The sequence below is a fragment of the Jatropha curcas genome, chromosome 2 (genome assembly GCF_041381405.1).
Source record: "Jatropha curcas cultivar XTBG-Jc1 chromosome 2, XTBG_Jcur_1.0, whole genome shotgun sequence".
Lineage (NCBI taxonomy): Eukaryota > Viridiplantae > Streptophyta > Magnoliopsida > Malpighiales > Euphorbiaceae > Jatropha > Jatropha curcas.
Window position 1 is genome coordinate 5639359 of NC_143152.1, and position 72089 is coordinate 5711447.

The window sequence follows — 72089 nt, forward strand, 5'->3', positions numbered from 1 at the left end:
AATTGATGACATGATACAGTAGTATAACAGAGATAAAAGATAGAGACTACATTACATATTTCTAAAAATGCACAGGCAAAGTTATTTGTTTTAAAAAAAATACAAGGATAAAATAATTATTGTTTATTTTCATTTTTTGAATATTCTTAGATTTTTTTTAGTAATATAATTTATAACAAATCAATGAATTCAATGACCTTCCAATGTCATTCAAGAAAATTAGATACTTAGGATAAATAATGAGATTGCCAAAAATACACCATATTAAATTTATGAATTAATAAACATATCTTTAAAGATTTTAATTTTATTAGCTAAAAAGTAATTGATTTGATTGTTTATGATATTTCCTTCTTTAATTCAAATTATGTTACCAAAAATATAATTATAAATTAAAGTAATATTTATTTTCCTATAAATTTAAATTAAAGTAAATAAAATTATGTAGGAAAAATGTACCACCATCATTAACTTTCAGTCACATTTATAGTATCTTACTTAGGAACTAAATTAAATAAATAAAGCAATAAATGTTCTGATAAATAACTAGAAATATTAGTTTTATTTGTAAAAAAAAGGTAATTTAATATAATTAGTTATATTAGTTCTTTACACAAATTGAAATTCTATTGATTAAAAAATAAAATAAAAAATTACCAAAAGCAAATTATTAGAACTTTTGTCATATCTTAATTAGGCATTGTATTCTTATGCAAGTTTTATCATATTTAGAAATTATATATTATATATTACCACTGATTTATTTTATCTATGTAAGTTTTATTTACTTTCATTATCAAGTATACATTGGACATTCATGGCTCGACTTATTATTATTATGATCAATAAATTGATATATTAATTTTTATTTTTATTAATTCTAATTTGATATATAGCTATTTTTTATATCTTATCAACATTTCATTATCAATTGTAATTGAACTTTCAAATTTCCTAACTTTTATTTTGTGTTGTGCATAAAATATTATAATATTAGAAAATAATTATTTTCTAAAAACACTCATTGTTATTATTTTTAGAGTTGAGTAAATATTTTCTTATTCTATAGTGAACTTAAATTTTTTATTAATTGTTATGAATCTTTTTTGTGATTTTTGGATTATGAATTTTTATATCCAAATTTTGTAGAAAAGAATATATATGAATATGGAGGAAAATTCAAATTGTAGTAAATATTTCATCTAATTATCAATTTAGATTTTACTTATATTTTATTAATTATTGTCTTCAATTATTTTTTTGATTGAGAATTAAAATAACAATCAATATCATTCTTAATAAATAATAAAAAACTATAAATTAAATAAAGATTATCTATAACAAAAGGTGACACGTGCAATACACATTCTTAAATGCTATTAGGTATTACATGAGTAAATGTAATCGGTTCAAGATGGATTCAAGTAATAAAAGTGAATTTTCAAATGAGACATTTACAGATTTTGGATATTTAATTTATAATTTAATTTAGATCGAAATAATACATTTTAAATGATTATCCAACCTATTGAATACCTTAGACCCAATAAAGAAGAATCTATAATTATTAAGTTAATTACTAAGCTACTATACAAGGTAAAGATTAAAAGAAATGAAAGAAATGAAATGAAAAAAATAATAATAATAATAATCGATACAAACGCACTTGTACCTTGGATTTGGGATTTGAAGGATCATTCCATATAATTTTTTTTATTAGAAGTAAGATGTGTTAATTTTTTTCGCTAGTATAGCATAAAAGTATTTAACTCTTTTTAGTAAGTGTATTTTCTGAAATTAGTACTTATTCTCATCTTATGAAAATCGAGATCGATTACTACAGTAATCGTTGATGTTAACATATTTTTTTGGAAAGAATTAATAGCCAATATTATTCATACAAATCCCTCAAAAATTCTATAAGCTTCATATGCATAATGCATATATAGTATATGTAAGTTTGACTTTGTTTGAGAAAATAATTTTATTAACTTATTATTGGTAATTGATCTATATAAGCATAATATAATCCACCAAACAACACAAACTATTCCATTTCCCCTAAATATAGTCTCTCACAAATCTACATTTCTCTAATATCTCTCTCAATACCTACCCCATCTTAATTTTTTCCCACCCCATTTTTTCTCTCTATTTCTCCCTTTCTTGAGAAAAAAAATCTCTCTCTCTCTCTCTCTCTCTTCTCTCTCTCTCTCTCTCTCTCTCTCTCTTTATGTTATTGAGAGAGAGATCATTATCCAGAAACCAACATGGCTTCTTCACCATCTGATCAGAAAAAGGACTCCTGCCAATCCTCCGTTACCAATGACTCTTTACCAGGCGGTGGTCCTCATCCAACAGGTTATCCTCCAATGATGGGTTACCCAATGGGTTATCCACCGGGGCCGGCACCGCCTGGTTATCCTTCTCCTTCTCCAGGTCAACAAGGGTATCCTAACTATAGCAATGGATACAACAACAATTACCCTTATACACAAGCACCGCCTGCTAGCTATTATAATCCTCATTTGTATAACGTACAACAAGAAAGCCCTGTCTCCTCTTTTATTCGAGGGGTTATTGGAGGTTTAGTTCTGTTGATTATATTTATGTGTATAGCTAGCATTCTTATGTGGCTAATATTACGTCCAGCCATTCCTGTTATGCATGTCGATACACTTTCTGTGTCTAACTTCAATGGATCATCATCTTTCTTTACTGCTGATTGGGATGCTAAGATTGCAGTTGAAAACCCTAATACAAAACTGAAAATATATTTTGATCAAATACAAGTTTTTCTGTACTTTGATGAAAGCGATCTTCTTGCATCATCTTTCGCGCATCCTTTTCTGTTGGAAACGCACCAAAATAATGTAATAAAGACTAAATTAGCTGCAAATAACTCCGATCACACGCAGGCCGGAGTTGGAAGCTGGGTGGTGGAGAAAATGGCGAATGATAAGAGTACAACCGGAAAACTTCATTTTGGATTGAGAATGGCGATTTGGTCCACGTTTAAATCAGGTACATGGTGGGCAAAGCATGCAACTATAAGAGTTTATTGTGAAGATTTGGAGGTTGTTTTTGGTAGCAGTAAAAGTAATGGAAAGTTAAATACTTCCAATGCTAATGACTGTTTAATTTTTGCTTAGGTTTAATTAATCATATATTTGTATACATATGAATTATTTCTTTGGAATTCCTCTCATTAATATCTATTAGAGAGAGTTTTTTTTTTTCGTTTTTTGTTTGTCCTTTTTAATTAGCAATATTCTCCAACTGTATTTTTGATTAATTAGTTTAATTATTAGTTTAATAGATTTCAATATTTAGATGATATACATTTAGAAAAAAATAAAAAAGATAATTGTCTCGGACTTTTCACCACGAGATTGTGAATTTCATATGTAAAACCAGTTAAATGCAGGAAAATAATGAAAAATTGTCAATTTTCTTGTCTTATTTATTTTCAATATTTGTGTTTAGATATTGAAGGAAAGAAAATAAATTTATTTTCATTTGTTTGTAAACAGTAAAATTTTAATGGAAAGAAAATGTTATTATTCAAAATTGACAGACTTTCCTCCCTTATTTGTTTTCCAAATTTGAGAAATTCAAAGTACATGGACTCAAATAGAAAATAAATAAAATATGACTTCTTTTAATATTTTTTTCTCTTTTCAAAATAAAGAAAAATACTTTTTTTCTAAATAATTTCTATAATCATTTGCCTTCTTTAGAAAAATAAAATACTTCCATTCAAACAAAGGGTAAGAGTTTCATCATCTATTCTCCCCATGATTTACCGTTAATTACCAAATGAAAAAATAATGAATATTTATAAGAAAGTCATTATTATGGTAGAAATTAAGGATTAATTATTTTTTTAAAGACATCAGTTTAAATTTTCATTTTTTCCTGTCAAAGATGCAGCTCAACGTATGGATTGTAATAAATTACAATCTAAAACACTTGCAACATCAAATTGCATACACTTTTTTGTTTTTTTAATAATAAATTAAATTTATATTTTTACTCATATAAAAGTTGAAATTGTTATGAGATTGTTAATCATCCCAAATAAGATCCTCGTTGGTCATTTTTTTTTTTTCTGGTACGATTTGGGAGAGAATAGACGGCTCTAAGAGCTAAGCACGGAGCCGAGGAATTGAAACCAGCGAGATAAACAAGAAGGGAAATTACAAAGGTTGAATTTAATTGAACAATGTGGGCCGTTATTAAACACCTCAACTGGACTGCTTGTCCTATTAAATCAAATGGGCCTTTTAAAAGCCCATTTTCGTTCTGCTGGTCAGGTTTGGAGCGGTCGGGTCAAATCCATAACTGCTCAGCACTCTCTCACTGTCACTTGCGCAGTCACATTCTTTCTGCTTTCAATGGCTTCATCCAGCGAAGCTCAACACAACAAGACGGTAACCGGCTATCCGGTTCCGCCCAACCAAGTTGCCACTGGCTACCCAGCAACAGCTATTGCTGCCGCCGAAGCTGCCACTACTGACAATGCATATACATATGCATATCCTCCGCGATCATCGTTCTCCGCTGCCACCTATCGCCCTTTTCGACATATCTCCGATGACCACCCCATTAGACGTACTCTTCTCCACCGTGCATTCTTTTTTTGCATGACTGCATTTTTAGTTATGGTCCTTTTCGTCTTAACTTCTTATATCGCCCTAAAACCCCACCTACCTGAGTTCCGAGTTGACTCTGCCGCAATTTCACAGCTCAACTTAACTCAGTCCGAGTTAACTGCCACTTGGCTCTTTACCCTCTTAGTAAAAAACCCCAATGACAAACTTAGAATCCAGTACGACCGCCTCAAGGCTTCGGTTTTCTACGGTGACGAGTTAGAACTCGCCACGAATAATTTGCCGCCATTTTTTCAAGACAGGAACAATGAATCAACTGTCAAATTCCAACTTGACGCGATTACCAAGTATGTGGGTGAGGATGCGGTGGAGGAGATTTCAAAGGAAAGGGACAGTGGATCGATTGATTTTGGAGTTAGGGTTTTTGCTTGGGTCCGGTATAGGACCGGTATTTGGAGAATGAGCGAGAATGTGCTGCGGGTTTACTGCAATCCGATTCAAATTGGAGATTTGGGGATTAATGGGACAGGCACATCAGTTGGTCAATCGAAGAAATGTCAGGTTTACTTGTGAATAATTGTTTTCTTATATCTGCATTATTAGATTTTAGTGAGGAATAAAGAGAAAATAAGATTTCAATTCTTTTGTGCAATTGGTTTGCAATTTGCATTCTATGGTCATTTTTATAGTATAGAAGCGAATGGAAATGCATTGGTTACTGTATAAAACAAATTTGGTTAGAATATATGTAAAGTGCAATTGATAACTTGGCTTTTCTTGCTCGGATAACATATGATTTGATAGTTGTGACATTCCATAGAAAAATAGAATTCAAGTTGTTTTGAGTTTACATAATATTTATGGATTCCTTGAAAGCATAGTATTCAATGATTTTGGTTAGCATAGTATTCTTTCAGGCAATCTGAATGTTCTATAATTTAGATTCTGTGTTTCATATATTACTAGTTGGAGATTCAAATAAGATTGTGAATCTTAGTTTTTTTACAAGTGTTAATTAAGTTCCTGTAAGATGTATTCTAGTTTTGTGACTATGAATTTTTGTGTGGAGGTGCTGAATGTTTGATCTTTTGAAAAGGCATATCAAATCCTGTATTTGAAAGTCAACCTACTTGACAATGACATGATCTGAAGAAAATGCATAACTTAAGTGTTTTGAGACAAATGTTTCATAATTTGTCCCATATGCATGTGAGTGCAGAGTTTTTAGTTCTTCTGAATTCCAACTTTCAATGTTTTAATTTGATCAGCATTTCATTTCAGGTTTAAACTAATTTAGCCTATATGTGTTATCACTGTTCTGTTCCCTATAAATTTCATTCTTGCCTGTCATTTTGTGCTACCTTTTCTACGAGAAGGGAGGGCAAGGTCTGCGGATGTGGATCTGAAATAATAGGTAAAAAAATTTTGGATGCTATCATAAATTGTATATATACACATTTCAATGTAGGATAGGGTCATCTCCTAAGTTGCCTTCCTAGAACCACACTTCAGCAAATTGGGGAATTAATGGTGTTATATATATGTATCGATGTATGTAAGTATATATATATATTTTTTTTGAGAAGACTGTTATTAATATATGCTGTAATATGAGAGCTTTTTTCCCCCCATTTGTTTGAGTGATTAGTATCTCTTTTTATGTTAATAATTATTGAAAACTCAATGTTTTATTTCAGATTTGTGTTTATGTAATGCCCGTTGGAAAATCATGATCTGAAGTTGTAACATTCAGTTTTAAGTATTGGTAGAAAGTAGATTTTTCATTCTAGCAAATTAATAGTGGTGATTCCAGTGAAAGGGTATGTTATTAATTGTAGTTGCCATTCTTTTACGTTGATGTTATGTTGTTTGTAAGTTTTTACTTTGTGATTGATTGTGACACTAGAAGTATTAAGTTTAATGCTCTAGGATTTGGTCTTATCACTTTCCCATCAAGAATAGGTATTTCACGCGTGAGAATATATTCAGATACAAAGTTTGGATAAATATGACATACAGTGGTTTGCTGGGTAAACTATACTAATGGTCATTTAACCTCACACTTAATTTCATAAGGTTACATAACTTTATTTTGTCATTTTTTAGTCATTAGCTTTGACATTTGTTTCAATGGGAGGTCACTCACTAGAATACTATCATTGGAAATGCTAACATTGTAATAAAAATAAAATATTTTATTTAAAAAATTCATATTTTCTCCTCATACATTAATTTGGAATCTACCTAATAATTTATTTAACAAATAATGTCATTTACATGAAACAAGTTTTAAAAAAATAATAAAAGAGAATTTTTTTTTACTATCATTTATATTTTTTCGCATTTTTTTTCCTTTTTTTTTTATATTCCTTTGTAATGATGATTTTATTTTTGTGATAAATGTAATATTTGGTATCATATTACCGTTCTGATTATCAGATTTCGGTAAGTGACCTCCCTTTGAAATAAAAATTAAAGTTGAGAAACTAAAAAATAACAAATTGAAGTTATGTGACCTAAATAAAACTAAGTGTAAAATTAGGTTACCATTAATATAATTTACCCGTGGGTTTGCTACATTGGGTCAAGCCTGGAATCATTATTTTTCCATCTGTTTTTACACGTCAAAATCTCCTGATTGGTCAAGCCTGGAATCATTATTTTTTTCCATCTGTTTTTACACATCAAAATATCCTGATTTTAAAAGGATTTTCCTGGAATCTGCTGAATCTTTTGGATATGTGATGCGTGTTCAGGTGGATGATTCCAGGCCTCGGTCATCTGTGAGTATGGAAATAATTTTCTTTGCAGACAATTTATTTTACTCGCCCAAAGTGAGCCCACAGGTTTAGCTGGTTTAATCCTCCTCTCATGTGTATGCTATTTTGTAATTTCTTGGCATTAGAGATCTTAAGTTTGAATCAACCAACTATTTAAATATCGAATTCTTTTTTTGGAACTTGACATAAGTAGGATGTTCAAGGATCGTCTTGAGGCATCTTTTTTTCCATCAAGAGGAGCTGATCTTCCTTTCAAAATGCACTGCATTTTCTGTTTGTGGGAAAAAGGGAAACAACACTTCTTTTGTCTTTGCTTCTTATGCATCTGTACACAGGCAACAATCATGTGAAGGATATGTCAGGCCATTCATTTAATTTGTTATGCTCAACTTTGATTGTGTTTCAGCAAGATCGCTATTGCTAGATTTTGATACAATTTTACCTGGATTTTGACATGACAAACAATTAAAAATTTAGTAATATAATTGTTATTGTTCTGCAATGAAACATAGACTAAATGATTCCCTTATCTACAATGGAAGAGATCGAGTTAAATCTCTTAAAAATTTGGTTGTATCAACTTTATTGAAACAAATCAAAAGATGAGTGATTCTGTTAATGCAAATTGAGTCTAGTTACCCTGAAGAGATTGTTTTAGTGGCCATGGATAAAGTTAAGCCTTTAGTTGTGACATTTGCGTGGTGGATTTCATGCTGTTTCTATATGCAACTGGTAGATTATCATTAGGTGAATTGTCTGATACATGTTGGTAACTGGGATAAGTTTTATTAGTCCTACTTTACACTTGACGTTGTCAGTTCTTACAATAATCAAAGAAATGTCAATGTGTTGTTAATGATGGTTTTCTTTCGATTAAATATCCAATATATAGATTAAGATGATCAGCATTGATACATGTAGTGCTGGAGATTTTCTGCCATTTTTTTCTCATGGTGTGTCGGTAGTGTAAATATCTTTTAAATGATCTCTTGCTTCCATGATTGATATGTTATACAGCCTAATTCTGTATATCCTTATTAAGAGGTAGAATGGGGTGGAGTTGAGCTGTTGTATGCTAAAATTATATTTTTTTCTAGTTTTAGATTTTGCGTTCTTGAACATAATATTAGGACTCTGTGGTTCATATAGTTATTTTGTACATTTTTCGAGAAGATGGTAGGATTATGCATTATCCTTATCAATATTAGCCGCTTATCCACTCTCATTCTTTGCATTGATGCGCTAACACACACCTGAATTGCAACTGTGCACACAAGACAACTACAAAAAATGGCCTTTTCTTGGTTGGTTGTGGGAAGTTGTCTTGAGCTCCTGGACCATTAAGGGACATTTTTATTTCATTTGTTTGTGATTTATAGCCACGAAATATGCATGCATCATGACCTACGCTTTTGATTCGAATTCAATTTATAAGATTCGAATTATTATTTTTCAAGCTTGTCTTGTTCACTTCACATGCTTGTCTTTTAGAATCAGTTAAGATGGTACTATCTTCACCGGTTAAAGTTAAAGCTCTAATCATCAATGTGGGAAGCGAGAAATCTTGGGTTTGAGTCCTCAATTGTTAGATTTTTTACTAATTTGGTGAGTTGATGGGAGTTTATGTTCTCACTGTTATCTCAGTCCATTAGACCCTGATGTATCCAAGAAACCAAAAAAACAAATGATTGAGATTCTCAAATCTATGAATTTTATCCTCTTATGTTCTTACATGAAAAATAATTTTATACTCTTTTTGTTACCAACCAAATGATGGACATGGGTTAGTTAATGGATTAGTTGATTTTTTTTTTTTTTTTTTTTGGAAATCTTTCAATCCAAATATCGGTTCAGGGTGTTATATGATTGAAGCAATCAGAATAGACATTAACTCCAGTATACCTAATTGATTTGGCCTTGGCTGTAATGGAAATAGCAATTTGGGTATTATCTTCCATAAGCATTTTAAATTAGACATGATAAAGATTCCCGATGACAAAAAAGAGGGACCCCATTTATATTACCTCCAACTGTGCATTGATTAAGACCCTGCTGGTGTGGTGGCTCTTTGTATTTTAGGGCTGGTGAGAGATTAACATTAAGTCTTTTATTCATTCATTTGTTTCCACTATGATCAATGTTTGGTAGGAAACTTCCAAACCTCTTTTCAATTTTGATTAATTTGAAATGCATGGAATAAAAAGCAATAATGCAAACTGGGACCAAGAGTTGAAGAAACTACTTGGAAACAACCCGAAAATCCAAAATGTCAATGCAAAGCATGAATCATGAGAAGGCAACAAGTGGGTACCCATTTAACTGTTCTTACTGTTATTTCTTATAGCTCCAATTCAATGTATTCAATTTGTTAATGGCATCTGTCTCAAGTACAACCCAAAAAAAAAAAAATGTGGTACAGAAACTCTGTCCTATTTTTTCAGTTAGAAGCAAGTAATTGAAGTTGTGGTATAGAAAATAACCTCATGGGTCAAAATTGTGTTTTGTATTTACATATATCTATAATATCCAGTAGAGGAAAAAAAATAAAAACTAAATAAGTAAATGGCCATCAGTTCACATTGATTTTCATTCTTCTTATTAGTTTTGTTTTTCAAGAGAGATATATGACACAAATTACAGTGCACCATTAATTGATACAGAGCTAGATAATTAAGCCAACATAGAATATTTTAAGCTAAAAAAATTAACTAATATAAACTCAAAATAATAAAAGCATCAAAGTGCAAATGAAGATCAATATAGAGATAGGTAAAGTTGTAAATTCAAATTGAAGGATCATAGATTGATTTTAAAATACTGGCCTTTGACTAAGGGTTTTCACCTAAAAGATTAAATGTGTATAATTAAAGAGTAGAAGACATGAGAAAAGGCAAAGAAGAAACATATCTGTAGCTTATACACATGCCCTGCCTACTATCTGTCTATTTCAAAAACTCTAATTTCATTGGGCCAATAGTTAATTCTTCCCTTATTTTATCTTTTTTGTGGGACTTTTATTTTCTTGTTTTCAACATTTTTCAAAGAAAATGAATATTGTGGTCTCACAAGTAAGCATCAATCTCTTTCACAATTCTACTCATAATTGTGAAAAATCTCACCATAAATATGAATTTTAACTTATAAAAAATCTTAAACTCTATGTATATATATATATATATACATAGAGTTTAAGATTTTTTTATATTTAGATGTGTACAAAGATGTACTCCAAGGATTGATTGATGTATCTAAGGGGAATTTAGACTGTATTCGGTAATAATTTTTTTAATAGTTTTTAGTATTTTAACCGGTCAAAACGTTAAATGATATTCTTTATAATATTCGGTAATATAATATTTAAATTAAATTTTAAAAGTTAAAGTAATATTTTATAAAAAATTAATTCATTTAAAATTTAATTTTTAATATTTTATAAAAAGGTACTTTAACCTTTAAAAATACTGTTCAAATAATTAATTTTGCTAAAGAAATCATTCATTTTGCTTTTCATACTGCTGTCATATCTACTCTTGTCTTTTCAAAACTTTCACCTTCTAATTCTTTTTTTTTTTTTTTTTTATCATTTTCATAATCTTAATGATAGGGAAACATAGAAATGAGCCTATATCACACCAATTACACCACTATCTTCCTCACTTTTATAAGTTCAAAAGGATATCAAAGCATATGATTAGGGTTTAGGGTCATCTGCTTCCTTGGAAATTTTAATTATATAACCCTAATAATTAAATTAAATTTTGATCCCCCAAAATTCCTTTCTTTCATTTTCTCTCTTTTCTTAACTTTTAGTAGTTTGGAGTCTTCTGCCTTTAGAATTCCCTACCAATCAAGTTTTCTTTCCCTTATATACCCTTTATTCCGTCAAATCACTTCTTTGTTTTGTCTCTTTCACTAGCCAAGTGGCCTTGTAGATAAACAATCTAAGGTGATGCCCTTTCAAAAGTACCTAAAATAATGGCGCGCGTAAAGAACGTACGAATAAGATGTTTACATTTGGCTTATAATGCGCCTAGAAACTTAAGAATGATGGAAGTGAAAAAAATTGAAATTTTAGAGGTTCGAAGAAGATCCCTTGTAGGGACTTTTGAATACGAATATGGATATGGCAGCAACCTAAATGTTAGTGCAAGAAAGTAAAAAGGGGTTAGGTTTACTTTGTACAGGAACAAGAGATTCTAATCTTATGGACAAAACCGCCATAATTGAATATGGGATATCCTTGTCCTCTTTCTTCTTCTTCTTCTCAACCTTTTCTTTCCCTTTTATTAGAATCACATACTGAATTTTTAAGCAGGCCTTTTTCAAGCTACTCTGTGACATGTACTCTTATAAGGAAGGATTCTTTTCCGTCCGTATGTAACACAAAAAAATACGACAAACTTTTGTTTTTGGCATTAATTTGTTAACAATAGATTAATTTCATGAGCCAAATTTACGTGGACCATACATAAATATAATTCAAAATAAATTATTTATAAGAGTATGTTTGATTAGAATCGTGTTCAATTTTAAAAGAATCGTTGAATTTGATGGAATTGAAGAATTTTCTAAGATTTCTACATATTTCACTAGAATTCTACATAGAGTTGTATGGAATTAGTGAGACTTTTTTTTACAAATTTTGATTGACTTTAATGCAATTATAAATAATTTTTATATATCCAATCAAAATTAATTTCAGGTCTTAGTTGAACAAATTAAAAGGTTTTTTAGCCCAATTGAAAAATTGAAAAACAATGAGACCAAAAAGCAAAATGCGTCATATTCTCCAAAATGGTTTTCTTCTTCATTAAAATTTACCGCCGCCGATAGTGAAAGGCTTGCAATGGCTAACATTGTCGTCAGTCATCCCGCACTCCTATAACATTCACGATGCGGTGCAAAGGGCTTCTAATCTCTTGACTGAAAGTCGACCGTATTTAAACAGTGATGGAGCTAGAAATTAAAGTTAGGGGAGACTAAAAAAAATTTCAAGAGTTAAGGGGCCAAAATTGAAAAAATTTACTATTTTAATGGATAAAATAAAAAAATTTAATATTTTATGGGTGATTTTTATTTTAAATAAATTTTGTTAGGGGGTGGGGCCACCTCTAGACCCATCTAGCTCCGTCAATAGGTTTAAATATACATATATATTTTTTAATTTAAAATCAAAATAGTAACCACCGCCAACCAGAACATCTGTCGGCTACCGGAGCTCGCACAAGGAGGCGATGCACATCGAGATAGACTCGATACATGGCCCGCTGCTTGCGGCTCAAGGAGTTTGGCAGTCTGGCCACAACAATGGCAGGTTATGTTCTTTGGTCCTTCAACTATTTAAAAAGTTGTTTCAAATTTTTATTTGGTTGATATTTAATTGAAATCAACCCATAAAAATTTTAAAAAATAATCAAATTAATTCTGAAAAATTTATAGCATCATTAATATTAATTTTTGTTAAAATATCAAATTCTCAGCACATGAATTAATTCGAAGTTAATCCAATAATTAATATATTATTTTACACCTTAAAGATTATATTGAAAGACTCTGTTTAGATTTTAAAAGATTTTTTTAAACTATTGGTTAGATGATGGATTTGTGAATGACTATCCTATTTATATTTAGCACTCTAACATTCAGTGGATTTAATAATTTTATTAAATCCTTTCAAATTAGGAATTTTTTGAATACCATTAAATTTGTATGGACTTTTGAACAGTCATTAATTAAATGTCATCAGATTTTCTTGAATAGCACAAAACTTTAATAAATTCCAAAAATTTTAAATTGAATACCATTAGAATTTTAAAATATAACAAAGTCTTAATCCAATACACCCTACATTAATGTTTATATGTTTACATAAACATTATATATATGCACGCCAAGGTATAAAATAGTGGTAAGTATATGTACGACTTGACAATAGACTTAGGTTCAAATCTCCTCCCCTAATACCCATAAAAAACATTATATATATAAATTAAGAGAAATTATCCCTAATATAAACTTATTATCTTGGAGGCCATTTAATTTGTTTGTCCAAACATCACTCAGAAAGAAAAATCAAACATTTTTTTTTCAATGCATATATTTAAAAGTTGATACTTCGTCTACATCCTTCAATTTTGATGGTTAGAGTTATTTCTTTTTTCTCTTGTCATTTTCAATCATTTTCCCTCATTTCACTCTCCTATATTTGTACATTCCAACATAACCACATGCTATGAAAATTAACAAAAATTTATATAGAATTAAAAAAAAAAAGAAAAAGAAAAAGGTAGCTAATTAAATAAATAACAAACTAATCCTTGTCTTTTTTATGATTACAAAAGTTATTATAATTAATTACAACATAGGTTTTTTAATCATGAAGACAGCTGTATTCTGCAGTTCACATTAGAATTTCTGATACTAAAGTACTAACCATATAATATTATAAACAGTAAGACTTCAAATAAATTATTTACACTGCAGTTTAATAATTCAAATTAATTAATTAAGAGATAAACTACTTAATTAAATACAATATATAAAAGTCAAATTTAGTCAGGAAAGTTTACCCATGTATTTGTATACATGTAATGTAAACAATTCAGTATTTTCACAATCCTGAGACGGAGACTAGTGTCAGATGATAGTACATTGGATCTGGAAGGATGATTAGTGCCGACACATAACGAATGGCAATGGAGTAAATTGCAAGTCAACTTCACCTCACAATCACACGGCATTTTGAAAATTCCACGCAACGATTAATTTTCTATTAACTAAGTATCTCCTTTTAATCAAAGTACCTAATTTACATCTAGCCAACCCTAAATTGTATTGAAATATAAACAAATCTTCCCCATTCTCTTTAAATATATATAAAGCGGTGAAAGTATTATAAGCTCGATTTTATATATTAACCATTGGATTTAAAATTGTATTGAAATGCAAATATTATTTGGAATAATTTTAAATCTAATGATTTATAAATTATTTTTAACTTTTTTTGTACAAGTTCAAGCTTATAGCAATGAATTCTTCCAATAAAACAAATAGTAACGTTAAGTTTTTTTTATATTGATTTAATATATTAAAAAGGGGAAACAAATGACGGAGAGAGAGGGAAGACCGGAAGAGGATGTGTGTTTGATTTGGAAACATAGGTTCTAATAGAGTTGGTCAATAAATCACAGATATATAAAAATGGGAAAAGGAGTTTTTGGGAATTGCGAAAAGTTTTTCTTCTTTTTTATTATGATAATGGGACTTGCAATTACTTAATTTCTTCCTGCTTTCCTACTTTTCTTATAGGTCTTCTACTTTTACCAACCAACGCACCTCTCATTTAACTAATTATTATATGTATAATCAAAATGTAATTCACAAGTTATGCACTTTATAAAAGGGATAACTGGTGATCATTACTCGCTATTTGTTTTTTAATTATTTTTTTTAAATAATCAAAAGAGATAAACGGTTAGAATTTAAAATTTCTGTCGTCTTTTATATTATTAAAAAGACATTTAATTTAATCTATTAATTCAATTATAGATTTAGTTCAAATATAATAATTCAAACATATTACATATTATTAATAGTTCAAGTTATTAATTTGTACCCCTAGTTCAAATATCATTTGTGCAAGAGACGCAAAGTTGTAATGTATAAACATAGGAAAGGTAATGAGCTTTTTAAGCTAAAAGTAGGAAGAGAAAAAAGATGTGCACTTTGGAGCAATAATAATTTGATTATTGGAAATTTTCCAACAGAAGGTGCTTTTTCCTTGCGCCACGTAACCTTTTTTTTTTTTTTTTTGGTTGGTATATTCCAGAACCAGAACGACCCCAAAAGCAGTGGGGCCAGTATGATAGGATGAGCTGTGATACTTGTGCAACATGGTAAGTGGGTCCCAATATCCTTAACATTTCATCCAACGGTGATGAAATTAAAAAGTAAATGAATTATTTATTTCGTATATACTCCTATGTTATTTATAATAAGATACGATGCAAGTAAAGTTCCAAGTCTAAAATAACCATAAAATGTGATTAATCTTTTATCAAAGTATATTCAGACTGTTGAAATTTTATTTATTTTTTTCATTAATCTATTTTCATCTTTTTAGTTTTTATAAATTTTATTAATCAATAAACCGGAAAATGGATTGTTTCCTCATAATCTCATAAAAAATGTAAAATATGTACATAAATCAGAAAGGTTTATTTAAATCCTGCGCATAAATTTATTTATCCACTAAACAAATCACAAATAATATTTTAAATATGGTTTTCTGACTATCATAGAAAAAAATAAAAAAATAATAATTTTTTAATTGGTTTGGTATTGGAAGGATGTACTCAATTTTACTACTTCCTTCACCACAAAGGGATTCTCCTGTTTAGTGTTTAGTCAGTCAGCTAGGGAGCTCCTAAATCCCAATGATTAACAAGTGACCTTCTCATTCATTAATTTTCTTTTAAGATAAAATGATTACTAGAATAATCATAATTAACCCTTTTGTTCCCTTGTAGTGTACGGTAGTTGCTAGAGATACCATTAGGGGGAAAAATATCCATTACTTCTCAAAGGAAAAGGTAAAAAAAGAAAATATTTATTTTTGTTATTTATTTATTTTTAGGTCGCTAAATGTCATAAATTTTTATTGAATTCTCTTCAATATTTCAAATAGTATGAAATTATATATGAGTTTGAATCCTCAGCTTTTTTTCTGTCTTTTAATTATATATGTTTATAAAAAGTTTATTCAAATTTAGTTTAATCGGTTTAATTGTTCCTAATACTGTAAAAAAATTAAAAAGTTTAAGTCTACCTTTAACATACTTCATAATCATATTAATTACCTTAGTAAAAAGTGTCGAAAATCAAGGTTAAATTCAGATTTCACTACTACTATAAACCTAATTAATTTGTGTGTAAAAGAGACCATAACGCAAATTACTATATTAACCTTAGTAACGCGTTCGTGACACGGCACCGTCCCACACTCGTTGATACACAAAAAGAAAGGGGCTCCATTCCACACCTCATCTCTCTCTATAATACCAAAGCCTCTCATTAACTCAACGTTTTCCCTCGTACCATCTTCTCTTCTTTCCACTATCACTTCACCTTCTCACCACCATGTCCGCCAAAGACTGCGGCAACCACGGCGAAAAACGCCGGAAACTCTTCCGCCGGATCTTTGCCGGTATATTAATCTTCCTTTTCTTAGTCCTTGTCACTATCCTCATAATCTGGGCCGTTCTCCGTCCTAGCAAGCCTAGTTTTGTTCTTCAAGACGTCACCGTTTATGCCTTCAACGCCTCTGTCCCTAACTTTCTTACCTCCAATTTTCAAGTCACTTTCTCCAGCCGTAATCCAAACGACAAAATCGGAATCTATTATGACAGGCTTGACATCTATGCAACTTACAGGAGCCAGCAGATCACTCTCCGATCAGCAATACCGCCGAATTATCAAGGTCATAAAGAAATCAACGTCTGGTCACCTAATATTTATGGTACGGCAATTCCGGTGGCTCCGTACAACGCCATCGCACTGAATCAAGATCAGTCTGCAGGGACGGTGTTGCTGATGATTAAAATGGATGGACGGGTGAGATTTAAAGTTGGAACTTTCATTTCTGGAAAGTATCATTTGTATGTTAGATGTCCTGCTTATATACAGTTCGGGAGTAGGACTGCCGGAATTATTGTCGGTGAGAACTCCGTTAAGTACTCGCTGTTGGTAAGTTGCAGTGTAAGCATTTGAAGATATAGCAGAAGAAAGAAAGGAAGAAAGAAAGAAGAGAATTGACATGTAACGCCGTTAAGTATTTTCTCTTCTTCTCTTTTTTTTTTTTATATTATTTAAATACTTAATTTTCTCCTTTTTTTTAGTTGATGTGTTATGAAACTGATGGCCGTCTCTATTTTTAGATTTATATAATTCTGTATGTGGCATAATGAAGGCTTTGAAATGTACATTTTCCTAAAGTTAATAAATGGAAGGAGAAAAGCAGACGAGGCAGATTGATTAATAGCCAAAATTACAATCTTTTCAAGTTAACTTCAATTTTTTTTTTTTTTTTATTTATTTTATGCATTTTTTTAAAAAAAAAAATCTGATGATTGCATTTTTGATGAGGTTATTAATTAATTAGAACGTGGAATTATTAAATTGTAATTGATAGATAACAAACGAGTGTCTAGTGGAGGTTGTGAAGTCACTTTCCTTCGTTTTATATATTCATACTATACTATTCTATTGGTGTTGGATCCTTAAACTATATATATATATACAGTGAAATTTGAGCTCAAACTCAAACTATGAGCTCGACTCAAACCTAATATATCATAAAATAATTAATTGCAATTAGCTTATTATTTGTATAAATTGGCGCTAAATTTTATGATATTTGTATTTTATTTCTTTTCATTGGCATTCTCTAGAGAAATTAGTAAAGGAAAAAAGAAAAAGAAAATCAATGTTTTCATATGTGGGAGTGGACACAAAAGATCTGCCCTTTCAGGGAACTGTATGGAAAATTTTGTCATAAGTACAAATGACCATTTTGCAAATGGAACTGCAAAAAACAAAGAGAAAAAGTTTAGAAGTCCCATAATAGAAGCCCAGACGGGCCAGACCTAACAAGTAACAACCGAGAATTAATTTTCAAAAAAAAAAAAAAAAAAAAAAAAAAAACCAATAATCTAATAAAACACATCGTATTAGATACATATTGCATGTGTGTTCTTGCATGTTGGCCCACCTATAAATGGATATGAACGTTGTTGTGGTATGTGTATTAACTTCAAAAGAAACTCCCCACCTAACATATACTTAAGACCAGGAAAATTCAATTTATAAATTTAATAGTATTAGATTAATAAGAGAGAAATATATTTTAAGTTAATTTTTATCTATAAAATCATTATTACTGGTAGGACTTTACATCTTACCGCTAAATAAAAAATTAGTTTAATTTAATGCATAATAAACTGATATAAAATTATTTCTAATTACGATAAAAAATATTATATTTTATAACTTAAATATACAATAGATTTCGAATCTCATTAATATAAAAATAAGTTTGGTAATAGTGTAAAATTTATAAGTAGAAATTGAGCATGAAAGAGTTGAAGAATGGTTGGAGTAATTAATTATTAATTAAAATAGAATTAATGTGAATGTTATTTGAGGTTTTGTGGAATCATCTACGTCACAGTCACACACATGGTTTAGTGGAGGTCCCTTCCAAGTTTCACTCATCACCAGCTCTCTACCTACTTTATAATGGCATATTAGAAAGAGACATTAATGTTTTGTGTTCTTAAATAAAAATAGTCTAAATGATCTCTCATCTTGCATTTATTTTTAATCACAGTCTAGTCCAATCACCACACGTGTCTATACATCTACATATATTTCAAATAAATGAAAAAAGAAAATGAGTTTATATATACGGAAAAAGAAAGTAATAAAATTTAAATCTTTTTTATATTATGCGATAAATAATCGGTTGAAATACATAAATTCAACATCAATATATGTATGAAGCGCGGTGCATCTCCACTTCCACACATACAGTGGCCATGTGCATTAGATCGTGACTTGACCAAACATTATTGGTAAGTGATTATTATAGATCGATGATATTTGATTATTTAGGATTTGTACGAAAAGAGGATGTGATTTGCAGATACAATGCATTGCCCCATCGTACAGTAGAATAATTATGACTTGTTTGAACCAGCAAATCAATAATTTATCTTTCTCCCTCTCTTTTTGTTTTTTAATTGAATTAATTCATGATAAAAATTAAAATACAAAATCAAAAATTGTAAAAAAATAATCAAAACTTTTCATGTAAAATACAAATTAATTCAACGTGCTTAAATTCAACACATAATTTTTCTATATTCTAAAAAAATAATTATTTAGTAATTTGAAATTTTCATTAATTCATATAAAAATAATTCAAAAAAATTATATTTTAATTTCAGAAATATTATAATGCATATTAATACATAAATACATATGAGTTAATTAAGTAAAACCTAATACGAGCTATCATATTAAAAAGAATTTTTAAATGTAAATAGTTAAATTAAGTATAATTCACTAATTAATTTGATTAAATAAAAAATCTTTAATTTTAGTTCAAAGTATTTATAAGAGTAATTCGATTAAACAAAAATAGGCGATATACTTAATCAAATTAAGTATGATTCACTAATGAATTTGATTATATAAAAGTTTATAATGTTAATAATTTGAAGAAGTGCTAATTATTTAAAAGAGTAATTCAATTAAGTAGAAATATTTTACTAATTATTTAGAAGAGTAATTCAAGTTAAGCATACACCTATGATATACTTAATTGAATTAATTAGCATTTCTAATGTTATGGATTGATTAGCTACAAAGTCTTTGTGATTATAATTAGATTAATTAAAGAAGAACATTTATCTTTTTAAATTATAAATAAATCTATACCATGTAGATTATAGTACATATTATTATAATATTTATATCAATCGAATGGAAATTCTTAATTTCGTTTAAATAAAATAATAAATATAAATTATAATATGAGCAATGATTAAAATAAAATATTTATGTGAGTTATGGAATTAATTAATATAATTTTCTAATTTGATTAACTTTTTTTTTTTTGATATTAAATTTGATTAACTAATAATTCTTGATTTCAGTTATCATTAAAGACTTTTATTTAATTTTGGCAAATATATACATTCTAAGATATATTTACTTAATATTTTCACATTGAAATTATTTTTAAAAATGATTTTTTTTTTTCTAATGTTTAGAACATATCATCTATCTCTTTAAGGATCTTAGATAAATTGAAATATTTATACCTTCATTTTATTTTCTTTAATTTAAAGTATACATCTAACCTAATAATGATAAAAAATAGATTTCAATCTCAATAATTATATTTTATTTCTTTAATGTATAAATCATAGTTAAAATATATATATAATTAGTTCGTTAGACTAGAGATTATATATATAGCTCTTTAAAGTATAAATCATAATTATTAATGGTACTTATATCAAATATTAGAATTTTTAATAGTACATCTTTCTCGTTTATATATAGAACAAAATCAACTCAAATATATATACATATATAACAATTGAAATACTAATTAAATATTTAATCATAATTAATTCACTAATAAAAAGTTGTTGGAACTAAAAAAAGTCATTGCATTGAAAACTAATTAAACACAATAAATGCTGCTTAAGAATCAATAAATAATTTGAATTTCAAATTTAATTATCATAATTCCCCATCTACAGCAAAGGATGTTTACATCTTTACATAATAACATTTAATTAATAGAAAATTATGAAATGTAAATACAATTAGTAAAATTCAAAAATGTCCCTCTTGAGTTATCTCAAACTGTGCTAAGTAGCATTATCCATAGATTAATTTGTGAGTGTTGGTACATTATACGTTAATTAATACAAAGAGTATATAAAATAATTCTTTTCATAAGTAGATAATTTTTCTTTTATCTTATTAAAAATTAAAACAATATCAATATTAGTTGGATTGGGATAGCTGGAACTAAAAATTATCACGCTGAAAAAATCATTTCTATATAAATTTTGCGATATTCAAGCAAGATATAATCAGAGCCAGTAAATTTTTATTAAGTGATAGTCTTCTCTGTTAATAATGCTCACTGTACAAAGTGAAAAAGATGTAACAAGTTAGTGAATGGTGATTTGAAATATGACTATATATATATATTATAATGGTCCTATTCTAAATAGAAGATTAATTTTCAATGATGACAAAGAGAAGACGGATGGTTTAATCATTTCACTAAGCTTGTCATCTTCCTTGCAAACAAGTCAAAGGAGGACATGAAAGAAAAGGAAGAACAATTTGACACGTAAAACATAATTAAAAAATTCTCATAAAAGAACAGAGAGTAATCGAATAAAATTCATTATTTTAATTTCTCATTTTTAATTTAGCAAAATTACTTATTATTTCATTTCTATTTGCTCAATATATTTTTTTATTTACTTTTTCTAAAAATTTATTTTATTTATATAAAATTGCATTTTCTTTTTGCCCACGAACTCCTATTTTATTTGCAACAAAAAGTCCATAAATACACAGTAAAACTTTTGTAAATATATGACAAAGTATTTTTTACAATTATTAATAGGAGAAAATTTTTTTATTAAAGCTATTAAATTTATTATATATATCTGGTCTACTATATTTTTATTTTATATATGCTCTCAATTTTTTATTTATTTATATTTTTTAATATCAAAAGAATTTTTTTATGGAAGGAGTAATATTCACATTTAGTGTTTTTTATTCATATATTTTACTATAAAATTATTGAATCTATAAAAAGGTAAACTGTTTTTCATAGAATTACTAGTTTACTACTATACGGTTGTAATGCAATAGAGGGAAAAAGTTAGCCATTAGAGGTCTTGTACTTATAAAATATATAATAATGCACAAATAAATGGGAATTAATTGGAAAAATTATAAAATCAACTATGCGCCCATAAAGTTGAATGACAAAAACTCATATTGAACTTTACTTAATATAAAAAATAGATAAAATTTAAGAATTGAGATAAATCGTACTTGATTCATTAATGAGATTGTGTAAAAAAAAAAAAAAAAAGACTTATCAAATAAATTTTTATTTGAAAAATGTCTAGTGTTAAGTTGAATCCACCTAGCTAGTTAATTGCACACAATGACAACAACTTGGTAATAGAACTAGGTTCAAATCTCGCTCTCCAATATTTTTTAAAAAAAAAAAAAGCTAGTCAATTAATATGCAATGATCGTTCAATTAATTTTACACTAATTTTTTTAAATGGAAATTTGATTATTAAATGGATAGTAATTATTTACTCCCTCCGTCTACAAATATAAGTCGTTTAAGATTTTTGTAAGGTAATTAAAAAAATAAATTAATTTTCCTAAATTATAATAAAAAAATTCACTAAATTACTCTTTATCTCACATTATGAATAATTATAATTAATATGTTTAATGTATAGAAGAATAAAATTAGAAAAAGCTAATTAGGTACTCTTTTATATTCTCAAAATGATGTATAATTATGGACAAAAAACTTACTTTTAAACGATTTATACTCGTAGACATAGAGAATATAAGATTAGACACTATTTGAAAATGAGTTAAGCAATATACAAATGCAAAATGAAATTGTAATTGCTTTTCCAAACTAAATCCATAACATATTAAGGTGGGAAAGACACCAAATGGGCTCACCTTCGTCCCAAGAACAACCTCTCATTTTCGTCGCAATTGTCAAACGACAGGTCCGCTAATTGCCGAATAGAATGGGCTCAGGCCCATTTCTGGCAATTAGCATGGTCCGAAAATGGCTAGCTTTTCAACGTTCTCCATAAACGAACCGAAACCTTCATCTATTTTTTATATTTTTTTTAATAATATGTTATAAATTAACAAATGCTAAAATTTCATATATTTTGACTTCAAAGGAAATTTGAAAATTATAAAACACTAAAAGAAAATGGAGCGAGTATTGTTCATTGTAGTGTTCACTTTTGCGCCCCTTAAGCCACGCGGGTTTATGAACTAAACCAAAACTTTTGAATTGTGAAATGTATAATGTATAATATTTCCCCATTAGGCTTGAGCTAAAAGCAAGAGAGGGAAATCTTAAAGCGAAAACAATGCAAAGCAAACAACTTACACTAAAATTTTGGTAGACAGCTTTTTTTTTTTTTTTTTTTTTTTATATACAATGAATCTTTCTTTTTATATTGTGCCCTGAGGAGGACAGTAGTTGCAATAATAGTACAATCCATTACAAAACTCATATAAAACCTACTACGGGAAAGAATACAAATTAAAATTAATTGTGTAAAATCAAAATCAAACCTGGGACCTCTTCTTGGTCAGGGCATCACCCCTATCATTCTGTGCTTCTTTTCACACGTGTAGCCATAAGGAAATTTTTAGACTTTTATGTAGTCTAGAAGAACTGCAACTGTCTGTTTGATTTTCTTAGTGTATAGATTGTTAATTTCAAAGAGTGAGCTTGTGAAAAGGAAGGTCATAAAATTATATTATTGTCACTGTTAATATATTTTTTCTATTGAGTACTAAAAGACGATCAAATTTAAATAAAAACTGTTCGAGTGAAAGATGAGAGTGAGATCTTACAATATTTAAAATCGTGAAAGATGAAGTTTTTACAGATATCAAATTATGAATAGGTGAGTATTAGAAGTGATTTGTACAAAAGGCTTGAACTATCAAATTACCATGAACTTTACGACTTGTCGCAAAATCACTCTAGTGCAATAAAAATTACTTTAATTTGGTCTTCGTTACCGGGACACTCCAATTTTGAAATTTAGATATATTACACCCTAAATTCAAAAGTGAGATAGAATTTTAAATAAAATAATATATTAATGAGACTCATTGATTCATCATTTGATTCTTCAAACATTTCTCTTCTCATATATGTTTTGTTAAAGTTTGACAAGTACGTGCTTCCAAAGTAACTACTCAAAATAAGCGATGAAATATGAATGATAAATGCATAGTAAAATAAAGCCATTTATGACTAAATGGCATGACAAATTTGAGAGAAATTATAAAATAAATACATCATTTTAAAAGAAAATTCAAATATGGGATAATCTTTAGATGGAACTTTTTTACAACTTCTCAAGTGCGATTTCCACAATGGACCAACTCATATTTCTTTATTCGGTGAAGTCCGGTTCTCATTGTTGGATCAGACGATAAAATATCACCAGAAATTAGGTTCGAGCCATCCTATAGAGGGTCAAGAGCTGATCCTCGAGCTGTAGAAAATTCCTTAAAAGAACCAAGAAAGAAAGGGATGGAGACACAACGGAAAAAGCTTTCCATAAGCTGTATATACATGGTCGGCAATAATAGAGGCTAAAGAACTTGCATTTTTGTTGAATCAAACTTGTTTGGGAAATGAGATTTTGCAAAGGGATGCTACAACGAGATCCTTGGAGGGAGAATGTATTTTGAGATCCACAAAGTGTCGGGGTTTCCTTAACAAAACTGTGAGTTTTAGTTTCTTGGGTTAAGTTAATCCAATTATAACTAATGAGTCCCCTTAATATATTATTTTATTCAAAATCTTAGTTCACTTTTGAATTTAAGGTGTCAATATATTTAAGTTTCAAAACAAAAATGTCTGAGTTACCCAGGTCAAACGATTTTATATATAATGAATTTTCTACATTCTGCAATATCGACAGCAGTTACAATAATTTGAAAGTTTAAGAGAAAAAAAAAGTAAATGTTACATGGTTAAACATCCAACCTGGGACCAAGAGCATTACCCTTACCACTAGGGTAGGGATGATTTGCTAGGTCTACCATTCATTTCACTGTAATTTCTTTTTTAATTGTTATTATTATTGTTGTTCAACGTGATTGCTTGTAATTACTATAATTGTAGATTACTGTTATTATTCCTAGTTTCTTTACAAGTAGAATTTCATTCCATTTTCCTACGAGACCAATTCCAAAATTTACCTAACCTTCACCTAAACTCGATAGGGTTCTAGAAATTTATGACATGGTAATTATTTTTTTCCAAAAATAGTTAAATTAAAAGGTGTCTTCGGATTTGATTTTTGACTCAAATCCAAACCCGTTTGGATCAAATTGGGCCTAAAATTTTTAGGGCTCATTTTGGGCTAAATTTGATCCAAAAAATGAGGCTTAATTCATTGACCAAATCCAATATTTATTGAATATAAGAAATTAGTCTTTTTTTTTTTCTTGAAGAAATGAAATTAGTCAAATTACTATACATAAATTAGTATTTATTTTTTCTGTCATACAGTATGAGGTCCCACCATAAATTACAGGCGTGATGCCCGTTGAGCCTCCTTGTTTTCCGTGTTCATTTCGAGCCTATGACTATTCCTTCCATATCTATCAAGCTTTTCATAAAATAAGTGAAATTTAATAAAAAAAATAGATTTCATTATTATTTCTATTTAAATTGGAATAATTCAAGACATGTGAATTTGGATAGAAAATAAATATAATATTTTTCACTTTTTTAAATAAGAAAATACATTTCTTTAATATATTTTTTATAATTATTTTCCTTCTTCTAAAAAAAAATACTCATATCCAAGTAAATGTTTAATATTTTTACATAAATTATGACCCAATTCTGCCCTATATAACATATATTTTGCTATAATTGTTTTTTTGTTTATATCATAAATTTACCTAGCTCATTGAGCTAAGTGTAATCATGCTCACTCTACATCAAGTTTATAAGAGAAAATTTGCTAACGAGAATTTTCTTTATTAAGGAGGATCAGAAATTTCGATTTTTGAATCTTTCTTTTCACTCCCATGAATCCATGGATTTTTCTGTAATCTTGCGGTTAAACTGGTGTCGTGTTCTCTGAAAATGGAGTTGTTTGACATAACTTGGCATTAAAAAATAGTGGAAAGCAACTAATGCAACCTGCACAATAGTCCGAACATTTAATTTGAAAAGTCGTAAACAATAATATAATACTAGTCGATAAACATACATTTGTCCTGAATTGAAAAGGGAAATCATGCATATATTTATACACAAGTCAATGGCAGCAGATCGAAGCTACCAAGCATCATCCATCACAATCAATCGTTATTAATACCACGTCCTCTACAAGGAAATTACCGGGTTAATACAATATCGCCTACAAAACACAAACCAAAACCCAGAAAGCAAGCGATCAAGCAACCGCGTCAATTGACTCGGCCCCATTCCGCGTCTTCTTTTTCATTCAGAACTGAATTTCACACCGCTTAACTTAGCCATCCAGTCTCTCAATCTTTCTCTATATATAACCATACACTCGCCCTCTTCTTCCATATCTCCTACTACCTCTCTTTTCTTTACCATTCTCTCCGTTGACGTTCTTGTTTCTTTACCCTTTCTTGTTTTCTTGATCATTAATTCTTTCTTGTTTTTCTTGTTTCTTGATACTTGATTCTTGATTTCTTGATTCTTACTTGATGGCGGAAAAGCAATCACCCTTGAACGGGGCCTATTATGGGCCAGCAATCCCACCACCAAATAATTACCACCGTCCGGGGCGTAGGTCGGGCTGTGGATGCGGCTGCTGTCTCTTAAGTTGCCTTTTCAAAATCCTAATCACCTTAGTGATAATCGTTGGCCTCGCCGTCTTCATTTTCTGGCTTGTAGTTCGCCCGAACAAACTCAAATTCCATGTCACAGATGCTGTACTTTCCGAATTCAACTACACCAACACCAATACTCTCCAATACAACTTAACCACAACGATCTCAATCCGAAACCCAAATAAGAAAATTGGAATTTACTATGACAGAATTGAGGCGAGAGCCTATTATGAAGACCAAAGATTCGGTTCTCATATATTGTCACCATTTTATCAAGGGCACAAGAACACGAGCATTATTACCCCATCATTTCAAGGACAGAGGATAGTATTGCTTTCTGGTGAAGAGCTGACTCAGTTTAATCAAGAAAAAACTAGTGGAATCTATAGTATATACGTGAAGCTTTATTTGAGGATTAGGTTCAAGATTGGTAAGGTCAAGACTGGAAAGTTTAAGCCAAAAATTGAGTGTGATTTGAAGATTCCTTTGAACAGTGCAGATGGTAGATTGGCTTCTGGTGCTGAGACTGCTACTAAATGTGATTTGGATTATTAGTAGAGTTCTTTTTGCTCTTCTTCTTCATGTTCTTGATCGAGTCTTTCATCGGTTTTTCTTGATTTTTTTTTCTTTTTTTTTTATTCTTTATATTTTTTACAGATGTATACTGGGATTACGTTTTTTTTTGTTATGTTAATAAATATTATTTATTTCATCTGCTATTTATTATTATTTTGCCCATTGAAAAATCAAAAATGGAACTCCAAAAGTCGGACGCTATCAATAAATCACAATCTGCGGCTTGCTTTTGGATTGGCCATTAGATATAAACAACGAAAGATTGTACCTATTAAATGGCTCTTCATGGCAAGTCGACAAATTGTGATAAAAAAAATGTCTATGCCGTCTAATTGCAAATTTGAATACGAAATTTTAATTTAAAAAGCAAAACGCTTCTCATACTCTCTTATTGATTAAGATAATTGCGTTCGATAAGTTTTTACTTTTCATAAGAACAACAAAAAAATGTTGACTCACCTTAATTCTATACAATAATAAAAGAATTAACTAAATTATTACTCCCTTCATTTTAAAGTGATTATTTTATGTTAAAATATAAGTCATTTTTTTAGAAGAAACTAGAAATTTCATTAATTGAAAACTATATACAGATATGAGATACAAATTGATATGTTTCTATATATTTATATATGAAGTCTAATAATAAACCACTTATACAAATAATAAAAAAACACAATTTTGATTTTAAATATTTAATCGAGTTGACAGAACATAATATTTGTGTCATAGGCAATTGCTTGCTCCACTTGATGGCTATTCATGGCCTGTTCAACTCTATGCTCTTTCTATAAGTCCGATCTGATTACCTTTAAATTTCTTCTTCTATTGGAGAGTAGATCTACTATTCTTTCAACATAATTATCCAAATAATAAAACACACTAGAAAAAAATCTCAAGATATGGATAATAATAAATCTCAATATTTATGCGACAATAACTCAAATATGTAAACATATTTGAGGATTATTTGCAAAAAAAAAAAACGAAAAAAAGAAAGGGATGAGTACAGTGAGAGCTCACCAGTGGTGCCCTGTGGAAGAAAAAAAAATTTAGGTTTTAAATTTTGAGAGAGAGAGAGAGAGAGAGAGAGAGAGAGAGAGAGAGAGAGAGAGAGAGAGAGAGAGAGAGAGAGAGAGAGAGAGAGAGAGAGAGAGAGAGAGAGAGAGAGAGAGAGAGAGAGAGAGAGAGAGAGAGAGAGAGTAATGGCTAAATATAAGTCATTTTGAGTATCGTAAGGAGTAATAAAATGATTTTTTAATTTTACTCTCATTTATATTTGATAAAATTACTATTTTCGCATGTCACCCTTAGTTTTGAGATAATGGTAATTTGATCAAATTATATTTAGTTTTGTTATAATTTAAAAGAATTAATTATTTCCTTAAATCTTATGTAAATATCTTAAACAGTTTATATTTTGAATAAGGTCAATTTGGTTCTTAAACTTATTTAGCGAAATTAAAAAAATCAAATTTCCTTGAACTTTTTTAAAATGATTGAAAATGTCATATTTGACCTTTTTGGTCAATTTAACTCCTGAACTTGTTTTGATTTTTACAAATTAATGCATTGCTTCAATTTAACAAGAATACCAATATCAAACTTTCCAACACTTGAATAGAAATTAAAAATCTATAAAACATAATTTCTTCTATCAAATTTACAAAACATGCAGTAACTTTAATCTATTTAATATGAGAAATGCATAATTTCATGTGCAATAGTAAAATAATAAATATCAATTTTAAAATGTTTAAATTAATACATAATTATGAATTCAAAATTATCAATTAAGAAAAAAAAGAGATACAATACCCTTCATGTATCATTTTCCTTTATTCTATATTTAATTAACTCTTTATAATAAATCATATAATCCGATTTCAACTATAGTTTTAATAAATATCTATATAATGATTATACATTGTAAGTACTAGGGGTGAGCATTTGGTCAATTTGATCGATTTGAGTAAAATTTTTAATCGAAATAAATTAACTGAAATTTTTTTAACTTAACCAAATTAGTTTTTAACTGAACTATTTTGGCCGAATTGATTTTGATCATCAATCAAACCGAAGTTAAAAAAATGAAAACTTAATTAATCGACTGAATTTAACTGAAATTTATGATTATCCGACTTTAACCGAAATAGAAATTAATTGAAGTTATTAATTGCTATTTAAGCAAAATAAAAACTAAAATATTTTTAATTTTTAATTTTTAATTTTATTATCTACTTAATCAAAACAATATAGTTTTAAGAGTTAGTTAATTTAATTAATTCGGTTAAATTAACTTTTAACTGAATTTTTAATCGATCACCAAAATTTTAATTTTTTTTAACTGAATTTTTAACCGAACATATATTCACTGAACCCAATTGGCCGAATTAAGAAGAATAAAATGCTCCATCAATTCATTTTTACTGCAATAAAAAGCCGTGCACGTACCTAAAGAACTCTATCTATATAGCCATCAGTTCCATTAATTGTTTCCCATCTATATATATCTATATAAATCACTCAAGTATTTCCTTATTTTTTAATTATCTAATATGAAGACACTAAATTATAAAATTGTTCATTTTCCTTTTTTTAATTAATTAATAATCATATAGTAAATTTATTGCATTGATTTACGTACGTACACGGCTTTTTTGTTGATAAGATCAACATCCAATGTCGTGTGTTGGCTTCCAAGGTTGGAAGATGTAAACTTCCCTTGCGAGTCAAAAATTAGAAGTCTCCTATTTTCTTTCAAAACTAAAATATTCTCATAATTCTACCATTTCTTAAAATTTCACCCTAATAATGAACCTTTAATTTTAAATATGTTTTAGCTGGCTAATCCCAAAATGTGAGAAACTTTCAAAAAAAAAAAAATCCTATTTTTCATTAATCAACACCTATTTTTGAAATTGGTTGTGCTAGAGATAGAGAACATGCATGAATTTTAATAATGATACTAATATCGAGAATTTAATTAATTAATAATATTGAAGAAAGAATTTCAGTCCTCCTTTCGTCTGAAAAAAATTAGTTCCAGTTTCTATAACAGGTGTCCTAAAATAATACTTCCATTTTCATTTTTTGGAAATGGTCTTTGTGCTAACTTTTTTATAATACCCCTATAATATAATTTGTGTTAATAATTAATATACATAGAATTACTAAATTTTTATATAAAGTAATTAGAAAATGTGCCGAACTACTAATTTGTTATTGAAAAATTTTATTAATAGTTTCAAATTTTAATTAAAAAATTATTAATATAGGGATATATATGAAAAAGTAAGGATAAATGTTATGGTTCAAAAGAAATGAGACTATTTGTTGAGATCGGACGGAGTATTTTGTATTTTATATATTTTTTTTAAAGATGTATTTTTTATTTTATATTTATGACTTATAGATAACTGTTTATTTATTTAAATTTTAATAAATCATTTAGTACAACATATTTTGAGCATCTAAAGCTTGATTTGTTTTCATAAAATAACTTACAAGAAAATACTTTCTATAATTTTCCGCTGTTTGGGAGCATTCAGGAAAATAAGTCAATAAAAAATATTTTCATAGTCAAATAAAAATTAAGTAATTTTTAAAGAAAATGATTTCTCATTTTTAAGAGTTTAAAATATTTTTCGAACTTTGATAAACTTATTATAATTTTATAAATCTATATTTTTTTAATTTATTAATCATCAGTAGCCACTACTACCACTTGCCTTTCACCATTCACCACCACCACCGGTCACCAACGACTTCCATAATTTACTATTTTTTATATTATTCTCATATTTAACAATAGAATTTTTTAAAATATGAAATTTATATTATTATTATTATTATTATTATTATTATTATTATTAGTTAAAAATTTTAATATTTTAACTAGTTTTCAATATTGTAATAAAAAAATAGAAAATAAGTCATTTGAGAAATATTTTTTAAGGAAAATATTTTTCTTGAAAATTATTTTATAAAGATATTAAGGGAATTTTCTATTGAAAAAACTCAACTTGATGACAACCAACAAATTAATATAACCAATCAAAATTAAACTACCTTTATTTTCAACCAATAGAATTAAAATCCTAAAATTATTTGAATGCTTAATTATCTATATGTATTCATTTAAAAAATAATTTTAATAAATTATATCAAATCAACTAATAAAATGTAATTTTCTAATTGATAATTACTAAAGTTATTTTTAAGATGTTCAAATTTCATTGAGAGCGCTATTGAAAATTTCATTATTTCCTTCTATTCTCACATTTATATACAATATAGATTATAAATTTAAAGTATGCATGACAATTAAAAAATAAATTAAATCAACTAAATTATTAATAAAATATTAATTTAATTAAATTATCCTTTATTTCTAATTTCAATAATTGTTTCTCCATTAATTTGCAACTAAAAATAGGAGGAAGAAATAAGGGAGAAAATTATAAAAAGTAGTTATTTTATCAGTGAAGATAACAGTAAAATACAAAAAAAATGAGAGAGAGAGAGAGAGTACTAAACAACAGATAATGTTAAAGCTCACCGATGACAAGGGCCAAAATAGACTACCAAGCTAATTCTAAGTAAATTTTCTGAAATTATGTGGCAGCACCAAATGCTATGACTCATTACCTAATAACATAATTAATTCTAATTAAATTATTTTTCTAGCTTATTTACTTTAAATTGTATGCTTGCCTAAACATTGCAATAATACTGTTAAAATGGGCCTAGTCAACGGATGGCTCAAATGTAATTGTTTTGGGGGATGATGATGTTGATTGATGGTCATCAATTATATTTTTCATGCTTTGAATTGTTGTTGATTTTAAATTTAGATTATTTTATTATGATTGTGAATTTTAAGTTCAGATTGTAATAATATTAATTTTAAATTTGGATTTTTGGGTTGAAAAAAAAGAATCCGAAAAATAAATAAAAAAACACAAATTTTTTTTTTTTTTTTTAAAATAGACATATCCGGGTCTATCGATACACCCGTTAAGAGCCGGCCAAATCTGTACATTGAAAATCTGTTTTTTAACGAGCTTTTGGACCAAGCCCTGTGCAGCCCGATCCGGGCTGCCTGTTTTGACAGTACTACATAGCAATGGCCCATCTTATGGCATTAGCAACTTCCAAAATTATTAAATTCTCTGTTAACAAAAACATAATCAATAAATCGTTAATTTGGTCACTTGGATTTGGTAACTCAGTTTATAGTATAATTAATGAGGAGCAATAAAGGCTCGTAATTATCCATCATCATTAGCTCACTTCAAAAACCCCAACTACTACTTTTATACAGGAATTTTTTTTATATTTTTTTTCCAGTAGAAAATTTTATTTTAGTCTGCTACTGACACATTTACGTAACGTCAACGGCTAAGAAAATTTACTTCCTACTTGAATACTTCTACTTCTACACCCCTTTCTTACCATCAAATAAATAAATGTACAACTCCGTTGAGTCACTTCCCCAACGTCGGTCAACAGGGTCCTCCCACCGTCTGATCTTGCCACGTTTCATATGACGCTACTATTTTGTTAATTGACACTAACGTGGCATGATCGGAACTCACTTACTACTGGGTCCCTAGTTACCAATACCTGTCAGGAAAAATTAGATTTCTTCCTGTTTTTTTTTTTAAGAAAAGAAAAATAGCGATATACGTACATGACAAAAACTGTCGAAGATTACGCCGGCGAGTCATAAACGGCAGAACGATTTCAGATTGTTACTGTATATCATATGCAGTTATGCACTATAAAGGTTGAATCTCTATATTAACAAACGGCATCGCTTTGCCATCGGAAATGTCTAACGTTTTCTCCGGTTCCCTTTGCACATCGTACTCGCCTTGTAGAACGACGCCGTCTGGATCCTCGACCGATGCTTGTGGCAAATTTCTATCACGAGAAGGCGAGGGAGACGGGGTATAGTACGGAGGCGAAGCACACGGAGTAGAAAACGGCGTCGCATCGTCAGCGCTGATCATCATAGCAACAGCAACAATCTCTTCTAAAGAAACACTTCTCGTCTTCTTCTTCCTGTTAACTTTGTTCTCTTCTTTCTCTGCAGAAGAAGACAGCTCCGTCTCCATTTCCTCTCTCTCCTCTTCTTTTATAGTGAATAAAACCCTAGACGGTCCATACAGTGCATGCCGTTTCAGCAACTCATCCACATCCACATCAACATGCGCTGACGACGTAATCGGCGGAGCATCCGGTGCCGCCGTTGTTGTTTCTGCATCAGGTTCAATACGAGACGCCTGATTCTTCCAGCAGAAGAAGTAAAGTAATTCTTTTGAGGGCGTTGGATATAAAGATTCACTGCTAAATTCGCCGCTGCTTAGACTCCGGTTACCAAATGTTCTCCGGCGCCAGAGCACGTAGAGAATCTGAGCCACTAAAATCGCCAAAGAGACCGCGAAAACAACCGCCAGTGAAGTACATATCTTATTCAAGGTGTTCATGGCTAAAAGCACCACCACCAGTCTAATAGTAATAATAATCTTACATGATAAATAAAAAATAAGCGGTCTTGGTCTTGGGAGAAAAATAAAAAAGAAATGTTGTTTGTTTTCTTGGAAACGTGAGCAGGAGAGGAAAAAGCAAAGAGAAGAAAAGAAAGGTGAGGAGGAGGATGTGACGTGGAAGTCGAGAGAGAAAGAGAAAGGAAATGACGTGGATTTGCTTTGTTTTAAATTTTGAATTAGTTAGGCGGATGGGCAGTTGCTTTCTACTAATGTGAGGAGGCAGAGGCAGTAGTAGTTGTAGCGCTAAAGATAAAAAGGAAAGAGAAAATTATATTTTTATCCCTATAATTTAATATAATTATTTATTTATCATTGTATTTTAAAAAATTATATTATTTTATTTTTATAGCTTGAATCCTGCAAACCGAAATTATCCTTTCATTTATTATTTGACATTTAAATCGTTAAGTGCTAGTGAAATTACAGAACTAATCCTACATATATGAATTAAAAGAAAAAAATTTATATTTTTATCTCTATATTTTGACATGATTACTATTTTGTCCTTATGATTTACAAATTACAATATTTTATCCATATAATTTAAATCCGTTAACAAAGAAAAGAATAATTTTGTTTAACATAAATAAACTATAAAGATAAAATAGTGTAATTTTTAAAATATAAGAATAAATCAGTTAATCATATTATTTTCAAATGAAAAGCACTATCATTGCACCGTAAAGATTGGTGGAAGAAAAGGTATTTCAGATTTAATTTAAGAGGACAACTGTGGTGAGTATTAAGGACCTTAGTGAGCATCTAGCAGTTGTCTTTTTAATTTATTATGGTCACAATTATTTTCCTTTTCTGCTTTTATTTGCTATAAATGAGCGCAGGTTTTTGTTAGTATAATTTATTTTGCAGTTATAGCTTAAATTCATGGATAGATGATCTAGTATTTGTCCATAGTTGAAATAAAAATATTTTTATTCTGTTAGCGAATAGTAGCTTTGTTTTTCAATTCCATCGATTACAAATTAACTATGAAAATTAATTTGAAAAATAATTTTCAAATCCATATATGAGTGTGATTATGAAACGACCCGAAAATTTAATTTCGTAGAATTTTCATTTAAAAACTAATTTTTTTTATTTCAACCAATGAAATCATACCAGCTAGTATTTTATTATTGCTAAACTGGACCCATAAACCAATTTGAAAACTCGAAAACCAAGCAAGTCGAGCCGAATCATTGAAATTAGACCAAACCGGTTCGAATCGAACCGGAAGGGTCTAGAAGCTCAAAGATTTTTTTTCTTTCTTTTCCTTTTTTTTTTCTTTTTCTTCTTTTCTTTTCTTTTTTTTTTTCTTTTTTTTTTTCCTTCTTCTTCCTTGCGCCAGCACCAGCGCGCGACCTCCTCTTCCTCCTCCTCTTCTTCCGACAATCGAAGACCAACGCCGCGCCTCCTCGCCATCGCCTCCACGTCGCAGCGGGTCCCGGCTTCCCTTCCCTTCTCTCTTTCGTCTCTGGTGTACGTAGGAGGTGCAGGAGAACCGCGACATCCTTCGATCGGAAGTTCGCGTCGAGCCTCCTCCTGCCTGATTTTCCAGCGGCGTCGATTCAGTATTGTCGAGGAAGAAGATTCGATCTCTCTTCTTCACTCTCTCCTTCCCGTTCCGGCTGGCGCAGCGAACCAAGAAACTGCGATCACAGCGTAGTGGGTAAAGTCGCATTCAAAACCTTGGTGAGCTCTATATGATCCCTTTTCCTTCAATTATTTAGCTTATTCAATAGCTCATTTGAAGAAAGGGTTGTTAGAATCATGAATGAGAAATGCTAGGTTCCTGAAACACTAGTCACACGACTGGAAGTTGGGAAAAATCTGATTTTTGACTATTAATTGACACTATAACTGCATTTTTCAAGGAAATGTGTAAGTTAGGGTGTGTATGGTAGGTCCTATGAAAGAACTTAGAATGATTGTGATAGGGTAGCAGCCAACCTAGCTATTTGCTTAAAAATTTCTGCTTGATATGAGGCATTTGACATGATAAGTTAAGTTTTGTTGGTAAATGAGTTAACTAGTGTTTATAATATGGATTTTGATCGAGAAACCTTGATTTGCTTAGGTTGGCAGCAGCTATCTTCAATTATTTCTATTGATTTTTTTTTTGGTTTGACATGGTACAATTAAGGTTGTAAATCTAATTCTTGCGTGGACTTAGTTAGTGGGTGTGATCCATGATTTTAAGATAGAAAAACTTAATTCCTTTGCGAATTGACAGCTGTTATGAAATTGATCCTTATAAATTTTGACTAATCAAAGCTAAGAATGAGGTTGTAAGTTCAATTTTTGCAAGGTGGGTTAGTTGTTGTGTAATCTATGATTTTAGTATAGAAGAGCTATGAATTTTTGTATTTTGGCAGCAATGACCTTAGTTCTTGCATTGTTTTAGAACAACAAAAATATATAAGTGAGTATATTTTCCAAGTTTCTGTATTGGTTGATATATAAATGCTTATTTTTATTTGATAGACGATTAAAATGGGTTTGTTAGCTATGATCATGTATGGTGAGGAAGATGATTCGTAGATCATTAAATTCAATTATGAGATCCTTGTTAATAATCAAGAAAATAAAAGAGTTTATGAATTATAATTGCATAAGATTATTAAAGGTATATGTATTTGGAATAAGAATTATATGAAATTAACTAACTTAACAGTATAAGATTTGCTTGTATATGTATGTATAAACGATTTCATTTATTCGGTATTTAGCTAAAGTGGCTAATTATATTGATGTGAAGCAGGAATGATTGAAATATGAATGGAACATGTTTGAATTATTAGTTGAATGTTGACATTGTTGTTTCTGAAGGAGGAAGGGAAATTAAATTATTTGATTGCCCGATGGATGGGCTGTGTGTGTAATGGTTGATGGATATAATATTGCTGATATTTAAGCAGGTAGATAATCCCACTTTTAGGGGAGATGCTGCCGAAATTTCGATAGAACTTAGATTAGTTTTAATTAACAATATAATTAATAAGTTTATTTAAATAAATTCTATAAATAAAGTACTCTGATTAATTATTTATTATCATTGTTATTCATTTAAGTATTCGAATATTTATTTATTCATTTTCATTGTTATTGTTTATCATTATTATTATTTGTTGATTTATTATTGTTTGTTGTTAACACTATTACTTATTTATTTGCATTTGATTTTGGATGCCTAATTGTGCATTGCGTTACGATGTTTAATTGATTAATATGTTTGCATTTAATTGCAATACTTGATTAATTGCGTTGTGATATGTTGTGCTTTGTTTGTGTGGAATTGGGATGAAGTGGACCACCATGGGTTTGTGAGGACGGTCTGTGATATGGATCCGGTTATGATATGATACTTGACCGTCGGCCGGGAAAATGGGAGATCGGCGCCCCCTTGTGCACTTGATGATATACATTATATGGAAATTCACAGGATGGCTTCTTGTAGTTGCGCACCTGATAATCTAGATTTGATTGTAGCCCGCAGGGTGGCCTCCTGTTGTGAGCACTTGATGATCTAGATTGGATGGAGACCACCGAGTTGCCTCCTGTTAATATGGAAAAGAGAAGAGAGAATGGAAAAATAATGAGAGGACTGGTCAGTGAGGATTAGACCAGTTGGCCGTATGGGGGATCGGCTCCCTGGTGCACATGTATGAGAGGGCGAGCCATGTGTGAGGACGGCTCGTTGGGGTTTCAGGTGGCGCCACTGACTAATTTCCACTTGCTTGTTTAATTGAAGGTGACATTACTTGTGAGTGCTGGTGATATGCCATTTGTGTGATTGGTCGCGTGAGCACATAACTAGTCGGATGACTAGATTGATATATTTATACATTTGTGTGAATGCATGTGTTGTGCAATAAGTATTACTTCTTAGAAAACTCACATGTCTTGTTTATTTTTCCAGGAAGTAAGTTTTTCTTTAATCCAGTTTAGGCTATGTTTCTTCGGCGCAGGGCAATAGGAAAATTTTCCTGGTTCTATAATTATTTCACTATGTAATTATGCGTATAAAAAGCTATGTATACCAAAGAAGTAGTGACTCCGCAGTTGTAGAATTTACATATATTTAGCTGTAAATTAACATAGACAAAATAATTCTGTAAGCCCATATTAGAATGTGATGTATTGTAAATTCGGCTCGAACTATAGAATGCTGTAGAAGATAAACTTGGGCCGAGAAATAATAAAATATTGAGGTTTATCTTTCATAATAATATGGGCTGAATGTTTAAAATTATATTGAGATAATAAATTTTTAGTGTTTCAGGCTTACTACGGGTCTCGGGGGCCTTAAGCTTACCTGGGCCCTAGTGCCGGTCCGGCCCATGGAATCGGGTCGTGACAAAGTTGGTATCAGAGCTTAGGTTAGGGTTTTAGGACACAACTGCGGAGTATAGGAAATTTCTTTATGTTGGGATCGGCCGTAACCAACATAAGGAAGGAAACTTTGTGATTTCCCTCTCTAGGGATGGTGGACGCACCAGACCCTATGAGGTGGGAAAACCCACACTTATTGTGAAGATCCGTAAACTATAGAAGAACTAATTGAGGATTAGAGTGAAAGTAATGGATAGTAGGATGAACCCATCACAATACCTGTAGGGGCTAAAGCAATTATCAACCCTTAAGCTAGGGAATAGAGTAATACCTGATGATAGTGGATTGGCCTGATCACCCAGTACACTACTTTTCATGTGAACTCTATTCCTATCAGTGAACAGGATAGTGTAGAGAATAAGTAGGTTTTCTAATTGTATGGTGGATTGATGAATTTGGGGTGAAGAAATCGGTATTTTAGTATTCAGTTCGGCTACTGAATTTCTTTAGAATTTCTTTTTATTGTTTTATTTACTTGATATTGATATTTAAATTTAAAACCCCATTTTTATTTTGAATTCAAATTGTGTTATGATAAATAAATTGAAAATTAATTATTTATATAGAAAAATTATTTTTGAAAAATTGTCTATTTATATCACAGGGCCGGTGGGATAAGATAAAGGGGTGGTAATGATAATGATAACAATGCTATAGGTAAGTAGGTAGTTCGCAGTCAAGATAGAAACACGAATGTTGGAATGGTCAGGTAGGCAATTTTGGGTACAGAAGTTGAGTTGCTACTAAATTTGGAGTATAGGATTGTTGGCAATAGAAATTCGAGGTTATAGTAATAGACTTAAGTTTCCTGTGAGTTTTAATCAAGTGACAATAAATGTAATAGATGGTTGAACGAATACATTTTGAGTTATAATGAAACCTTTCATTCATTTATTCGTGGATGTCAATCAAATGATAATTTGTTTGTTAAATATCCTTACATGCTTTCTTTTCTAGTTGCATTCCTATTTCTTGCTCATCTCGAAAATTCGAGGACGAATTTTTATAAGGGGGGAAGATTGAAACGACCCGAAAATTTAATTTCGTAGAATTTTCATTTAAAAACTAATTTTTTTTATTTCAACCAATGAAATCATACCAGCTAGTATTTTATTATTGCTAAACTGGACCCATAAACCAATTTGAAAACTCGAAAACCAAGCAAGTCGAGCCGAATCATTGAAATTAGACCAAACCGGTTCGAATCGAACCGGAAGGGTCTAGAAGCTCAAAGATTTTTTTTCTTTCTTTTCCTTTTTTTTTTCTTTTTCTTCTTTTCTTTTCTTTTTTTTTTTCTTTTTTTTTTTCCTTCTTCTTCCTTGCGCCAGCACCAGCGCGCGACCTCCTCTTCCTCCTCCTCTTCTTCCGACAATCGAAGACCAACGCCGCGCCTCCTCGCCATCGCCTCCACGTCGCAGCGGGTCCCGGCTTCCCTTCCCTTCTCTCTTTCGTCTCTGGTGTACGTAGGAGGTGCAGGAGAACCGCGACATCCTTCGATCGGAAGTTCGCGTCGAGCCTCCTCCTGCCTGATTTTCCAGCGGCGTCGATTCAGTATTGTCGAGGAAGAAGATTCGATCTCTCTTCTTCACTCTCTCCTTCCCGTTCCGGCTGGCGCAGCGAACCAAGAAACTGCGATCACAGCGTAGTGGGTAAAGTCGCATTCAAAACCTTGGTGAGCTCTATATGATCCCTTTTCCTTCAATTATTTAGCTTATTCAATAGCTCATTTGAAGAAAGGGTTGTTAGAATCATGAATGAGAAATGCTAGGTTCCTGAAACACTAGTCACACGACTGGAAGTTGGGAAAAATCTGATTTTTGACTATTAATTGACACTATAACTGCATTTTTCAAGGAAATGTGTAAGTTAGGGTGTGTATGGTAGGTCCTATGAAAGAACTTAGAATGATTGTGATAGGGTAGCAGCCAACCTAGCTATTTGCTTAAAAATTTCTGCTTGATATGAGGCATTTGACATGATAAGTTAAGTTTTGTTGGTAAATGAGTTAACTAGTGTTTATAATATGGATTTTGATCGAGAAACCTTGATTTGCTTAGGTTGGCAGCAGCTATCTTCAATTATTTCTATTGATTTTTTTTTTGGTTTGACATGGTACAATTAAGGTTGTAAATCTAATTCTTGCGTGGACTTAGTTAGTGGGTGTGATCCATGATTTTAAGATAGAAAAACTTAATTCCTTTGCGAATTGACAGCTGTTATGAAATTGATCCTTATAAATTTTGACTAATCAAAGCTAAGAATGAGGTTGTAAGTTCAATTTTTGCAAGGTGGGTTAGTTGTTGTGTAATCTATGATTTTAGTATAGAAGAGCTATGAATTTTTGTATTTTGGCAGCAATGACCTTAGTTCTTGCATTGTTTTAGAACAACAAAAATATATAAGTGAGTATATTTTCCAAGTTTCTGTATTGGTTGATATATAAATGCTTATTTTTATTTGATAGACGATTAAAATGGGTTTGTTAGCTATGATCATGTATGGTGAGGAAGATGATTCGTAGATCATTAAATTCAATTATGAGATCCTTGTTAATAATCAAGAAAATAAAAGAGTTTATGAATTATAATTGCATAAGATTATTAAAGGTATATGTATTTGGAATAAGAATTATATGAAATTAACTAACTTAACAGTATAAGATTTGCTTGTATATGTATGTATAAACGATTTCATTTATTCGGTATTTAGCTAAAGTGGCTAATTATATTGATGTGAAGCAGGAATGATTGAAATATGAATGGAACATGTTTGAATTATTAGTTGAATGTTGACATTGTTGTTTCTGAAGGAGGAAGGGAAATTAAATTATTTGATTGCCCGATGGATGGGCTGTGTGTGTAATGGTTGATGGATATAATATTGCTGATATTTAAGCAGGTAGATAATCCCACTTTTAGGGGAGATGCTGCCGAAATTTCGATAGAACTTAGATTAGTTTTAATTAACAATATAATTAATAAGTTTATTTAAATAAATTCTATAAATAAAGTACTCTGATTAATTATTTATTATCATTGTTATTCATTTAAGTATTCGAATATTTATTTATTCATTTTCATTGTTATTGTTTATCATTATTATTATTTGTTGATTTATTATTGTTTGTTGTTAACACTATTACTTATTTATTTGCATTTGATTTTGGATGCCTAATTGTGCATTGCGTTACGATGTTTAATTGATTAATATGTTTGCATTTAATTGCAATACTTGATTAATTGCGTTGTGATATGTTGTGCTTTGTTTGTGTGGAATTGGGATGAAGTGGACCACCATGGGTTTGTGAGGACGGTCTGTGATATGGATCCGGTTATGATATGATACTTGACCGTCGGCCGGGAAAATGGGAGATCGGCGCCCCCTTGTGCACTTGATGATATACATTATATGGAAATTCACAGGATGGCTTCTTGTAGTTGCGCACCTGATAATCTAGATTTGATTGTAGCCCGCAGGGTGGCCTCCTGTTGTGAGCACTTGATGATCTAGATTGGATGGAGACCACCGAGTTGCCTCCTGTTAATATGGAAAAGAGAAGAGAGAATGGAAAAATAATGAGAGGACTGGTCAGTGAGGATTAGACCAGTTGGCCGTATGGGGGATCGGCTCCCTGGTGCACATGTATGAGAGGGCGAGCCATGTGTGAGGACGGCTCGTTGGGGTTTCAGGTGGCGCCACTGACTAATTTCCACTTGCTTGTTTAATTGAAGGTGACATTACTTGTGAGTGCTGGTGATATGCCATTTGTGTGATTGGTCGCGTGAGCACATAACTAGTCGGATGACTAGATTGATATATTTATACATTTGTGTGAATGCATGTGTTGTGCAATAAGTATTACTTCTTAGAAAACTCACATGTCTTGTTTATTTTTCCAGGAAGTAAGTTTTTCTTTAATCCAGTTTAGGCTATGTTTCTTCGGCGCAGGGCAATAGGAAAATTTTCCTGGTTCTATAATTATTTCACTATGTAATTATGCGTATAAAAAGCTATGTATACCAAAGAAGTAGTGACTCCGCAGTTGTAGAATTTACATATATTTAGCTGTAAATTAACATAGACAAAATAATTCTGTAAGCCCATATTAGAATGTGATGTATTGTAAATTCGGCTCGAACTATAGAATGCTGTAGAAGATAAACTTGGGCCGAGAAATAATAAAATATTGAGGTTTATCTTTCATAATAATATGGGCTGAATGTTTAAAATTATATTGAGATAATAAATTTTTAGTGTTTCAGGCTTACTACGGGTCTCGGGGGCCTTAAGCTTACCTGGGCCCTAGTGCCGGTCCGGCCCATGGAATCGGGTCGTGACAGATTAGGAATGCAATTTAGCATTAATTCATTTCTATTTAGATATTAGAGAGAGAGGAGAGGAGTTTTCTATTTATTTGAATAATAGGACAAAAACTCCTTAATCCTACATTAGGATTGAGCATTTGGACATTCGATCAATTTGAATTAAATTTTTAATCAAATCAAATTAATTGAATTAAATCAAATAATAGATTTAGCCGAATTAATTTGCCCGAATTTATCTTTATGGTAATCGAGCTGAAAGTAAAATAAAATAAAAATTAAATTTAACCAACTGATTTAATCGAATTTTCGCGAACCAAATAATGGATATAAAATAATCCTACTAATCTTAAGCTTGGTAATAGTTAAAATGACATTATTTTAATATTTGGGTTATTTGGCTAATGGAGTTAAATTGTCTTTTAATTAAACTTTTTAACTGAGCGCTAAACACCTTTACTTTTCTTTTAAGGCGAAAGCCCAAATCTAATTAACCAAATCAAAATTGGCTAATTTAATTAAATTGTCCAATTTAACTAAATTCGCTGAATATATGCTTACCCATATCTAACATGTTATAGGTTTGTTAGGTATATAAGAAGTCTGAATTTATTATTGTCCTATAAATTAAAAATAATAATACTCCCAGTCTCATTTTGTTTACATAGTTTGATAAACTACGCATATTAAAAATTTGGTCAATAAAATTTATTTTGCCATTTTTTACCTTTAATAACTCATTAAGATACTAAAAATCCTTCATTCGATGAACAATTATAAAAGTTATTATGGAAAAAATAATTATTTACATGTCTAAATTTAAAAACCTTGCAAACATTTTGGGTCATCCCAAAAAAAATCAATTCTTGGTCACAATTTTTTTTTTCTTTTCTTCTTTGATTTGCTATAATTGAGGCATACTTTGTTACAACATGTATTTTGCAACTAGTCGAAATTCCACGCTTCACTCGCGGGTAATTGATATTATTTAAATAATATAATGCTTAAGTTATATATATATATATTTTTAAAAAAAATTACAATTTTATGTTAAAATTAATAATAAAAATGATTTGATAGATTATTTTTATTGTTATCTCTTATTTAATCCTTATTAATAGACTATATATTAAATTTAAATTCATATTATACATTAAATTTAAATTTGAAATAAAGTATGAATTTAAATTTAAGTTTTAGACATAAAAATATAAGAATTAAGTATGTTGTTAAATTATTTGTGTATAAATAATTATATATGTACCTAATAAAAAATGAAAAATCAATTAATCGATATAGAATTTATTATAGATAAATCAATTGACAAAAAATAAAATTTGTTACATAGTGGAAAGTAAGGCAAAACTAATAAATTGGATTTTATCAAAATATATTGATAATAATTTTATCAACTAAATCAAATTGATGCTTCATCCAATTATCCAATATCGCTAATTGAAGAAAAAGAAGGATAAAGAAAGAGGGAAAACGGGATCTTAGAAAAAGAGAAGGTAGCTAATTCATGAACAAACGCATAGATAGTAGATAGATATATAGAAGTGTGGAATGTGTAGATAGTATTGTTTTGAGAACTAGACCGGTCAGTGAATAAGTGAAAGTAGGTGTTCATTTAATCGGAGAGTTTCGGATTCAATAAGGTTGAACTAGATTTTTATATATAATGTTTTTAAATATGTTTATTAAATAAAAATTAAAAATATAGGTTACAAAAAAAAAAAACCTTTGATCTCAAATAAAAGACAGTTTCAAACTTGCCTTTTAGAAAAAGAATAAAAAATTAGTAAAATAATTTTAAATAAAAAGAATAAAATATGAATAAATTTAATACTAAAAAATTAATTAATTACCATAAATATATTATTATTTTTCATATGTATTTTAAAGTTAGGAAATTTAATCATTTTAATTAACACAATAGGATTTTGGGTTTAGAAATAAAGAGGTCCATAATTAAAAACGTAGAAATTAAAGCGAACCTATTTTTAACAGGTCTGGTTCACCAATTTTTAGCCGATTTTCATTCGATATTTACCGGTTCGGGCCGATTTTTTAGAAATATGATTTTCTTGTGCAATTCAAACTGGACCACATTTTGGTTTCCGATCGATCCGATTTTCAGAAAAATGATAGATAGAGAGAGATACGTTTAGTATTTTCAATTTTGAAAATTTAATTAATTATACCTATATTTTAGGTAGAGTGCAAATCAAATACCGTATTTTAATGCAGTAACTAGTTTTTTTTTTTTTTTTTATGGCGTCTTACGCATTGATTATGCTCGTTATGTATTTGTGTCCTTTTATTTTTTTTAATCTATATAATATTAAAACATAAGTTTTTGTTTAGATTAAAATCAATACAATTGCTTAAGTATTAGACTTTGCTGTACAAGCTACTTGTAAAACTACTTATAATGCTACTTCTTCCACACTTAATTTTATTTTATTTATAATGAAGTGATCTCAAAATAAAATTCAATCTAATCCCTAAACTTAATCTTTCGGTTCCTACTTTATAAATGCAGATTCTTAAAATATTAATAGGTGTCCAAAAAGAAAATCAAGTCACCCTTCAATCTCTAACCTCATGTCCTCAACCCTAAATCAATATCTATATACAACTATAATAAAAAATAATATAAATTATTTTTACTGCTTGGTAAAGGAAAGAAATATGCATATGATCTACAGTGACAATATCTTTTACCCAGTGCATGAGAAAAAGAAATATATGTACATACACACAAATTTTTTAAACCCTAAAAAGTGATCTAAAACAGAAAATATATATTTCTATTTTTTTTCAGTTTTATAAATACTATTTTTTTTAAATCAAACAGATTTATAATATAATAGAAAAAATTATTAAGAAAATTTAAAATGTTAATCATCAAGAGGCCATCTATTTATTGCTAAAGAGATATAAATCTCTTAATAAATTAAAGTGATAGTAATTATAAATTAATTCAGTAATGAAAGAGAAAATAAAAAATAAAAAAATTGTTATTAAGAATAGAACTCTTTTCGAAACTCAATATATAACAAGAAACATATTATATTAAAAAAATTACCAATTTGAATTTCAAAAATCAACCCCTTCTTTAACCAGAAATGTTGTAATTTAATGAAATTTAATATTGATAGACAAAAAAAAAAAAGATTATAGTCAAGTCTATAAATGAAAATTAAAAAACAAATAATGCTAGGATCTAATTTTATTTCTCTATTTTTCTTGGTTCCAAATTTAAAATAAATAAATTAATTAGTTAATAAAAAAATTACATAAAAGAAATGTTCTATCTTAAAAATTATATCCAATCAAATAATAAATTAATTAGATGACTTAATTCAGAAAATAATTTTAAATATACTTATGAGTGTGATTAGAGATGCAATTTAGCATTAATTCATTTTTAATTCTTGATAGGAATCTAAATAGAGATAGAGATGAGGAGTTCTCTGTCCATTAAATAACTAGTTTTTTCAAATGTGTTTTGCATACTCGTTGATTTTTTTCTCGTGTTAAATAAATATAATTTAATATACGTATATATATAATTTTTTATTAATTTTATTATAAATTATAATATTACAAATAATTATATTATTAAAGTCTAAGAATGTTCACAAAATAATAAAATAAAAATTTGATAATTAAATACTTAGTTAACAGAAAATATATTTATAAACATAATTAGAATTTAACAATCAATTTTTTGTTACAATAATTTAAATTAAATTAACTTAATTTTTTTCATTATTAGTAAAGTATGAGAAGTCAAACATTAACTTTCATATTTTTCAATTAAATAAATTCTATTATTGCATTAGTTTAAAAACGATAAAAAATATGTAATTTTATACCAATGAATTATCCATTATGAAGAACAGACATTATTAATGCAGCAAGCATATTGAAAAATATATTTTTTTTGTCATTTTTTCTAATGAGGTTCAGAAGAATTAAGAGAAATAACAACACAAATTAATTAAAAGAGAATTAATTTTCAAAATGAGTTATTTAAAACTATAAAGTAATAAAGTAAATAAACATTGAAAACAAAGTAGATTAAATAAATAAAATAAAGTAAAACGTGCAAAAAATTTCTTCAAAGTGAGAATTAACTTGACTTGACTTATTATATTTTAAATTTATATTATAGAATAATATATATTAGATAGTAGCTACTATCATTTTTAATTTTGATAATTTTCTTTTTACTAAAAGCTGTGAGTATATAATTAATTTTTATGATTTTTTTTCAAAAAAATTCTCTGAATATGTTATATTCTTTCCTAATATAACGGATTATATTGTAATTTTATATTATATATATATATTTAATGAATTTTATTTTTATTTTATATCCAGCAATAAATTTTATAATATATTTTTTAATAAATAATAATAAATTATATTTATTTTTTATAGAATACGTTACTAATAAAAAAATTATAACCAATCAAATTAAAGATTTATTAAAAATAATAATTGAATATATTATATTATTACCGTATTTAATATATGCCTTAAATAATATAATATAACCAATCAAAATTAAATTATATTTACCTTTTACCTTTTCAACAAAAAAAAAATTAAAATCCTTAAAATATATTATATTTTTATCATATTTAATACATATGTTATTTAGTATATAATATATTTTTTAATTGATACAATATAATTTAGATTTAAATAGAAAATTAATATAACCAATGATACTTAAATTACTTTTATTTTTTCAATCAATAAAATTAAAATTCTTAAATATATTATATTCCTATCATATTTAATATATACTTTATACACTATATAATATAATTTATTTGTTCAATATAATTTAGATTTAAATAGAAAAATATGACCAATCAAAATCAAAATGTCTTTATTTTTCAACCAATAAAATTAAAATCTTCAATGATATTTTTGTTAACCCATAAATTTAGTAAAATATTTCTGGCAATCCCAATGTTCCCTCAATCATTCCCACTTTTATATATACTAGCCTTTTTATGACGTGCATTACATGTTTACTATGTTCTTTCTCTGTGCTCGTTTAATTTTTTTGTTTATATAATAAAGTGTATGCTTTTATTTATATTAAAATAAATTTAATGTTTATTTAAATTACACTTTGCCCTAAAACTATTTATAATGCTAATTCTATGTACTTAAATTCATTTTATATAAAGAAGTGATCTTAAAATAAAGTTTAACCAAACCCCTAAACCTAGTTTCACCCCCCTAATTTATACTTGCAATTCTTGAAACTTTAATAATGTTCAAAAGTAAATCAAGTCATCACTCAATTCTCAACCCCTATCCCCAACCTTAAAATCAATATCTACATATATTTATAATGGCAAAAAAATAAAAAAAATTATTTCTTACTGCTAGATAAAAGAAAAGAAATGAAAAAGTGATTTGAATCATTTAAAAACAATACGAGCTAGAATGCTAATGGAGTAATCGCTTTTGTTATAGTGTCAGTATTACTTACTTAGTCCATTAGAAAAATAAACATATTCATTTATACGGATCCTTGAAACCCCAAATTACCTAAAGTAGAAATATATAGTTCTAGTTTTTCTCTAATTTCTCAAACATTATTTTCCTTCGAGTCAAAATATATTTATGATATAAGAGAAAATATATCAAGAAATTAAAAATGTTTAATCATTAAGAGCTCATATATTTATTGTGAGAGAGATACAAATCTCTTACTAAATAAAAGTGATAGTAGTTACAAATTGATTCAATAACGAAAAAGAAAATAAAAAATTATTTTTAGAACTCAACATATAGATTTTGATCGAAAAAAAAACTAAAGCCAAATCAAAAAAAATATAATCAATCAAATTATACAAATATAAAAAGAATATGAAAATAAAAGAATATATTTTCCTTTATCCCTTCTCTAAAATAACATCTTTTAAAACACAATCAAATAATAAAATCAAATATTTAAAAATGACGTTGAAAAGTCACCAATAATTTTTAAATGCTTTATTATCGCATATATTCACTTAAATATAATAAATTTTAAATTTTATAAATTTATGAATTTTAAAAGACTTAATCATCTACACTTATTTATTTAAAAATTTGGTTTTAATAAAACATATCCATAAGAAAAATTTAAAATATTAATTTCATATAAACTAAAAATTGTTGAAAAATAAAAATATCAAAATTCAAAAATAAAAATTTATTTTTAATAAATAAATTAAAAATTAAAATTTTCAAAGGCTTCATTATGTGTACATGTGTATTTATAATAAATTTATAAAAAAAAATCCAATCAAAATTGTAAAAAAAATTAAAAAATTTTAAAAATCAGTTTCTAATCAAAATATTTTAAATTACAATCAAATATTATATATTTTTTTAATATTTTTTCTCATCCATATCTCTCTCATAATCAAACTATTTAAAATTATAATTCAATATTATAAATATTTTTTTAACGATAAAATTTTTTAATTGACTATGACTAAGGTTATTTTAGAATATTTTAAATTTCACCAAAAATATTATTGGAAATCTCATTATTTTTCCACTATTCCCACATTTATATATAGCATGGATTATAGATATGATAATGACTCCTTAATCCAACATTAGGGTTAAGCATTATGCACGTTCGATCAATTTAGATCAAATTTTTAAAACTTTCGCAAAATGAACAGTGGATATGAAATAATCATACTAATCTTAGCTTTCTACTAGTTAAAGAGTCTGTTTGGAATAAATGAATTTCATAAAATTTTATGAAATTCATTTGGAAATCCAAAATGTTGTGTTTGAAATGAAAAAAAATACAGATTTGAATTCTACAAATTAAATTCTATAGAATTGGGTATATGTAGCTCAAACTCTACTAAAATTTATGAAATTTGTAAATGAATTCCACAAAATTGACCATTGAAATGTTTGTTAACAAAATTACCCTTCATTATAAACTCAATTATTTTTATTTTCTTTTATCCTTTTATTTATTTTCTTTGGAAAATTACAAACTATAGCAATGTTATTTTTTTTAATCTAAACGATAACAATGTTATTTTTTTTAATCCAATAATGACGTTAGTCTTTCTTTTTCTTTTTCTTTTTTTTTTTTTTTAAATTTCAGACTAGTAGTGACATTTTTTTTTATAATAACGTTAGTTATTATTACTATAAGCTATAAAAACTGAACATCAACTATTGTTGTCAATGCAATGAAAAACAATAGTAGCATTCTTATTTTTTTTTTAGTTTCCAAATTAATTACTTAAATCAACAGAATTTTATACATCAATTAAACATAATTATTATGATGAATGTTACCATTTATATAATTAATTAATTAGCGTGGAATATTAGTGTACTTATTTATATGAAATTTAATATTTATATTTTAATAAAAAAATGACAAGTTATTATATTGTACATAATAAATATAACTGGTGTTTATTATTTATTTTTATTAAATTATTATATCAATGGTGTTATAAGAAATAACAATAAATGAATTTTTATTTAAGAATTTATTACAAATATAATTTGTGGAATTCAATTGAAATCTTTATAAATGAATTCCACGACCATAATTCATTTGTTCCAAACTAGCTGAAAATGACATTGTTTTCAGCGATCTATTCAAATGCAGGTTCGGACTAGGCTTGGGTTGTGTTTAGTCGAGCTTCCATATTTCCTGTCTTAGCCCAAGTCCAAGTCGACCAGAAATATAGGTATAATATTAAGCCTAAGCTCGATTTAAGTTTTTTCCGTGGAGTCTAAGTTCAGTCTAATCCGACTCGATCATAATTAAAATTTTTTTAAAGAAAAATTATATAAATACATTATATAAGGCTAAAAATAGAAGAAGTTAAATTCCAAAAACATTAAACTTTAATTAAATAAAAGACAATCAAATAGATAATATAATAAAATTCAAAACAATCAAATTTTAATGGTTTAAGCATAAACTAATAAAATTCAAAGTGTAATTGGAAAAATAATGAGAAACAAAGACTTCATGGGCAGTGCTGGACTCAAATCATAAAATTCAAGCTCAGCTCGTGCTTATGTGGGTTTAAAATGTATTTGTGCCGGGTTGAGTTGGAATATAAAAATGGGCAACTCAACATATGTCACAAATAATATTTTAAATTAAACAAAATTCAGAAAAGATTAGAAATTAAGATAGTATCAATTTTGATAAACAAAAATCACTAATACCCAAAATAACCTTAATAATCTACGTTAGCCCTAGAACTAATTGTCTCTCCTTCGACATATGCAAAATTAGAAGAAAAATCTTTATGATCAAGCCAATATCATGCTATACTGGATTGGCAAGAGCAGCACATGGGAAACTTTCCATTAGCTCACTCATCCTAGGATTTCCGTTAACCGAGCACGCTTAACCCTGGAGTTCTTCTAACTCTTCAAGTCATTCCACCAAAACGCTTCTCTGATGATTAGTTCTCATTTTCAATATATGATCCAATTCATTTCTGTGTTCCGCATTTCTGTCACCCTAGAAGTTAACTAGGAGCTTTGCTCTACTCGCCCTCTTAGGATCGCTTTGCCGGGTCGGGATGTCACACTTTAAATGCTATTATTAAGCATTTATATAACAAAATTTTTCCTTTTATTTCAAAAATCAAAGAAAAAACAATCAAAAAATCCGATTTTTTGATCATAAAGCACCAACCTCCACAAAATCAGAAAAATTAGAAAAAAAAGAAGCAAAAAACTAGGTATATACATGAAATAAATTAGTGGTTTCATTTCTGTAATCGAAAAAACAAACAACCGAAAAACTAGATTTTTTTGATTTAGTGGTAGATACGATATGTATACATATATAGGTTTTCTGGTTCAATGATAGATACGATGTGTGTGTATATATATATATATATATATATATATATATATACATACACACACACACCAAATAAATACGGAGTGTGTTAAAAAACAAACAACCGAAAAACTAGATTTTTTTGATTTAGTGGTAGATACGATATGTATACATATATAGATTTTCTGGTTCAACGATAGATACGGTGTGTGTATATATATATATATATATATATATATATATATATATATATATATATATATATATACATACATAGATTGTATCAGTATCAATCCAAACAGAACTGAGAATTCTACCTTATCTTTTTAAAGGATAAACAACATCCATAGCGGTGACAGTTTTCCGGCGAGCATTAAGCCTGTCATGTCCGACTCTAATCATCAGAGAAATTGTCCGCTTTGGATTAAGCCGAATCCATCCCATACTGGATTGACAGGAGCCACACGGTTTCGTCCCGTAGGTGAAATGAGAAACTTCCCAGGTAGTCACCCATCTTAGAATTTCCGTTAAGTGAGCACGTTTAACCTTGGAGTTCTTTCAACTCTCCAAACCATTTCACTAAAAGGTGCTTCTGCTAAATTGGTTTCCCCATTTTCGATATATGATTTGATTCATTCATGTGTCCTGCAGTCGGGATATCACAGTCCCACCAGCTTCTATGTGGTTCGTCCTCGAACCATACATCTACTGGAGGGGGTCCGGCTCCCTGGTGCATACATCATGAGAGGATGGGCCATGTGTGAGAACGACTCATCAGGGGTTTCGGTGACGCCACTGATCAATTTCCACTTGTTTGATTACATGAAGGTGTAATTACTTGTGGATGCTGATGTTGTACCATATGCTTGACCGACTATGTGTTTATTTTAGTACTTTAGGAAGCATTTCATGTGAATGTTTGTGTTTTGCAATAATCACTATTCATTAATAAACTCACATTTTTTTTTGTTTAACTTTTCTAGGAAGTAGCTTCTTCTTTGTCCCGGCTAAAACTTTGTTTCCTTCACCACAGAGCTAGGAAATAAATTTTTTAATTTCAGTAATTATTTTATTGTAGAGCTATATGTACGGGAATTTAATTATATCTATCTGTTAGTGAACTCCGCAGTTCTAGGATTGTATCTGATAAACTTAGGTGGATATTTAGTTATTCGTATATGTAAATGCATGAACAAGTTAGCCCATATTATGAATGTTTCGTATTATAATTGTGCCTGAGCTATAAAATGTTTAAATGCTAGATTTGGGCCAAAGTATAATATAATAATGAGATTTATTATGTATGGCAATATGGGTTGAATGTTTGAATTCATATTGTTATGGTTGAATTTTATGGTTCAGACTTATTACGGGCCTCGGGGCCTTATGTTTATCTGGATCCTAGTGCCGGTCCGACCTATAGTTTCGGATCGTGACAAAGCCGCTGATACACTTATATAAATCGCAGAAGAGAAATAGAATCAAAAAATAGAAAGAAATTGTAGAAGAATAGAAACGACAAAAAAACGTAAAAAAACAAAAGCGATTGAGGTGGTGAATAGATTCGACGGGTAGAAGAGAAAGAAAATGAACAGAAAAAAAAAAATAAAGGAAAAGATAAGTTGAACAAGTAGAAGAAGAAGAAAAGAAGAAATGTCAATAACAAACAGTTGGGGATCTAAACAGAAAATAAAAGCTCATTTGGTAAAAGGACAAATAAGTAAATCACTAATAAAATTATATTATTTTAATTGTTTATGTCAAAGTGATATTTTTTAAATTAAAGTTTCAAAATTTAATATTTGCTATAATATCCCTATAAATCAATGTTCGAGCCACTAAAATTTAATGGGCTAGACAGGTATCCGAACTCGTGAATGGGTCAAATTTGGATAAATTGAGCAACGCGGTTAAATTACTTTCTAATTGACCTTTCAACCAATCATTAAACACTTTCAATTTTTCTTTTGAGCCGAAAATCGAAATCTAAATAACCAAACAAAAAAAAAAAAAAATCAAAATGATGAGTATGCAGGTGAGGTGGTGAAATGGATTTGGTTGTTTTGTGAGATAGAACAAATGGATCCCACAATTTAAACATTGTTCCTATTTGGTACCATTTTTAACAAAACATAAATAGAATAAAATAATGAACAACACGCCAAATAGCCGTCATTTGCTTATATTTGAAAATATTACTATTTATTATTTATTTAATAAAGAAAAATGTATTACGATAAGGAATTTGAGATAAATAAACAAATATTGTTGAGATCAAAACTGTGTGGGACCCACAGAAAGTAAACGGTCTTCTTCATTTTGGTTAGAGGTCTCTGTTTAGCACCCGTTTTATCTCGTGATTGATTGTTAACTTACCTTAAATCGCAGCTCTTTGTCTTTTTCCCGATTACACCCTCAACTTGGGGATATTACATTTGTAATATTATTACAATATTCTAAATATTCTCTATTTTTTATAATTATTTTCCAGTTTGTTTGTGATTTAAAAGAATAAACGCAGTATTTTCGTACTTCTTCTTTCACCTAACTCCTTATTTCTTGCTTATAACAACCAAAAAAAAAAGAAAAAGAATTTAATAAAATCCATCATAAATTAAATTACAATGCAAATCAATTAATTAATTTTAAGATAGCATCATTTCGAGCTGACACGGGTTAAAAATAATTTTTTACTTTTTTTATTATTTTGATCTATTTTTCAATGAGATTTAATCAGAAATTTTACAAGAGTCATTTTGTTAAATTGCATTTTCGATTTTTATATATAAAGTGCATTAGTGTTAAGTTGAAGTATACCAGAGGAAATTAACCCAAAATCAACCAAAAAATATTTTGTATTTTTTATAAACCCATAAATGTTTTTTAGTATCTACTATGTAAGAGCTCTATTTTATTTATTTATTTATTTTTTAAAATTCTGTTAAATAAAAGCGTAACTAAAAGAAAGAGGTCAAATCCAATACTTGTCAGTTGTTGCTAACTGTTAGGTTACCAGTAATGGTGTTGATAACTGAACTGACCAGCCAGTGCTTTTACAGTTTTTGTTTTATATTTTTATTCATTTATAATTATTTTGGTAAATCTAATTGAATAAATTTGTAAAAAGTTATTAGGACATAGCTTTTCATTTTAAATTTTACTTTTCCCAAAATAAAATTTTAATTCTCTAATTCCCCACTCCCATTCTGTGTGCACCAAACTTAAAAAAAAAAGAAATTACCACTAGAATATTGAATTAATAGAAATAGAGTGCATATATCTTTCAGAAGTCGATTAGATTGACGGAATCTAAAATTAATAGGTTTTCAAAATTTTTGCAATGAATTAATACAAAATTATATATAAATTAGTCATGAACCTGTGCGATGTGCGGATTGTATAATTCTCTATTTTTTAATTAAATTGAATGTAATTTTTAAGAAAATTATTTTAATTTATATTTATGTTGCTTTAATTTAAATAATTTCTTATGTACTTTTGATTATATTTTTAAAATTCTCAAATATTCAACTGAAATATTAATTAGCACAGTTAATTATCATAGAGCAAATCATTGTTATTCAATCGATATATTTAATTAATTATTTATTTATTCTCTTTGAAATTTTCATATATTCAAATTAAATGAAATATAAAAATATTTAATCTTAATGAAATAAATATTAGTGAATTAAAGTTAATATTTTAATTCTATTTATTAATCTAATTCTATTATTTAATTAATTTTTATTAACTATGACACTATTATAACTCCAATAGTTTTTTTATAGAATAAAAGCTTTATATTTATTATATATTAATTATAATGAAATCTTATTAGTTTAATTGTAACTCCATTATTTAATAAAAAAATATTAAATTTTTATTTAAATATAAAAGAAATTAATTATAATGAAAAAATAAAATGTCATGTCATCACTTTCATATTTTAATATGTTGTCACATAAATATTTAGGCTTTAAAAATCATATTTTTATTTAAACATAAAAAATATTAATTATAATAAAAAAATAAAATGTTATGATATCGTTTTAAATATATTGTCACCTAAGTATTTAGGCTTTAGAAATTATATATTTATATAGATTAAATTATATTTATTTGCAATGTATACAAATAAGCCTATACAAATAACGTACAACATCGAGAAGACAAATTTTCATAGGAAAAGATGAAACCCAAAGTTAAATTATCGTTGGAGATCACTCTGGGCTGAAATTCAATGTTAACAGAAATTAAATTTACTATCCTGGCATTAATGTTTCGATAGCAAAGAAAGAAATGTTAAGGCCCAAACACATTTTTATTCAAATCTTATATTTATAACCCAATCAAAATCATCTTAATGTTCTCGTACCGCCCAGCATTTTTTTAATATAAAATATTAAAATTTCATTAATCACTTTAAATTAGTAAAAAAAAAAAAAAAACGAAATACAAAACTCTTTTTTAAAAAAACTAAATATAAAACAAAATTGTCATAACTAAACTAGCATAATAGAGTTTATTGATCCAATAAAATCCCGGTCAATCTTGCGATTTAATATGAAAAAAATCCACCGTTATGATAATGTGATTTATCTAATTTAAAAATACCTTTATGTTTAATGGTTCTTTACATGTTATTGCATCAATATATAACAATAAAAATAGTATTAATAAGGAATATAATAGTAGCCAATGTTTTTTTTTTTTTTTTAAAAACTAACCATTAAATTAAATATTTTAAAATAATATTCTATTTACTTTTTAATCAATGAAATTGAAGGGTAATTTGTCATTATTAAATTTAATCATATATTTTTTTTCAATCTATATGTTCCCCACCCATTTATATATACAATTAATTAATAATAATTATAAATTAAAGAAAGAGATGTACTTAATGCTGATAGGATTGGAGCTATTTGGTTTTGAAGTGTAGTTTATATTTCAGGGTTTAATCCCTCCATTGCAATGTAAAAAAAAGAAAAGAAAATTTTTTATTAGTTTAATCAGAAAATGTTGTATTGACGACTTGACGTTTGTGTTTGAATTATTTTTGTTCCACTGTCGTCCCCAGGACTACCAGTCTAGTCTTCCAGATAATTGGGCCTTATTAGTTTTGGTGTTATGGACTATTAAGGTTTTTTGGGCCCTGGACAGAACTTCACACCGTTCAATGCTCATGACAAATGCTCCTTTTGTTTGTTAAACGCCAAAATATGCAAGTAATAGTTGGATGAAGCCCTCTTATAATAATACAAAATGGAGAAAAAATAGGGAACAAAAAAGGGAATGCCACACGTTGAAAAGTATTTGAAAATAAGAATGCTTTAGGAAAATGACCCATCAATCATGAAAAGCAGCAACCATATGATCTCCATTCTCCAAACTCCAAAATCTGATAGTATATCATCACTCTCTGCAGTCTAATTTGCTCTCTTCTATCTTTTTGACCAAGTCTTCACTTCTCTTCTCATTCTTACAACACAAATCTTAATGTACTCGTACAATACAAATTAGAAAGCACAAACATGGTGGGTCTCTCACATAACTGAAAAACATCAGCACATGAAGTACTCTCTCTCTCTCTCTCTCCTTGGATCCCTCACTCATCACTTTCAAATGATAAATTGCATAAAAGCAATACAAAATAACACAACCCCAAAAAGAGAGAGAGGAAAGAAAAGAAAAGGAGAGTCATCATTCATTCTTCAATATATGTACATACAGATTGTAATAAGCACCTTTCAGATCCCAGACTTCCCTTACTTTCATGCAAAAATAAAAATAACCTATTTATTCTTACTCATTTTTCAGAGAAATACATATATGAATATTATAAATGAAAAGAAGGAATAGACAGTGACCTTATGCAAAAGAGCCATTTGTTAGCTGCCCTTTTCTTAAAGTCTGCAAAAGGGTGGTCTTAAGGTGTGTGGAAACTTTGTCTCCATGCTTATGTTGTCTTTTATAGATGCCAAAAACAAACATTCCATCCTTCCTTTTTTTTTTTTTTTTTTTTTTTTTTGTGGGTCTAATTTTTATTTTCTCTTAATTGCTTAATTAGCTTCGTCTTGTGTGTTTCCATTATTATTATTTTAAATTTCGAAAAAAAAAAAATGTCCAACTTATAATTCTGTCTTATCAAAGAACACTTTAAAAGGTGCACATTGATTAGAACTGAAAATGGAATTTCTTTAAGTTTCTTTTCATGTTTTTGTTTGTTTGATTCTCAAGAATATGTAAGAATATGTTCAAGATTCCATTCTTCACTCGTTTCTTTATTATCCTCACAAACCCAACCACTTGCAGGAAAAGTGTAGGTTCAGTCACTAATGAGTTTCACATGCTTCAGAATGAGATATTGTAACCTACAAAACCATTCTTTTCCTTTTACATTTATATATATTTCCTTTCATTTTCTTTGTTAGGATTAAAAACCTTAAATTAACATGGCCACCGAGAATATATATATAACTTCGATCCCAAAGCCAAGAATTATCATAACTTGTCCCAGCAAGAAGTAGAATTTACTGTTTCTGCAGAATTTTACGATCTTCAAGAAGGTTATTACTCAGATATAGGTATCGGGGAGCAAACCTAGCGGCCATTCAATACAAAAGTTAGCTTCACAGAAAATATCTTAATCTTCCATATTAATATTAAAATACTTCAAGTTGTGTTGTCTTAACAACTTTCAATTTATAATCACCCTTTTGTTGGTGTTTGGGTAGTGGACAATACACTGTAAAGAAAGGCAAAAACGCAAACACACCTCTTCCCCTTACCTAACCTGAGTTTTACTTTAGGATTCGTCAAATGGATATCTTTTGTTATATAATTCACTGTGTTTATGCCTATCTTGCTATTTGCCAAATCATATTTAAAGATACGGCCTTAAAAATTTAAAATTTCAATTACAAAGATTCATATATGTTCAGCTAGTGGGGTTATAATTATTAGAAAGGATGAATAATCTTCCACTATATGGTTGATCAAATTATTAATGAGAAAAGGGAAAACTTGTCAAGGGCAATATGCTTCATAGTCATTAGAAAAATATTTAAAAACTTTATCTATAAAGAAAGGAAGGGCCATGCACAAATCTAGTGGAAAAAACCACCATTATTTGAAGAAGAAAAGGAAAGAAATTAAAAAAAAAAACATATCTTGAGAAAGATATATGATTAGAGAGTTGGCAAAAAGTTATTTAGGTATTTTCAATTTTTGGTGGGTAGGAAAAAAGGTTTCCAAAGTAAACAAAATGGCTCTTAAAAAAATAAAAGAAAAGAAAGAAAAAGAAAAGAAATAAAGAAGCTAAAGAATATTGAGGGTTGAATAAAGAAAGAATGTAATGTGGGTTGCCTTAATGAGTATGTCTCTTATTCCATCAAGCTTATGACACAAGGTTTTGCTCCAAGTAGATCCCACAAAGTGACGTCGTCTACTCCTTTTTATAACATCCCCTCCTTATTGAGACAAATGTTTCAAAACATAGACTAAGTAACAAGACAAAGGGCTCCACTACTGTGCCCAAACAATCATCATTTTAATTATATGGACCATCTATTTATTTTTATTTATTAGAAGATTTTTCATGTGTGTTTCAAATGGGACATACATAGAGTGATATATGAGGTTTTTCTGTTTCCTTTTTATCAAATCTTTATATTCTACTTGACCTCTTCAATCCCTTCTACCCCTTTGATTTTGACAGCTTCTCCGATAGAGATGCTTCGCCGTTCCATAATATTTCTCTTCAAAAAGATAGATTCTGAGTTATTCCATTAATATATATAGTCCATGGTCGAGTTACTACTATTCCGGAGTATAGAAAGTTACTATTCAAATTCTGACAATTCGTTCCATTTTTATCTAATTCCTGAAAAAAGAAGCAATGGATAAGCAAGAATTTGTTTCTTTATTGACATCCTTATAAATTTATGGTTGTAAACAAGTTGAGTCAAGTTTATTTTGTTAAACATAAATTAAATTTGATTCAAGCTAATTAAAAAAAAAGAAAAGAAAAAGAAAAATTCGATTTAAGCTTGAAAAGTCGAGTTTAAGTTCAACTTATTTATAGTTTGTAGCTTTAATAAAGTATAACCCATTTACTGGAATGAGTTTAATGAATTTTTCTCAAATTGAACGTTGAGCAACTTACAAGAGGTTTAGCTCATTAATTATTTCTTACCGTTAGAAGTACACCATAATATTTTTGAAAGATAAGAAATAAATTAACCATTGGCTCTTAATCTATTTATTCAAAGATCACAATTTTTTCCCATAATGTAGAATCAAATATAGCCTGATTTTTTTTTTTTTTTTTTTTTTGTAAACCATCGGTATCTGTACCCCATATAAATATGGCCTAATTTTGACATACAGAAAAACTAGTGCCAAAACCATTTTCATATATTAATGGTTAACTTAAAAATATCTCAATATCAAATAGGGTTTGAATCTATTAATGAGAATGAGAGCTCTCATTTTTTATCAATCAGAATTTTAAGTTTCTAAAAAGCACTTAAATTTTGCTTTTTAGATGCACTAGATTAGTTTGGAGAGAAGTGAACTTTTAAGATTGTTTGAGAAAAGGAATTTAGTTTCAAGTACATGCAAGTTGTCCAAGAATACTTCAAAGTATAACTATCATAAATAATGAAAAAGGAGAATTTAATAAAGGATATGTCATATTTTTCATGTGTTATGTGCATAATTCTTAGAAAAAGGAAAATAATGCATGATTACTTGTTATCTCACAGTATTAGATACGAAGACAAGCTAACATAGTTGCTCATCGTTTAGTTAGGATAGCATATTCAATAATATGAAAGCAAGCTAGTCCCTATTGTTTAGAACTTAGTTTGTTACTTGATTTGAATAATGAATAAAGTTTCTTCTTTCCTTCTCGAAAAAAAAGTTTATTCCAAACTCTATTTTCAATGATTTGTTTTTTAGACAAAATTAAAGCAAAATAAATTTTTTTTAAACTTATCATTGAAAAAACATACTTGCATGGTGCACTAAATTGATATGAAATATCACCTTATAATTGAAAAAAAATACGAAATTGAAGAAGTAAACTTCCTATGTAAAAAAGTGAAAACTTAATTAGTAGGATAACAATAGGTTCTATCTAATTAGTGATCTTTTTAGGAACTTAATATAAAAATATTGAGGTTCAAATATGTGAATAGTTATAGAAATCGATGAGGTTGATGGATGGTATAGAGATTCCAAGCTTTACCGCCTTGCAAGTTGCACCTGATTTTAGAAAGTTGAAATGAGCGAAGTATAAAACGCATGGACCGGGCTAAAGGGCTAAGAACAACCCAATTCAATTTCAGATTGGTATACCAAACGATGTCGTTTTCTCAAGGGATAGTTTTTATTATTATTATTATTATTATTTTTAAGGGAAAAGGGATGGTTAGTTTCAAAATCAATAATAAAAAAATAAAGTATGTAAAAATGAGTCTGTAATTTATATTATAAATGTTGAGAATGTTCTTAGTTGATTATAATTAATTAGGTAGGTTAAATCCAATCATCTTTGACTATTTTTTTTTTTTTTTAAAAAAGAGCCTTGGCAACAAAACTTTTTTTTCATTTAATATATGGAGGAAGGGAATTTGAGTTCATCAAGGCAATTGTTGTTCCCTTGTGAAGAAAAGTGAGAAATGGTTAGTCTTGAATCATCAAATGTACATTAAATAATAATAGTGGTAATCATATACTTTCTTGATAAACAAAATCTTCTAGTCTTTAGAGATTTTGGTGCTCAAATTGGCCAAATCTTTGTCGCTAATTGGATGGGGTTCATAGATTAAAATAAATGATAAGACCAAAATGCGCTCCATGTGTTCCTTAGTGCCATAACACAATGAAATTGTTTTTTTTTTCTAAACTAATATCCATTCTTTTTTTTTTCAAAATTAATCTTATTTCAAAATTTATAATTGCTTTCACTATTAAATGGATAATAATGATAATAGTAATATTTTTTTTTTATTAAAAATCAAACGTTATGAAATAATATTATATATTATGCAATAGAGGGTAACTCTCCTCTTTGAATAACACTCGTTAAATTAAAAAAAAATTCTTATATAAAAAAATTTAAATCTAAAACCATACTTAATTAATTAAATATTACTGATCAGATATAATGCACACGCTTTTTTCCATTTATGTTATTTTAAAACGTATGACATAGAGAGGAGAAAAGTTGAATGTACAAAAAGTAGGATATGTATACATAAAGCTTATATATATTTATTATATTATTAAATTTTATTATCTATAGGTAGCCAGGTGAGGAAGGCTGAGAAGGGTTAAACACTAGCCACAAGCAGTGAAAAAAAGAGAAGAGCTTTTGCTTTAAAAGGGACACCCACTTTCTGGAATTATTAATAATATATTAATTTTTTATTAAACATATAATTATTTTTTTGGTACAAATTTCTTTTCGTAAATCATGCACTAACTTTATCTTCCTTCCTGCTTTTGAGGGAAAAATTTAGATTCCATATATACTGCTCGCACTTGTTGATTTATAAACACTTGCTGTTTCCTATTGGGGGTATAATTAATTAAATTAGATAATCATGTATTTAAAGTGAAGGTTACCAACAAATCTTACAATCAAAGATTAATTAAATCAAGATTTACTCCATATACTTAGGGAATCCTTTTCCCTTTTTTTTTTCTTGAATAAAATTTGATCACCACTGTCTTATTCAACATATGTTTCGTTTAATTAGTTAGTTTACTACCATTTGCAATTCACTCTTGCGGGTGAAAAAAATATTGCATTTCCAAAAAAAAAAAAAAACCTTTATTATTATGATGGAAGATATATATATCATGGATCTCACTTATTGTAAGAAGAAGATCACATTATCTATGCTAAATATGTTTTAAAAACATTTATGTAATTTGAACTATCAAGGATACATTTTGATTTGCACACCAAAACATAGTCTAGTGGTGAATGTATATACGACCTGGTAGTAAATTCAGTTTTGAATCCCTCTCTCCAATATTCAAAAAAAAATAAAAATAAAAAAAAAACTTTTTGGTTTAGTTGGCCTTTTCATTTATGTGGAGAGTGTTGAAACATCTAGACCACAAGAGTTCTCACTAATTTGGTGGTGAGTTCTCACTAACTTGTTGAACCTTCCAATGAATTAAAAAAAATATCTTATTTAAACGAATTTAAAATTATTTGATGTTTATATTCAGAAAATACTTGTTTAATATTAGGGCTCACTAATTCAATGCCTTATGATTAATTCCAACAAAAGCCCATTCACATTTTATCGAAAAATCATAATTATCAATTAACCAATTGATGCATCCCACATCACCCGCGGAGTACATCCTGGATTAGTGTATAAGGCTGGGTTCAGTTATTCCTCTATGAGTTAGCTTTTGGGGCGAAGTTAGGGGTCCAATCCCTTATCATTTGATATCAAAGCTCCGACTCCGTAGGGTCGGTGTCTCATGGGGTGCGTCAGAACGCCGACTGAGGCAGTCGAGTCTTATGAGGGTGGAGATGATGCGTCCCACATTGCCTGCAGAGTACATCCTGGGCTAGTGTATAAAATTGAGTTCAGTCCTTCCTTTACGAGCTAGCTTTTGGGGCGAAGTTATGGGTTCAGTCCCTTATCATTGATGATGCATTCCATATCGCTTGTGGAGTACATCCTGGGCTAGTGTATAAAGTTAGGTTTAATCCTTCTTCTACGAGCTAGCTATTGGGGCGAAATTAGGGTCCAATCCCTTATCACCAATTAAATTGGTAGATGGATTTGTTTTTCTCCTTGTAAATAAGACATGGCCGATCTTGAAATTAAAATGTAAAATGAGATGTGTTCCTTTTTGTATTTATTTATAAATTTTCAAGCAGTTTTAATTAAATTGAGGAATTATTAGAACCAAGATTATGTGAAAATTAACTCATAATTAACACTAATTATTTGTAAGAAATGTTAGAAACTTGGAAAAGAAAATGAAGTAATTAAAAAGCAGTCTAAGATGGAGGCTTCTTCCTTTTAAAGAATGGTAAAAAGACATAAAAGAGATAAGTGAAAAGTAGAGGGGAGAATATTAAAATTAAGCTGGATTTAGTTGATCAAAAGAAGAGAGAGAGAGAAAGAGAGATTGCAACTCATCAAACACCACTTTTGCTCTGTAAATAAAAATAATGCATTCATAAAAGCAACAAGAAGCGACAAATTCCCTTCTTATGCTTAAGGATTTTAATTTAAAGTTGTCAAGAGATAATCATCTTTTGGGGATTCTAAAGTAGCAACATCTTTAAGGTTTAAAGAAGAGATGCTTATCTATGTGTTTATATATATATTTTAATTTTAAAAAATAAAATAATGTTGTTCTTACTTTAATTATTCACTTTAATTTATTTTAAAATATTATATAATTTTAATTATTTTGAACCCTTATACCGCAACTTTCCAATGCTTTCCAAAAATGAGAATGTTGGGTTACGAAAATCAAAGAAAGAAAAAGTTATTCTTTTTACAAAACGCATCACAAAGCATGAAAAGTGGTGCTCTCTTTTTATATTTCTTAGGGAAGATTTTGCTTTTCCCTTCTAAAGCACAAAAGTTGCTTCTCCTTTGCACAACTCTTACGTTATGGATCATACCTTAATCTTATCACTCTCTAACACTATTTATTATTATTATTATTATTACTAATTATATTAACTTTCTTTTTTTATTATTAGATTCTAATATTAATCACCTTCACATAATAATAATTATCCTTGTCATAAACACAAAAAGTTTCACATGGTCCCACACGCATAGAGTTTGAGATGGAGCTAGCATGTTGCTATTTGCCTATTGCATAATTATTTTTCTTTTAATTTATTATATCATCTAATAGATAAATACTATTTGTTTTGCAAATTGTCTAAATTTCACAGAGTAAAATTATAGTTCTCAAAATCTTATGGACGGCCAATATTACTATTTTTTTCTAATAAATACTACTTCAAATCTTTTGAGCAGTCTTAGAATAACATCATTTAGTATTTTGTACTAGCTCATGCATGATTTAAGGAAGTCTCTTATCGAAGGTTGTGTCTTTGGAGTATTTCTTTTAGCTTTGTTCTCTTTTTTCTTTTTCTTTTTCTTTTTTTTTTTTTTTTCTAATAAAGGAGAAAACTCTCAAATCCTCAGCTTTTGAGAGTTGCTATTAGCCATTTACCTTTGAACCAGGTTACCTGCTGGCTTTGAAAGGACTCCACTTTAATACCAACACTCAATCAAAACTTCCAAGAGATACAGATAAGTACGAGAGTTTGTCTAAGGAGAAACACGTATTCAAATCCTAATAATTTTATTCCCTGTCACATTTTAACTTAAGATCTTCCAGTCAATATTACAAATTTTACATTTATAATTAATTAAGACTAACTAATTATTCTTATTAATGAAATTACAGGGAGATTCTATATGTACAAAATTGATATAAATTTGCATAAAAGGAAAGACTTTTGAAAGTTTGATAGGGTGCTTTGCTAAAAGGACCAAGTAGCCAGTGTAGAACTGAGTGGAAAAGCATATGATTAGATCAGCCAATACACTTGGCTCAAATTGAACTTTATTTTGTTCACACCTCATATGTATAGTAGTTTTACAGGTCATGGTCCTCATCTGAAAGTGAATTTAGACAGTTTGGTGGAGTAGACAGTTGAGGATTCTAAATTCAACCTCTGTTAGAGAAACATGACTCAACATGACAAACAATTATCCTCAAATTTTATTTTTGTTATAAGAAAATGATTGGTTAGATTTTTTTTTTTTTTTTTTGTTTTAAAAGCAAGATTAAATTAAAAAGTTGATTGTGTTGGTGGAAACTTTAATATCAGTGAGTAATTAACTATTTAGTCCTTGAGAATCATATTCGTGCTCTACTGTAAAATTACTTATTCGTCTTTACGTATAAAATATTATTTTTTTTAGTTAAATATCATGTAGTATTTGATTATTTAGTCATTCACACTTAATATAATCTTATTATTTAAGTCCATCGTGTTCAATATTGAATTATTATTTAGTCCTTCACTTAACGGTAAAGATAATGCTTTTTAGATAGGAGTAAATACCTAAATACAACTAAAATTTAGGACAAATTGGTGATCTTGCCAAACAATAATAATTCAGGGACTAAATAGTTAATTACCTTCAAATATGTAAATTTTAAGTGGTGAAGTTTGAACCCAACTTTACTTTTGCAATGAAAATATGATTTCTAAAATTCAATTGGTTGTTAATTAGTAGTAGGCATTCAATTTTCCTTAATTTGTAATTTTTTCTAATATAAAATTAATTCAACACATGGTCCACACATAAAAGTCTAGCTAGCTATAAGAAGCACATGATTTATAAAGGAAAAAGGTGTTACTGTTGATATTGTCTTATGATTTCTAAATTAATTACATTAATCATGATGTATAACTCAGTAACTAAGTTTGAGAAGCCACTTCATTGACCCATTATATATAATCATGGTGGGATGATTGACTACTCTAATAGGTTGTCCAATACCCTGTCCAAAAATGCAACTTGTGGACATATAAATATATTGTGTGGTAATTGCAGCAGCTTTATTAATCTTCTCACTGACTGTTAATTATGTTAATAATTATTAACACCACAACATAGTTTAAGCGGTAAAAATATCTACGATCTAGAAATAAATTTAAATTCGATTCCCTAACACTGCAAAAAAAAAAAAAAAAAAATATATATATATATATATATCTTAATAACTATCGATTGTTTTACTAACATTTCATGAAATGTTAAAAAGAATGGCATTTTGCTTTGCCACCGAATAATATAGTAATATAAATAGTATCATAGCTATAGTTAAAATGTTAAAAACTGCATGAAAAATTATTTTCAATTGAAATTAAATTTTTTCCTTGAATAAATTCAACAATACATTCAATATAAAAAAAATATTTTTAGTTTAAAATTTTTCCCAATGTATATGTTAAATATTGATAAAATTGTTAAAACTATCAGGAAATTGAGAATGAATTATATAGAATTCAAGAATGGTATTTTAATGTTTATTTTCCAAATTTCAGTAGAAATGCATCCTTGTGTGACCAACGTCAAATGGCTGCCTCTATATAAACAGTATATACATATCTACATATATTGTGAGTTAAATGTCGAAAAGGTGAATATCCGCACACTGTCCAATCAAGTAGCTAGAGATTTCTTTTTTTTCATGCACGATTGCACTTGAATCCATGCATAAAATGTTAGAAAAGAAAAATTGACGGACCACCCAATACATATAATCTAAAAAATTGCAATATTAATTAATGAAAACAAATTAAAATGATTCTTGTAAGTTTATGAAGCTAAAAAAGAAAAAGAAAAGTATTACATGAAAGATGATGAACGATAATATACAACATAATTTTACATAAAAGAAGCAACTTGTTTCCCCCCTTCATTTCTAGCCCTAGAAATTAATCCTCTATATATATATATTATATGAAAATCTAAAAATCTAGTTATTAAACAACAAAAATGAAAATTTAAAGGTTAAGGGGAAAAAAAAAAAAAAAAAGAAAGAACAAAAAGAAAAGCACCTAATTATAACTCATGAATCTTGAAAATAATTCTTCGATCAACAGATTCAACAAGACCAATATCATCGATAGACTCATTCTCATAATTACTATCATCATCAATGGAGATATTCAAATCCAATGAAAGGCAAGGGCTTGTTTCTTCCATTGTGATAACACCACTGAAACCTTTCTCTTCTTCTTCTTCTTCTCCTTGAGATCTATCTGTTTTTTGTTTAATAGGAGGAGAACAAGCTCTTGATCTTGAACTAAAGCTTTCACAGCTCAAAATAATAATAGCATCACTCAGACCAATTTCTTCACCATTAGCATTGCTTATCTTTCCTCTTTCAATCGCTCTTTTGAAACCCATTTGCGAACAATAATCAGCTTGCTCTACATCTTCTATTAAGAAAACGCGATGTGGGTTTTTTGACAGTGCTTGAGCAAATCTTTGTATATAACTAAAACTTTGCTCATCTCTTGATCTTTTGTTTCTTGAATCTTCTGTTGAGTCTGCTGTTCTTGTCGATGAAAAACTGCTTAAAGCAATGGACATGAAGTTATTTTGCGATCCAAACACTAATTTCGCTAATTCTTTAGCTATTATCTCTTTAGCTTCCATATCAACTCCTTGAAAAAACAACCAGGTTTCTTCTTTAGGGCTTTCGCGTTTTCTTTTTACCATGCCAGACCTACATTGCAATATCGTGCTCGCAATTTCACGAATTATGTGTTTCTGCCATGGGACCTTCTTCTCCAATGCATTACATATGGTATTTAAGTTGTCTGCATTTAACTCCTTGAACTTGTGTTGATAATTATCCACCTCCATTACATCGCTCGAACAGGTGGAGTTAGGCGTAAGCTCCGGAATGTAAATTCGCAAACTGGGTTCTGAAGAAATGTTGAAATGGCGGTCTCTTTGATATGACTGTTTGGATGACATAACGATTGGAAAGTCATGATGATGGGTTTGGTGCAAATTAGGGTATTGATGTTCGTATGAGAACGCAGAAGTAGAAGAAGAAGGCGATACAGAAGAAAATGTGATGGTTTTATCTGAAGAATAGGGTTGGTGAATTGAATTGCAAAGTGAGTTCCACTTTTTGCAAAGATCTTTGATCGAAACACAATCCTGAAAATATTTATTAAAAACAAAAGACATAATTAATAATTACATTACTGTTAATTATACTAATAATAATAGATTTTAACTTAATAGCACTAATTAAAGTCATTTTCATATGAATATTATTTTTTTTTTTTGAATAATAAATAATTACCTGATCAGTGGAGCCAAGTCTTTTGTTCTCATTCTTATATTGTTGAAGCCATGCAGGAAGGGTAGAAGTTGTAGTAGATTCACTATTACTAGTGCTACTAATTTGTAAGCTTCGAGCCTCAGTCTCAAACTTGGCTGTACAATCAGGACAACAGGAGAGTTGTTTTTCTTCTTCACCTTCAAGTATAATCCAGCAACCATTAGACCCATCTTGGTCTGCTTTCTTGCTGGTGGACTGACTTTGTATGTCACTGAAAAGCCAAAAGTCATAATTAGCCTTTTTACTAAATGACCAATTTGCAAAGAGAAAAAAAAAAAAAAGTTAATAACAAATAGCTATTCTTAATATTTAAGATAGCAAAACTTCAGTTCTCTCTTCCCAATTTTTATAACCAAATGAAAAGCAAAAGGATTTGCTCATTTTATATACTTTTTCTCTTTTATCGCCCCCTCGAATAGGAAGAAAACAAGTATAATTACTTAAATTTTAAGTTTGAAGGGGAAAAGGGGACTAAAGAAGAACTTTATTTCAGCATTTCTTTTCATTTTATTTGTTCACTATAATAGCTTTTATATAAAAATTTAAAAAAAAACCCTGAAAAAAGAATTATGAACAGTGATTCTTTTTCCTTAATTGAGAAGAAAAGAAATTCAAATGCTTTCATACTTACACAAAGAAAGAAAGAAAGAGAGAAAGAAAAGAAGGGTGAAGAAAGAATGGCCTACAATTATATATCCAACTTTACCAATAATAACAGTTTAATTATTATCATTACAATTACCTGTCGGTGATGAGACTTAACCGTAAACTGCCAGCAGGAATTGTAAGAGGATGGAGATTCCAAACAGTCTCAGGTGATGGATAGGTTGAATTGCATTTCATGTATGTTTGGAAGGTTGCAATTCCCATTATCCAAAATTTCCCATTAGTTTCTCCAATTCCACTGCCCAATTTCCCAATCTCCATAATCATATGCTCTATTGGACACAAAAAACTACCTCTAAACTCAACAACCCATTTAAGATCTCCTAAATTTAAGATAACCCCTTTGTTCATATAGCTTCTAACAACACTTTTAAGCTCTTCAAGCTTTTGGTCAACCTCAACCCTCGAAAGTTGACCAAAAGAAGCTATAGGAAATGGTAAAAACTTCACTTCCCTTAAAGACTCAGGCACATCTCCTTTAATAATCTTATCCATAACTCCTTTAACAACACCTTCTATAGTGCTAATACACTCCCCTACAATAACAAAATTTTTTTTCCTTTTCTTCACTAAATTTTCTACAACACTCATGACATCTTCATTTCTGATCGGATCTAAAGATGGTATGATTGGTTTCGAGCCCGATTGATTATTCAAAGGGCTCGGAGTCTGCGAAAGGGCTAAAAGGTTGCTACTTTCTTTGGATTTGGTAATACTTAAAGAAGAATTATTGGATTGAGAACAAATTTCTAAAGAAACAGCTTGTTCAACGTTGCTTTTGACTTGAGTACTAGAAAAACCAGCTTCTCTCATAACTCGACTAACACTGGGATCATCTAAAATAGATATAATAAGTTGCTCAAGCTCTATTTTAACAGCTAACAAAGGTTGTTGCTGGTTTTCAATGGAGCCACGGCGCTGATGAGCCTGAGCTCGCTTAAAAGCAGCAACTAAGGCATTAGAGATTGAAGGGAACTGTTGAGAGTGAGTGGCTAACATGGGAGTGGATGTAGAAGCCGGAAGGCGATTAAGAGCAACATTAAAGCAAAGTTCTAAAGCTTTACATTGAAGAGGGTGAGAGTGAGATTGAAGACAAGCTGTTCTCAATAAACCAGTAGAAGAAGCAAGCATAGTGTTAGCTACGTGGAGAGGAGTGACTTGAGCATGGCCACGCCTCCTTGCTAGGGTTACGGCTTGTTTAACTACAGTTGCGGCTTCTGCTGTTAGAGCTTGTTGTACTGTGCAACCGCCTGCTCTCATTTTATCTAATTGTATAGGGTTTGTGGATTGTATTAAGATGAGAAGAAGTTGAGAAATATAAGGAAGGGGAAGGGGAAGGGGAAGGGATAATGGCTAATGCCTTTCTTGTAGGTGAGGTAAAATTTTGGGGTGCTAAGTAGAATTTGTAGTGGAAAGTGGAATGCATGTGCTGACAAAAGAGAGACGAATTGCGCCAGTATCAAAGGCAATTCAGCTTTTGCCCCTCTCTCTATCTTTCTCTGCTTTCTTATATTATATATATCTCTGGTTTTCTGAAGTGGGTCTCTCTCTTTTATGCAAACCCATTAAACAATATATATATTTATAATACCTAAAGTAATTGTGGAAGGATTTTATCTCAACAATAACTCGGTCCGGGTTTACAAATTAATCCCATTTATATAAACGAGTGGGAATATTTTTATTGGAATAGTATGGTAATCCTAATTTATAGTTAATCTCATTTATATAAACCAGTAAGAAGATTTTATTTGAATACTATTACATCTAAGCATAAATTAATTCTATTCATATAAACCAATGAAAATATTATGCTATTCAAATAAAATAATAATAATAATAATAATACTTTATAGTGCACCTCAAATTCTTATCATAATGATCAGTTTTTTTTTTTTAACCATTCGATATTCAAAATTCATTATTTTGATTTATTAGTACTAAATATATCTAATGATAGGGTAAAATTTTCTCTCCCAAATATTTAAAGAAATTTTATATACAAGACACAAACAAGGGAAAAATGATTTATACCATTCAATTTCACTCTTCAGGGTTCAATTTCTTTCGTCTAACCCTGGTTTGGAATGACAAGAATAGGCAAAATGGAAATTTGGCAATGATTTTAATTAGATTGAAAGGTAAATGGAATATTATATAGTAAAATTTATAAATTTGAGAAATATGAAATATCTTTTTCAGGTGCATCCTCCAAAGTGGAGAGAGAGCCTCTGAAATGAAAAGAGAATTGGGGACTATATGTCTCGAGGAATCGGGAACTGTGTACGATTTTCTTCCGGACTCTAAGACAGGGAATAAAGGCTTTCCATTTCCTTTTTTTTATTGGATTATATATATATATATATATATATATATATTACAAAACTTATTGACTCTTTTAAATATTCATATAACATATATATATACACACATATTGCATGGGGATTAATAACCCACAAAACATTTTTTTTTTCTCACTCCATTATTTCATAAAGTGGGAGCTTTGGACCCTCTCTATCTGGCTCTTTTTTCTTTCTTTTTTAAATTCTTTTATTTCCCTTCAAAAAATTAGCAAACAAATCATCAATTGAAAACATAAGTGATAACGAACTCCCGATGTTTGATTGATTAGTTTTTCCCTTTTTATTTTCTTTTATTAGGAGATTTGATGGGTTTAAAGTTTAGAATATACAATTTGCTAGTTCTCTTTACTGTGATTTAATATGTTTAATCGTTCAATTTTTTATTGTATTGAAAGTTATTATAAGTCATTTTTTTTATCTATTTTACGAAGACTCTTTTTAGTAAAATTAATTATTTTAATAGTTGTTAATAATTTTATTAGCATTTCATTAGATGTTAAGGAATTTGTCATAATTAATCCACATCCTCGGTATTATAAATACTATTTTACCGAACACTATAAATAATCAAGTCAGTGTTTTTTACTAAAACTTTAAAAGTTGTTACTCAACATGGTTTAAATCTATTTTTCTAGCCAATTTAGAGAATATAGACCAAATTTATAGATAAAAAATGGATTAATAAAAAAATTAAAAAAAGTTTTCTTTTTTTAAATTTTCTAAAAGGCCCCATGCCAAAAATACTTTTCTTATATTTTATTTTCATGT

At 28.8% G+C, this 72089-nt stretch overlaps 5 protein-coding genes across 5 annotated transcripts; 3 read left to right on the forward strand and 2 right to left on the reverse strand.

Moving 5' to 3' along the window:
- Window positions 1-2112: 2112 nt before the first annotated feature.
- LOC105635824 (hydroxyproline-rich glycoprotein family protein) lies at window positions 2113-3372 on the forward strand. Its single transcript, XM_012218946.4, has one exon. It carries the CDS (start codon window positions 2271-2273, stop codon window positions 3150-3152), a length of 882 nt encoding a protein of 293 aa, XP_012074336.4. The 5' UTR covers window positions 2113-2270; the 3' UTR covers window positions 3153-3372.
- Window positions 3373-16422: 13050 nt separating this feature from the next.
- Window positions 16423-17438, forward strand: LOC105635825 (NDR1/HIN1-like protein 1). Its single transcript, XM_012218947.4, has one exon. It carries the CDS (start codon window positions 16532-16534, stop codon window positions 17159-17161), a length of 630 nt encoding a protein of 209 aa, XP_012074337.1. The 5' UTR covers window positions 16423-16531; the 3' UTR covers window positions 17162-17438.
- An 8885-nt stretch (window positions 17439-26323) lies between these two features.
- On the forward strand, window positions 26324-27329 carry YLS9 (Late embryogenesis abundant (LEA) hydroxyproline-rich glycoprotein family). Its single transcript, XM_012218948.4, has one exon. The coding sequence runs from the start codon at window positions 26492-26494 to the stop codon at window positions 27170-27172; it is 681 nt and encodes a 226-aa protein (XP_012074338.1). The 5' UTR covers window positions 26324-26491; the 3' UTR covers window positions 27173-27329.
- Window positions 27330-32488: 5159 nt separating this feature from the next.
- On the reverse strand, window positions 32489-33889 carry LOC105635827 (uncharacterized). The gene has a single exon (XM_012218949.4). The coding sequence runs from the start codon at window positions 33685-33687 to the stop codon at window positions 32977-32979; it is 711 nt and encodes a 236-aa protein (XP_012074339.1). The 5' UTR covers window positions 33688-33889; the 3' UTR covers window positions 32489-32976.
- A 32887-nt stretch (window positions 33890-66776) lies between these two features.
- LOC105635828 (Double Clp-N motif-containing P-loop nucleoside triphosphate hydrolases superfamily protein) lies at window positions 66777-70456 on the reverse strand. Its single transcript, XM_012218950.4, has 3 exons — window positions 69035-70456; window positions 68254-68503; window positions 66777-68105 (listed from the first exon to the last, which is right to left on the reverse strand). Exons 1-3 carry the CDS (start codon window positions 70216-70218, stop codon window positions 66993-66995), a joined length of 2547 nt encoding a protein of 848 aa, XP_012074340.1. The 5' UTR covers window positions 70219-70456; the 3' UTR covers window positions 66777-66992.
- Window positions 70457-72089: the final 1633 nt, after the last annotated feature.

Bases quoted from the DNA above. Each gene is read 5' to 3' on its own strand.
- LOC105635827 (XM_012218949.4), bottom strand. From the start codon at position 33,687: ATGAACACCTTGAATAAGATATGTACTTCACTGGCGGTTGTTTTCGCG.
- LOC105635824 (XM_012218946.4), top strand. From the start codon at position 2,271: ATGGCTTCTTCACCATCTGATCAGAAAAAGGACTCCTGCCAATCCTCC.
- LOC105635828 (XM_012218950.4), bottom strand. From the start codon at position 70,218: ATGAGAGCAGGCGGTTGCACAGTACAACAAGCTCTAACAGCAGAAGCC. The intron at 68,504-69,034 runs GTAATTGTAATG...TTGGCTTTTCAG, and splicing joins TTAAGTCTCATCACCGACAG to TGACATACAAAGTCAGTCCA. The intron at 68,106-68,253 runs GTAATTATTTAT...AAATATTTTCAG, and splicing joins GACTTGGCTCCACTGATCAG to GATTGTGTTTCGATCAAAGA.
- LOC105635825 (XM_012218947.4), top strand. From the start codon at position 16,532: ATGTCCGCCAAAGACTGCGGCAACCACGGCGAAAAACGCCGGAAACTC.
- YLS9 (XM_012218948.4), top strand. From the start codon at position 26,492: ATGGCGGAAAAGCAATCACCCTTGAACGGGGCCTATTATGGGCCAGCA.